This window comes from Artemia sp. Qi Xiang Cuo, chromosome 8 (genome assembly GCF_049724085.1).
Source record: "Artemia sp. Qi Xiang Cuo chromosome 8, ASM4972408v1, whole genome shotgun sequence".
Taxonomy (NCBI): Eukaryota; Metazoa; Arthropoda; class Branchiopoda; order Anostraca; family Artemiidae; genus Artemia; species Artemia sp. Qi Xiang Cuo.
Genome location: NC_142801.1, coordinates 1,804,617 through 1,876,705, shown reverse-complemented (window position 1 = coordinate 1,876,705; position 72,089 = coordinate 1,804,617). Strand labels below are relative to the sequence as shown.

General features: G+C 37.5%; 1 protein-coding gene across 1 annotated transcript; it reads right to left on the bottom strand.

Annotated features, from left to right (window-relative positions):
• Nucleotides 1-37,092: 37,092 nt before the first annotated feature.
• On the bottom strand, nucleotides 37,093-58,683 carry LOC148949060 (uncharacterized). The gene is made up of 2 exons (XM_089093125.1): nucleotides 58,585-58,683; nucleotides 37,093-37,569 (listed from the first exon to the last, which is right to left on the bottom strand). The coding sequence occupies exons 1-2, from the start codon at nucleotides 58,603-58,605 to the stop codon at nucleotides 37,186-37,188; spliced, it is 405 nt and encodes a 134-aa protein (XP_088949251.1). The 5' UTR covers nucleotides 58,606-58,683; the 3' UTR covers nucleotides 37,093-37,185.
• Nucleotides 58,684-72,089: the final 13,406 nt, after the last annotated feature.

The window sequence follows — 72,089 nt, the reverse complement described above, 5'->3', positions numbered from 1 at the left end:
AAGGGCTACTGCCTTTTTTAATAGTTGAAAGTGATTGGAGAGTGACTAACGTCCCTCTCATGCCCACTATTTCCCCAAACACACCCAATCAAAATTTTGAGATAGCCATTTTGTTTAACATAGCTAAAAGTTCTGGAAATTTGGTCTTAGAGGATGACAAGCACCCTAACAGACCTTAGGTTAAGGGTTGTAGTTTATGCCCTGGGGGCATATAAGGTGCTTATAGAAAGCAATGTCGTTTCCAAAAGGGCTCATTCAATTGGAAAAAGAATGGCCTAGTGCTCTTTTTAACAGTCAAAAGTGATTGGAGGGCAACTAGCCCCCCCCCCACGCCCAGCATTCCCCCAAACACATCCAATCCAAATTTTGTGATAGCCATTTTGTTCAGCATAGTTGATTTCTGGATAAAAATTATGTTTTTGAGGGGGACACTCCCCCACAAACCTTGGGGCAAGGGTTGTAAGTTGTGCCCTGGGGGCATCTAAGGTTTTTATAGGACACCTTGTCGTAGAAACTTCAAAAAGGGCTCATTCGATTGGAAATTGAAAGGGCTCGTGCCCTTTTTAATAGTCGAAAGTGATTGGAAGGCAACTAACACCCCTTCCACGCCGACCATTTCCCCAGAAACATCCAATAAAAAATTTGATATAGCCAATTTGTCCCACGACGTTCAAAGTTCAGGAAATTGTACCTTTGAGCAGGACACTCCCCCCACAGTCTTCAGGGGAAGGGTTATAAGTTATGCCCTGGGCGGCATATAAGGTTTTATTGAAATCTTTGTCGTAGAAACTTTAAGAATGGCTCATTCGATTTGAAATTCAAAGGGCTAGTACCCTTTTTAATGTTCAAAAATGATTTGAGGGCAACTAACCCCCCTCTCACGCCCACCTTTTCCCCAAACACATCCAATCAACATTTTTAGATAGCCATCTTATTCAACGTAGTTGGAAGTGTCGGAAATTAAGTCTTTAAGGATGACAACCCCTCCTCCCACAGCCCCCAGGGTAAGGGTTGTAAGCTAAGCCCTGGGGTATATATAATTTTTATTGAAAGCGTTGTCGTAGAAACTTCAAAAGAGCTCATTCAATTGGAAATTAAAAGGGTTAGTGCCTTTTTTAATAGTTGAAAGTGATTGGATAGTGACTAACGCCCCTCTCACGTCCACTATTTCTCCAAACACATCCAATTGAAATTTTGAGATATACATTTTGTTCAACGTAGTTCAAAGTTCTGGAAATTAGGTCTTTTAGGATGATAGCCCCCGCAGAGCCCTCAGTACAAGGGTTGTACGTTATGTCCTGGGGGCATATAAAGTTTTTATTGAAAGCGTTGTCGTATAAACTTCAAAAGGGCTCATTCAATTGGAAATTGAAAGGGCTAGTGCCTTTTTTAATAGTCAAAAGTACTTGGATAGCGACTAAAGCCCCTGTCACGCCCACCATTTTCCAAGACACATCTAATAAAAATTTTGAGTTATCCATTTTGTTCAACGTTGTTGAAAGTCCTGGAAATTAGGTCTTTTAGGATGATAACCCCCTCAGAGCCCTCGGTGCAAGGATTGTAAGTTATGCCCTGGGGGCATATAAGGTTTATATAGAAAGTTGTTGTATAAATCATCGGCAGCGCGATCGCGCTGCTTAAGTAAAAAACTGGGACACTCGAGAACTTTAAGTTATGCCCTGGGGACATATAAAAACAATGTTGGCTCATTTGATTGGAAATTCAAAGGGCTATTGCCCTTTTTAATAGTCTAAAGTGATTGGAGGGCAACTACCCCCCCCCCCCCCACGCCCATCATTCCCCAAAACACATCCAATCAAAATATTGATATAGCTATTTTGTTCAGCGTAGTTGATTTCCAGATAGAAAATATTGTTTTTGAGGAGGGCACTCCCTCACAACCCTCGGGGCAAGGGTTGTAAAATATGCACTGGGGGCATATCAGGTTGTTATAGAAAGCCTTGTCGTAGAAACTTCAAAAAAGGCACATTCGATTGGGAATTCAAAGGGCTAGTGCCCTTTTTAATAGTCGAAAGTGATTGGAAATTAGATCTGAGGGCAACTAACCCCACTCTCACGCCCACCTTTTTCCCAAACATATCTCCAAATTTTGCTTTTAGTGAAACTATAGTTGTCTTGACCAATCTTGAAAAGAACTAATAAATTAAACTGAATATTTGATGCATAATGATATTAATTGCTAAAAGCTCATCAGTTCAAAATTTTACTGTAATTTTAATATTTATTTTCAATATTAAGTACAAAAGAAAACATTTTTAATATAATTCGTTTTCAGTAAAGCGCCAATGACGCAGTAGGTTTTAGGCTTCTTCAGTGAGACGATACCCAAACTCTTGTTTGTAGTTGTTTTTATTCGATTCAAACTTGATTTGCATATTCAATTTAAGTTTCACTCGTTTTAAGATTTATTTATTAATTTAAATTATTAAATATTGTATATTTGTTCGAATTGATTGTTATTTAATTTCTCTTTATTTTAAGTTTTCTTTACGTTTCAAAAGCAAAATATTTTTTTCTGTTTTAAGCTTGATTTTCATATTTTATTCAATCATTAATTGCGTTAATATCTATCTAATTATTTATGTTATTACGTGTTGTATGTTTTTTCCTTTGATTTTTTATTTAATATATGTTTGTTTTGGATTTAATTTATTCTTTAATAGTAATTTTTGGTTGTTTTGAGTTTTAATTTTAACAGGTATTTGTATCTCCTGAGCTTAAGTTTAAAATGGCCTTTATGGCGAGGGGGGGGGGGGTGCTTACTGTCTGATTATTCTTGACTTTAAAAAACGGATCTAGAACTTTCGATTTAAATCGAATGAGGCTTTTTTCAAAGTCTATAAGATTACCTTTTTGATAAAAACCTTATATATGAACAATAGACAGCTTGCATAACTTTTGGACAGCGATCTACAACAATGAATGGATTGAAAAAATAGCTCCAATAAGGTGGTTTAGACCATTTCACTTGCTGACACAAAGGGATCCCGACTGTTTGGAATTGACCTTAATAGGAATTTGTGTGCCAAAGCAATTTTGCATCTATCACAGAGTATGTATTTTAACCTTATAATTAGATAATTGCAATAGATTTCCTATGTGTTCTTCCCATACAAAACACCTTCCCATAAGTTATAAACCCCCCTTATTAAGTTATACACCAGGGCATAACTTACAACGCCTACCCCTGGGCCCTGGTGGGCTGTGTCGACACCGGAGTTTTTTATTATCAGAACCTTTAACTATTTTAACAAAATGTCTATCTCAAAATTTTTATCTGATTCATTTAGGGCGTGGAGGAGGGAATGGGCTAGTTGCCCTTCAATCTCTTTTGAGTCTCAAAAAGTGAAGAAGAACTTTCAATAGTCAATCAAATGAGCCCTCTCTAAAGTTTATACGAGCATCCCTTCCATAAGAAATAATATGAAAGATTCGGAGAATCCTTAAATTACAACCCGTGCCCTGAGGGCTTTGGGGAATTTGTAATCCTCAAAGACCTAATTTCCAGAACTTAAAACTACGTTTAATAAAATAGCTGTCTTAAAATTTTTATTGTATGTGTTTGGGGGAAAAGGTGGACGTGAGAGGGGGGTTAGTTGCCCTCATATCACTTTCGACTATTACAAAGGGCACAAGCCCTCGGAATTTCCAATCGAATGAGCCTTTTTTGAAGTTTCTACGACACCGCCTTCTATAAAAACCTTATATGCCCCCAGGGCATAAATAAAAAACCCTTGCCTTGAGGGTTGAGGGGGATTGTCCTCCTCAAAAACATATTTTCTATGTGGATATCAACTACGCTGAACAAATTGGCTATCTCAATATTTTGATTTGTTGTGTTTGGGGGAATGAGGGGGGTGGGAGGGGGGGGCTAGTTACCCTCCAATCACTTTCGACTATTAAAAAGGGCACTAGCCCTTTGAATTTCCTATTGAATGTTCCTGTTTTGAAGTTTCTACGACAACGCCTTCTATAAAAACCTTATATGCCCCCAGGGTATAAATTAAAACCCTTGCCCTGAGGGTTGTGGGGGAGTGTCCTCCTCAAAAACATATTTTCTATATGAAAATCAACTACACTGAACAAAATGACTATCTAAAAAGTTTGATTGGATGAGTATGAGGAAAAGATGGGCGTGGGGGGGGGGGTAGTTGCCATCCAATCACTTTTGACTATTTAAAGGGCACTAACCCTTTAATTTCCAATCGAATGAGGCTGTTTTGAAGTTTCTACGACAACACCTTCGATAAAAGCCTTATATACCCCCAGGGCATAACTTAAAAACCTTGCCCTGAGGGCTGTGGGGGAGTTTCCTGCTCAAAATATATTTTCAATCTGGAAATCAACTACGCTGAAAAAATATGGCAATCACAAAATTTTGATTGGATGTTTTTGGGGGAATGATGGGCGTAGGGGGGGGGGGGGGGGAATATTTGCCCGCCAATCAATTTTGACAATTAAAAAGGGTACGAGTCCTTTTAATTTCCAATCGAATGAGCCTTTTTTGAAGTTTCTATGACAACGCCTTCTATAAAAACCTTAAATGCCCCCAGGGCATAACTTAAAATCCTTGCCCTGAGGGTTGTGGGGGATTATCCTCCTCAAAACATATTTTCTATGTCAACTACGTTGACAAAATGGTTGACAAGATGAAAATCAACTACGTTGAACAAAATGGCTATCTCAAAATTTTGATTGGATGTTTTTGGGGGAATGATGGGTGTGGGGGGGCTAGCTGCCCTCCAATAACTTTTGACTATTAAAAGGGCACTATCCCTTTGAATTTCCAATCGAATGAATCTTTTTTGAAGTTTCTACGACAACGCCTTCTATAAAAAACCTTATATGCCCCCAGGGCATATCCTAAAACTCTTGCCCTGAAGGTTCTGGGGGAGTGTCCTCCTCAAAAACATATTTTCTATCTGGAAATCAACTACGCTGAACAGAATGGCTATCTCAAAATTTTGATTCGACGTGTTTGGGGAAATGATGGGCGGGGGGGGGGGCTTGTTTCACTCCAATCACTTTCGACTATTAAAAAGGGCACTAGCCCTTTAATTTTCAATCGAATGAGCCTGTTTTGAAGTTTCTACGACAACGCCTTCTATAAAAACCTTATATGCCCCCAGGGCATAACTTATAACCCTTGCCCTGAGGATTTTGGGGGAGTGTCCTCCTCAAAAATATATTTTCGATGTGGAAATCAATTACGCTGAACAAAATGGCTATCTGAAAATTTTGATTGGCTGTGTTTGGGGAAATGATGGGCGTGGGGGGGGGGAGGGGGCTAGATACACTCCAATCACTTTCGACTATTAAAACGGGCACTAGCCCTTTAATTTCCAATCGAATGAGCATGTTTTGAAGTTTCTACGACAACGCATTCTATAAAAACCTTATATGCCCCCAGGGCATAACTTAAAACCCTTGCCCTAAGGGTTTTGGGGGAGTATCCTCCTCAAAAATATAGTTTCTATCTGGAAATCAACTACGCTGAACAAAATGACTATCTCAAAATTTTGATTGAATGTGTTTGGGGGAATGAGGGGTGTGGGGGGGGCTAGTTGCCCTCTAATCATTTTCGACTATTATAAAGGGCACTAGCCCTTTAATGTCCAATCGAATGAGCCTGTTTTGAAGTTTCTACTACAACGCCTTCTATAAAAACCTTACATGCCCCCAGGGCATAACTTAAAACCCTTGCCCTAAGGTTGTGGGGGAGTGTCCTCCTCAAAAATATATTTTCTATCTGGAAATCAAATACGCTGAACGAAATGGCTATCTGAAAATTTTGATTTGATGTGTTTGGGGAAATGATGGGCGTTGGGGGGGGGGGGGGTAGGGGGGGCTAGTTACACTCCAATCACTTTCGACTATTAAAAAGGGCACTAGCTCTTTAATTTCAAATTGAATAGGCCTGTTTTGAAGTTCCTACGACAATGCCTTCTATAAAAACCTTATATGCCCCCAGGGCATAACTTAAAATCCTTGCCCTGAGGGTTGTGGTGGAGTATCTTCCTCAAAAACATATTTTCTATCTGGAAATCAACTACGCTGAACAAAATGGCTATCTGAAAATTTCGATTGGATGTGTTTGGGGGAGTGATGGGCGTGGGGGGGTGCTAGTTGCCCTCCAATCATTTTCGACTATTATAAAGCGCACTAGAACTCTCGATTTCCAATAGAATGAGCCCCCTTTGACGCTTTTTCGATGACCACTTCCATATGAAGTGCCTCTAGAAAAAAGAATAAAATAAATAATAATAAAACATTGGAGCCGTATGGCCTTTACTATAGGCAACGCTACAGTGTTGCCTCTGATTTATTATTTATTTTTTCTTTTCCCAGAGGCACTTCATATGGAAGGGGTCGTCGTAGAAGCTTCAAAGGGGGCTCATTAGATTGGAAATCAAGAGTTCTAGTGCCCTTTTTAATAGTCGAAAATGATTGGAGGGAGACTAGCCCCCCCCTGTAAACTTTGGAAATAGGTTTTTCTTGGTTAAAACCAATAATTAAAATTCTAAGTATATGTCAAAATGTCCAATTCATATTTAAAATAATATTTCCTCGATCTAAATTAATTCTGAATATTTTCTGTAATTCTTGGAAGTTGACAGATTAAGGTGGAACAGTTCTGTCAAATGCCCGGATGTGTATCTGTATATTGTGCTGAATATAAGTTACCAATTTAGATTATTTGAGCAGTTCGAATTCTGTATCTGTCCTCGCCATATGTACATTCACTGTATTATATGTATGAATAAACATTTTATACTCTAAACATAAACTATGTGATGGTTAGAGACTCTAGACATCCTCCACCGGTAGAACCCAGATAATAGGCCAACGCTACCATAAGACTCCAAAGAGAAGGAGTCTCACTTTACAGAGAGGTAGATAATTCACAGAGAAGTGAACACAGAAACTTTACAAAGTGGTGCAGCGGTTTTTGCCGGAGAGGATTGCAGTTAAAATTTTCTTTTGAGGCCCGTCACCTTCAAGATTGCAGTTAATATTTTATTTTGAGGCCCGTCACCTATAGTGTCGTCGTTCCAGTTCAGTTCCAGCTTCAGTTCCAGGTTCCAGTTCAGGTTCCAGTTCAGTTCCAGGTTCCAGTTCAGTTCCAGCTTCAGTTCCAGGTTCCAGTTCAGTTCCAGTTCAGTTCAAGTTTCAGTTCCAGGTTCCAGCTTCAGTTCCAGGTTCCAGGGTGCCGCTTCAATTTATGGTTCCCGCTCCAGATTACAGTTTTTGAAAAGGAAAAGAGAAGAACGTCGAAGGACAATTTACGAAAGTAAGTCATTCATTTTAAGTTCGCACTCCAGTAGGAAATCTGTTAGGAGTGTTGAATAACGATTTTTCCTTGTTTTTACAGATTTGGCTTAATTAATTTGTTTTACTAATATTTTTTTCTCGTGTAAAATAAGCGCAATTCCAATTTTAGATCCTTCAGATCCTGAATTTGACAAAGATATTGCTTCATCCTTTTTGAAAGAAATAAGAAGTAAAGGTTTAAATATCCCTTTGAATTTTGATTCTTCAAGTCAGGATTATAATCCCACTTCAATCGTAAAATTTCTGACTACTGTGGGTAATTTAATGGCCAAAGAAAATGCCACTGTAAGAAGTAGTATAAATATGGGGGACAATTCTGAGGATGATATAACAGATAATTCTATTGAGGATAAGAGCAACAAGGAGAATTTGAATCAAAGAGTAATTGGGTCAGTAATGAATCCCCTGGGAAATATTCCAGTTCTGGAAAATGCAAAATTTATAAAACCTTTTTTTAGCCAATTGAGAAGGGTTTAACCGCTTAGAGCAACAGGGCCATTACTTATTTTTTTGAGGATAGAGATTCCTCCGATATTATAAATTTAGAGGAACTTGAAAAGGAAATTACGCAGGCATATTTACCAGGAAAGACAGCTGGAAAGAAATTTAAAGATTTAGCTGAATTGAGGCAATCATCCAATGAAACAGTGTGTCAGTTTTATAAGAGGGTGGAGATTGCCACAAAATCATATCGATCTGGGTATGGTGGATTAGTAGGTTTTTCTGATAGTATAGGCTTGGATTGTTTTATTGAAGGGTCGAGACTAAATATTAAAAGATATTTATGAGAATACCATAATGATTATGATTCTGATTATAAAGCGCAGCGTTTTAAAACTATGGAAAACGCAATTGGTGAAGAAAAGCAGGAATTTTTTCAGCAACCGTAGATACTGAGTTTTGTTGGACAGGACAGAAGGAAGGACTCCGTCAGAACTGGCCTGAAGTAAAACGTGACCAGGGGGATAGGTAGATTTTTTTTTAGTACAGGATGTAGGGTTCGTATTAGGAATTTAAGCAGAAATTTTAGGAAAAAAAAATTATGACGAGAAACTGACAATTTTTTATAAGGTACTGAACTGAAAGGTGTATTATCAACAGAGACGAGAAATTTATAATTAGGAACCGACGTAATGAGGCGTTGTGTCGAGAGGGATGAGACTGGTGAAGGGGCGAACTATGGTTGACCGAGGGACCAGATAACTGATAATTTATAAGGAACCAATGTAATGAGGCGTTGTTTCGAGAGAGATGAGTCTGGTGAAGGGGCGGACGACGGTCGACCGACGGACCAGCGATTAACGGGTTCAGAGGACCCTGGGAAAGGAAGGTCTGAGCGGTTAACGGGTTCAGAGGATCCTGGGAAAGGAAGGTCTGAGCTCCCATGGGCGAAGAGAGAGGTAGGCGGTGGAGCACCGAACCTCGAAAACCCTGCAGGTTTCGTACCATGGAAAATAGTCGACAGGAAGAAAAAGAGCGTGCCAGAAGTCGACAGGGCGGAAAAGAGTTCCGTGCCAGAGAGAAAAATAGTCGACAGGGCGGAAAAGAGTTCCGTGCCAGAGAGAAAAATGGTCGACAGGGCGGAAAAGAGTTCCGTGCCAGAAGTCGACAGGGCGGAAAAGAGTTCCGTGCCAGGAGGAGTGACAGATAAGAATTTTGTGTCTTGGCTGTTGAAAATTTTTGACGGCCTGTTTCTGAAGGAAGGTGTTCTTTATTGTTATCCGCTAGGAGGCGTTGGCAAGGACAAAGGGTACCCTAGAACAGCTAAAATAGTCTTGCCAAGTGTCCTAGTACATTCGGCAATAAAACTGGCTCATGATCACTTACTCATTGGTGGTCACATGTCTATGGAGAAGACATTAGATCGAGTGAGCCGTATCTTTGTATTTGATAGAATGAGTGCAAAAGTTCGAGAGTATTGCGAGAACTGTAATTTGTGCTTGCGTAGGAATAAAATGCATCAGAACGTCAAACCTACGTTAGAAAAAAATGAAGAGCCGAAATACCCATTCCGTGTGTTTTCGGTGGACTCTGCTGGTCCCATGGGGGGTGCCTTATGTGGACCTACTGAAAACGGAAATTTTCATATTTTAGTTGGCGTTGACCATTTTTCAAAATTTTGTATCCTGAAAGCTGTGCCGAGGATAACAGCAGAAGCTATGTGTAATTTTCCTTGCGAGTCAGTGATATCATACTTTGGTCTTTTTGAAGTTTTGATCACTGATTCCCATCAGTCTTTCCGTTCAAATCTCATTTCACAGATGTGTGAAAAATTAAAAATTAAACATTTTTTGTCAAGTTATAATCCTCAATCGAATGGGTTATGTGAGAATCGTGTGAAGGTAACCAAATCCGTATTAAAAGCTTATTGTCAGGATCGTCCCAATTCTTGGGACACTTATTTGCCTTTCGTTCAGAATGTATTAAATTCTACTATGTCTTCGACAAATAAATATTCACCACATCACGTAATTTTTGGTAGGCAGCCTCTTTCGTTTTTGGATATTCAACTATCATTTCCTTCATTTGACTATTTTAACAATTATGAGGATTATATGGTTAATTTAGTTAGGAATTTATTCACGATTTACAGGATTTGTGATGAACAAATAGGAAAAGAGAGAAAATCTCAAAGAATACAATAAAATAAAAATGCTGTAGTACTACCAGTTTTTCGAGAAGGGGACTTAGTTTATGTCCAAGATAAAGCTCAGAATCCAAGGGAAATCAAGGGTTTAAAGCTTAAATTTTGTGGACCATATATAATTTTAAAAGTTTTAAAAGATTCCCTATTCTTGGTACAAGAACTTTCAGGAACTTCTGTAAGAAGAACAGTAAATGGTCGTCTGATAAAGCCTGTAAAGGATTCAGAAACTTTCTTACGTTTGAATCCTATTTTTCAGAAAAAAATTGATATGATTAATAAATCTAAAATTGCTAATAGTAAAGTAAAATCTAAAGACGAAGAGAAAAGTAGCAACGGTTATAGCTTACGTCAACGTCCGGGTGAGAAACTTTTGGTTGTTCAAAATTGTCTTGAGCAACCAGTAATAACAAATAAATCAAATCGGAGGAATCAAGAATCGTAGAATTGGAGTTATAGATTGTAGAATTGGAGTTTTATCGTGGGCATAGGAGAATCGATTCAACATCATCTGTATACCAGCTTCCAGTGGAGACTCCAGTAGTAACTTCAGAAATAATGGAGGATAGCTCCGTTTCTAGCGAACAACATGAGGTTCAAATGGAGCCTAGTCTAGTTAGTGTAGAAGTAGATAAAGGGGAAATAGAGGTTAAAGTAGGCTCGAGTGGAGAATCAAGTAGTCTTAGGGGAAGCAATAGGAAAACAAGAAACAAACCTCCAGGTTATCATAGAGAGCTTTGAAACAATTTTAGATAAGAAGAGTAAGATGATTGTAAAGATTAGTATGTTATTGCACTATAAACTGTGTTAGTAATTGATGTTAAGTCAAAATAAGGATGTAGCTAGTTTTATGCTGATTAACTGGACAGGAGAAATGATTTCTTTGAAATAGGAAAAATAGAAAGATAAAAATGACAAGCGAAAGATGTGTGACCAACCTTTCTCAAAGGATGTATTTACTTCCTTTTGATATCTTATAAATAGTAAAAGAACTGAATAATTTGGAAAAAGAAAGAATTAAAGCTTTGGGTAAAAGGAAAGTAAAGGAAAATCTCATTGTGTTTCAGTTGAAGATTATCATTTGTGTTTAAGTGTTCTGTTCAAATTTAAGTTCTTTTAAAAGATATTCTGACGATGTGTAAATTTTCCTATTATGTGTAGGTATGCGACTTTTATGCGAACTTAGCATGACAATATAAAGTAAAATGAAATTGCCCATTGGGAGAATAGTTTTTTGTGTCTTGGTGATTCACTTTAGTGTCAGTACTTTATTTTGTTTTTGTTAGTTGTACCTTTGTTTGAGGATAGAAAATCGTTTTTTTTTTTTAAAAAAAGATTTTGAAAATCCTAGGGAAAATCTTTAAAATTTTGAAAAAGGTTTTTATTTGTTAAAACCAAAAATTAAAATTATAAGTATATTTCGAAAGGTTAATTTCCTAGTTAAAATCCCATTTCCTTGATCTAAATTAATTCTGAATATTTGCTGTAATTCCTGGAAGTTGACAGATTAAGGTGGAACAGTTCTGTCAAACACATCCAATCAAAATTTTGAGATAGCCGTTTTGTTCAGTGTAGTTGATTTCCAGATAAAAAATATATTTTTGAGGAGGATAATCCCCCATGACCCTCAGGGCAAGAGTTTTAAGTTATGCCCTGAGAACATATAAGGTTTGTATAGAAGGTGTCGTCGAAGAAACTTCAAAACAGGCTCATTCGATTGGAAATCAAAGAGCTGGTGCCCTTTTTAAAAGTCAAAAGTGATTGGAGTGTAACTAGACCCCCTCCCCCCCCCCACGCCCATCATTTCCCCAAATACATCACATCAAAATTTTCAGTTAGCAATTTTGTTCAGCGCAGTTGATTGCCACATAGAAAATATATTTTTGAGGAGGAAACTCCCCCACAACCCTCAGGACAAGGGTTTTAAGTTATGCCCTGGGGACATATAAGGTTTTTATAGAAGGCGTTGTCGCAGAAAGTTCAAAACAGGCTCATTCAATTGGAAATTCAAGGGCTAGTGTCCTTTTTAATAGTCGAAAATGATTGGAGGGAAACTGGCCCTCCTCCCCACGCCCATCATTACCCCAAACACATCCAATCAAAATTTTGAGATAGCCTTTTGTTCAGCCATATAAGGTTTTTATAGAAGGTGTTGTCGTAGAAACTTCAAAACAGGCTCATTCAATTGGAAATTAAAGGGCTAGTGCCCTTTTTAATAGTCGAAAACGATTGGAAGGCAACTAGCCCCCCCCCCACGCCCATCATTTCCCCCAACACATCCAATCAAACTTTTGAGATAGCCGTTTTGTTCAGGGTAGTTGATTTCCTGATATAAAATATATTTTGAGGAGGACATTCCCCCACAACCCTCAGGGCAAGTGTTTTAAGTTATGCCATGGGGGCAAATAAGGTTTTTACAGAAGGCGGTGTCGTAGAAACTTCAAACCAGGCACTTTCAATTTGAAATTCAATGGGCTAGTGGGCTTTTCAATAGTCTAGAGTGATTGGAGGGCAAATAGCCCCCCCCCCCCACACCCATAATTCCACCAAAAACATCCAATAAAAATTTTGAGATAGCCATTTTGCTCGGCGTAGTTGATTTCCAGATAGAAAATATGTTTTTGAGGAGGACACTCCCCCAAAACCCTCAGGGCAAGTGTTTTAAGTTATGCCCTGGGGGCATATAAGGTTTTTATAGAAGGCGTTGTCGCAGAAACTTCAAAAAAGGCTCATTCGATTGGAAATTCTCAGGGCTAGTGCCCTTTGTAATAGACGAAAGTGATTTGAGGGCAACTAACCTCCCTCTCACGCCCACCTTTTCCCCAAACACATCCAATCAAGATTTTGAGATAGCCATTTCTGTTCAGCGTAGTTGATTTCCAGATTGAAAATATATTTTTAAGAGGACACTCCCCCACATCCCTCAGGACAAGGGTATTAAGTTATGCCCTGGAGGCATATAAGGTTTTTATAGAAGGCGTTGTCGTAGAAACTTCAAAACAGGCTCAATCGATTGGAAATTAAAGGGCTATTGCCATTTTTAATAGTCGAAAAAGATTGGAGGGAAACTAGCCCCCCCCCCCTCCACGCCCATCATTCCCCCAAACACATCCAATCAAAATTTTGAGATAGCCATTTTGTTCAGCTTAGTTGATTTCAAAAAGAAAATATATTTTTGAGGAGGATACTCCCCCCAACCCTCAGGGCAAGGGTTTTAAGATATGCCCTGGGGGCATATAAGGTTTTTATAGAAGGCGTTATTGTAGAAACTTCAAAACATGCTCTTTCGATTGGAAGTTAAAGAGCTAGTGCCATTTTTAATAGTCGAAAGTGATTGGAGTGTAACTAGCCCCCCTCCCTCCCCCACGCCCATCAATTCCCCAAACACATTCAATCAAAATTTTCAGATAGCCATTTTGTTCAGCGTAGTTGATTTCCAGATAGAAAATATATTTTCGAGGAGGACACTCCCCCACAACCCTCAGGGCAAGGGTTTTAAGTTATGCCCTGGGGGCATATAAGGTTTTTATAGAAGGCGTTGTTATTAAAACTTTAAAACAGGCTCATTCGATTTTAAATTAAAGGGCTAGTGCCCTTTTTAATAGTCGAAAGTGATTGGAAGGCAACTACCCCCCCCCCACACCAATCATTCCTCCAAAGCATATCCAATCAAAATTTTGGGATAACCATTTTGTTCAGTGTAGTTGATTTCGAGATAGAAAATATATCTTTGAGGAGGACACTCCCCCAGAACCTTCAGGGCAAGGGTTTTAAGATATGCCCTGGGGGCATTTAAGAATTTTATAGAAGGCGTTGTTCTAGAAACTTCAAAAAAGGCTCATTCAATTGGAAATTCAAAAGGGATAGTGCCCTTTTTCATAGTCGAAAAAGATTGGAGGGCAACTACCCCCCCCCCTCCCCACGCCCATCATTTCCCCAAACACATCCAATCAAACTTTTGAGATAGCCATTTTGTTCAGTATAGTTGATTTCCATATAGAAAATTTGTTTTTGAGCAGGTTACTCCGTAGCCACTCTTAAAGCAAGAATTTTAAGCTATGCCCTGGGGGCATATGAGGTTTTTATAGACGTTGTTGTCGTAGAAGCTTCGAAACCGGGACAATCGTTTGGAAATTCAAAGGGCTAGTGTCCTTTTTAATAGTCGAAAGTGATTGGAGGGCAACTAGCCCCCCCCCCCCCACGCCCATTATTCACCCAAATACATCCAATCAAAATTTTTAGATAGCCATTTTGTTCAGCTAAGTTGATTTCCAGATAGAAAATATGTTTTTGAGGAGGACAATCCCCCAAAACCCTAAGGGCAAGGGTTTTAAGTTATGCCCTGGGGGTATAGAAGGTTTTTATAGAAGGCGGTGTCGTAGAAACTTCAAAAAAGGCTCAATCGATTGGAAATTCCGAGGGTAGTGCCCTTTGTAATAGACGAAAGTGATTTGAGGGCAACTAACCCCCCTCTCACGCCCACCTTTTCCCAAACACATCCAATCAAAATTTTGAGATAGCCAATTTTGTTCAGCGTAGTTGATTTCCAGATTGAAAATATATTTTGAGGAAGACACTCCCCCACAACCCTCAGCGCAAGGGTTTTAAGTTATGCCCTGGGGGCATATAAGGTTTTTATAGAAGGTGTTGTCGTAGAAACTTCAAAACAGGCTCATTCAATTGGAAATTAAAGGGCTAGTGCCCTTTTAAATAGTCGAAAAAGATTGGAGGGAAACTAGCCCCCCCCCCCACGCCCATCATTTCCCCAAACACATCCAATCAAACTTTTGAGATAGCCGTTTTGTTCAGGGTAGTTGATTTCCTGATATAAAATATATTTTGAGGACGACATTCCCCCACAACCCTCAGGGCAAGAGCTTTAAGTTATGCCATGGGGGCAAATAAGGTTTTTATAGAAGGCGTTGTCGTAGAAACTTCAAACCAGGCTCATTCGATTGGAAATTCCCAGGGCTAGTGCCCTTTGTAATAGACGAAAGTGATTTGAGGGCAACTAACCTCCCTCTCACGCCCACCTTTTCCCCAAACACATCCAATCAAGATTTTGAGATAGCCATTTCTGTTCAGCGTAGTTGATTTCCAGATTGAAAATATATTTTTAGGAGGACACTCCCCCACATCCCTCAGGGCAAGGGTATTAAGTTATGCCCTGGGGGCATATAAGGTTTTTATAGAAGGCGTTGTCGTAGAAACTTCAAAATAGGCTCATTCGATTGGAAATTAAAGGGCTAGTGCCCTTTTTAATAGTCGAAAAAGATTGGAGGGAAACTAGCCACCCCTCCACGCCCATCATTCCCCCAAACACATCCAATCAAAATTTTGAGATAGCCATTTTGTTCAGCGTAGTTGATTTCAAAAAGAAAATATGTTTTTGAGGAGGACACTCCCCCACAACCCTCAGGGCAAGGGTTTTAAGATATGCCCTGGGGGCATATAAGGTTTTTATAGAAGGCGCTATTGTAGAAACTTCAAAACATGCTCTTTCGATTGGAAGTTAAAGAGCTAGTGCCATTTTTAATAGTCGAAAGTGATTGGAGTGTAACTAGCCCCCCTCCCTCCCTCACGCCCATCATTTCCCCAAACACATACAATCAAAATTTTCAGATAGCCATTTTGTTCAGCGTAGTTGATTTCCAGATAGAAAATATATTTTTGAGGAGGACACTCCCCCACAACCCTCAGGGCAAGGGTTTTAAGTTATGCCCTGGGGGCATATAAGGTTTTTATAGAAGGCGTTGTCATTAAAACTTCAAAACAGGCTCATTCGATTTTAAATTAAAGGGCTAGTGCCCTTTTTAATAGTCGAAAGTGAATGGAAGGCAACTACCCCCCCCCACACCAATCATTCGTCCAAAACATATCCAATCAAAATTTTGAGATAACCATTTTGTTCAGTGTAGTTGATTTCGAGATAGAAAATATATCTTTGAGGAGGACACTCCCCCAGAACCTTCAGGGCAAGGGTTTTAAGATATGCCCTGGGGGCAAATAAGGATTTTATAGAAGGCGTTGTTGTAGAAACTTCAAAAAAGGCTCATTCAATTGGAAATTCAAAAGGGATAGTGCCCTTTTTCATAGTCGAAAAAGATTGGAGGGCAACTACCCCCCCCCCCCGCCCATCATTTCCCCAAACACATCCAATCAAACTTTTGAGATAGCCGTTTTGTTCAGTGTATTTGTTTTACAGATAGAAAATATGTTTTTGAGGAGGACACTCCCCCACAACCCTCAGGGCAAGGGTTTTAAGTTATGCCCTGGGGGCACATAAGGTTTTTATAGAAGGCGTTGTCGTAGAAACTTCAAAACAGGCTCATTCAATTGGAAATTAAAGGGCTAGTGTCCTTTTTAATAGTCGAAAATGATCGGAGGGCAACTAGCCCCCCCCCCCATCCACGCCCATCATTCCCCCAAACACATCCAAACAAAATTTTTAGATAGCCATTTTGCTCAGCGTAGTTGATTTCAAAAAGAAAATATGTTTTTGAGGAGGATACTCCCCCACAACCCTCAGGGAAAGGGTTTTAAGATATGCCCTGGGGGCATATAAGGTTTTTATAGAAGGCGCTATTGTAGAAACTTCAAAACATGCTCTTTCGATTGGAAGTTAAAGAGCTAGTGACATTTTTAATAGTCGAAAGTGAGTGGAGTGTAACTAGCCCCCCTCCCTCCCTCACGCCCATCATTTCCCCAAACAAATCCAATCAAACTTTTCAGAGAGCCATTTTGTTCAGCGTAGTTGATTTCCAGATAGAAAATATATTTTTGATGAGGACACCCCCCCCCAACCCTCAGGGCAAGGGTTTTAAGTTATGCCCTGGGGGCATATAAGGTTTTTATAGAAGGCTTTGTCATTAAAACTTCAAAACAGGCTCATTCGATTTTAAATTAAAGGGCTAGTGCCCTTTTTAATAGTCGAAAGTGATTGGAAGGCAACTACCCTCCCCCCCCACACCAATCATTCCTCCAAAGCATATCCAATCAAAATTTTGGGATAACCATTTTGTTCAGCGTAGTTGATTTCGAGATAAAAAATATATCTTTGAGGAGGACACTCCCCCAGAACCTTCAGGGCAAGGGTTTTAAGATATGCCCTGGGGGCATTTAAGGATTTTATAGAAGGCGTTGTTGTAGAAACTTCAAAAAAGGCTCATTCGATTGGAAATTCAAAAGGGATAGTGCCCTTTTTCATAGTCAAAAAAGATTGGAGGGCAACTACCCCCCCCCCGCCCCACACCCATCATTTCCCCAAACATATCCAATCCAACTTTTGAGATAGCCGTTTTGTTCAGTGTAGTTGATTTCCAGATAGAAAATATGTTTTTGAGGAGGACACTCCCTCACAACCCTCAGGGCAAGAATTTTAAGTTATGCCTTGGGGGCATATAAGGTTTTTATAGAAGGTGTTGTTATAGAAACTTCAAAACAGGCTCATTCAATTGGAAATTCAAAGGGCTAGTAACCCTTTTAATAGTCGAAAGGGTGTGAATGGCAAATAGCCCCCCTCCCCCCACGCCCGTTATTTCCCCACACACATTCCATAAAAATTTTTTGATAGTCGTTTAACTAAGCAAAGTTGAATTACAGATAGAAAATTGCTTATCTAGGAGAACAATCCCCCACACCCCTCGGGGCAAGGGTTTAAAGTTATGCCCTGGGGGCATATAAGGTTTTTAAAGAAAGTGGTATTGTAAAAACTTCAAAAAATGCTCATTTGATTGGAAATTCTGAGGGTAGTGCCCTTTGTAATAGACGAAAGTGATTTGAGGGCAACTAGCCCCCCTCTCACGCCCACCTTTTCCCAAACACATCCAATCAAAATTTTGAGATAGCCAATTTTGTTCAGCGTAGTTGATTTCCAGATTGAAAATATATTTTGAGGAAGACACTCCCCCACAACCCTCTGCGCAAGGGTTTTAAGTTATGCCCTGGGGGCATATAAGGTTTTTATAGAAGGTGTTGTCGTAGAAACTTCAAAACAGGCTCATTCAATTGGAAATTAAAGGGCTAGTGCCCTTTTTAATAGTCGAAAAAGATTGGAGGGCAACTAGCCCCCCCTCCACGCCCATCATTTCCCCAAACACATCCAATCAAACTTTTGAGATAGCCGTTTTGTTCAGTGTAGTTGATTTCCTGATATAAAATATATTTTGAGGAGGACATTCCCCCACAACCCTCTGGGCAAGAGCTTTAAGTTATGCCCTGGGGGCATATAAGGTTTTTATAGAAGGCTAGTGCCCTTTTTAATAGTCGAAAAAGATTGGAGGGAAACTAGCCACCCCTCCACGGCCATCATTCCCCCAAACACATCCAATCAAAATTTTGAGATAGCCATTTTGTTCAGCTTAGTTGATTTCAAATAGGAAATATGCTTTTGGGGAGGACACTCCCCCACAACCCTCAGGGCAAGGGTTTTAAGTTATGCCCTGGGGGCATATAAGGTTTTTATAGAAGGCGTTATTGTAGAAACTTCAAAACATGCTCTTTCGATTGGAAGTTAAAGAGCTAGTGCCATTTTTAATAGTCGAAAGTGATTGGAGTGTAACTAGCCCCCTCCCCCCCTCACGCCCATCATTTCCCCAAACACATACAATCACAATTTTGAGATAGCCATTTTGTTCAGCGTAGTTGATTTCCATATAGAAAATATATTTTCGAAGCGGACACTCCCCCACAACCCTCAGGGCAAGGGTTTTAAGTTATGCCCTGGGGGCATATAAGGTTTTTGTAGAATGCGTTGTCATCAAAACTTCAAAACAGGCTCATTCGATTTAAAATTAAAGGGCTAGTGCCCTTTTTAATAGTCGAAAGTGAATGGAAGGCAACTACCCACCCCCCCCCCCCCACACCAATCATTCCTCCAAAACATATCCAATCAAAATTTTGAGATAACCATTTTGTTCAGTGTAGTTGATTTCGAGATAGAAAATATATCTTTGAGGAGGACACTCCCCCAGAACCTTCAGGGCAAGGGTTTTAAGATATGCCCTGGGGGCATATAAGGATTTTATAGAAGGCGTTGTTGTAGAAACTTCAAAAAAGGCTCATTCGATTGGAAATTCAAAAGGGATAGTGCCCTTTTTCATAGTCGAAATAGATTGGAGGGCAACTACCCCCCCCCCACACCCCTCATTTCCCCAAACACATCCAATCAAACTGTTGAGATAGCCATTTTGTTCAGCATTGTTGATTTTAAAAGAGTACATATGTTTTTGAGGAGGACACTCCCCAAGAACCCTCAGGTCAAGAGTTTTAAGTTATGCCCTGGGGGCACATAAGGTTTTTATAGAAGGCGATGTAGTAGAAAATTCAAAACAGGCTCATTCGATTGGAAATTAAAGGGCTAGTGCCCTTTTTAATAGTCGAAAATGATTGGAGGGCACCTAGCCTCCCCCCCACGCCCATCATTCCCCCAAACACATCCAATCAAAATTTTGAGATTGCAATTTTGTTCAGCTTAGTTGATTTCAAAAAGAAAATATGTTTTTGAGGAGGAGACTCCCCCACAACCCTCAGGGAAAGGGTTTTAAGATATGCCCTGGGGGCATATAAGGTTTTTATAGAAGGCGCTATTGTAGAAACTTCAAAACATGCTCTTTCGATTGGAAGTTAAAGAGCTAGTGCAATTTTTAATAGTCGAAAGTGATTGGAGTGTAACTAGCCCCCCTCCCTCCCTCACGCCCATCATTTCCCCAAACACATACAATCAAAATTTTTCGATAGCCATTTTATTAAGCGTAGTTGATTTCCAGATAGAAAATATATTTTTGAGGAGGACACTCCCCCACAACCCTCAGGGCAAGGGTTTTAAGTTATGCCCTGGGGGCATTAGAAGGCGTTGTCATTAAAACTTCAAAACAGGCTCATTCGATATGAAATTAAAGGGCTAGTGCCCTTTTTAATAGTCGAAAGTGATTGCAAGGCAACTACCCCCCCCCCCCCCCACACCAATCATTCCTCCAAAGCATATCCAATCAAAATTTTGGGATAACCATTTTGTTCAGCGTAGTTGATTTCGAGATAGAAAATATATTTTTGAGGAGGACACTCCCCCAGAACCTTCAGGGCAAGGGTTTTAAGATATGCCCTGAGAGCATATAAATTTTTAATAGAAGGCATTGTCGTAGAAACTTCAAAAAAGCCCATTCGATTGGAAATTCAAAAGGGATAGTGCCCTTTTTCATAGTCGAAAAAGTTATGAGGGCAACTACCCCCCCCCCTCCCCACGCCCATCATTTCCCCAAACACATCCAATCAAACTTTTGAGATAGCCGTTTTGTTTAGTGTAGTTGATTTTCAGATAGAAAATATGTTTTTGAGGAGGACACTCCCCCACAACCCTCAGGGCAAGTGTTTTAAGTTGTGCCCTGGGGCCATATGAGGTTTTTATTGAAGGTGTTGTCGTAGAAACTTCAAAACAGGCACATTCAATTGGAAATTCAAAGGGCTAGTGCCCTTTTTAATAGTCGAAAGTGATTGGAGGGCGACTAGCCCCCCCTCCCCCCCACGCCCATCATTCCCCCAAACACATCCAATAAAAATTTTGAGATAGCCATTTTGTTCAGCTAAGTTGATTTCCAGATAGAAAATATGTTTTTGAGGATGACAATCCCCCCCAACCCTCAGGGCAAGAGTTTTACGTTATGCCCTGGGGGCATATAAGGTTTTTATAGAAGGCGGTGTCGTAGAAACTTCAAAAAAGGCTCAATCGATTGGAAATTCCGAGGGTAGTGCCCTTTGTAATAGACGAAAGTGATTTGAGGGCAACTAACCCCCCTCTCACGCCCACCTTTTCCCAAACACATCCAATCAAAATTTTGAGATAGCCAATTTTGTTCAGCGTAGTTGATTTCCAGATTGAAAATATATTTTGAGGAAGACACTCCCCCACAACCCTCAGCGCAAGGGTTTTAAGTTATGCCCTGGGGGCATATAAGGTTTTTATAGAAGGTGTTGTCGTAGAAACTTCAAAACAGGCACATTCAATTGTAAATTAAAGGGCTAGTGCCCTTTTTAATAGTCGAAAAATATTGGAGGGCAACTAGCCCCCCCCCCACGCCCATCATTTCCCCAAACACATCCAATCAAACTTTTGAGATAGCCGTTTTGTTAAGGGTAGTTGATTTCCTGATATAAAATATATTTTGAGGATGACATTCCCCCACAACCCTCAGGGCAAGAGATTTTAGTTATGCCATGGGGGCATATAAGGTTTTTAAAGAAGGCGTTGTCGTAGAAACTTCAAACCAGGCTCATTCAATTGGAAATTCAAAAGTCTAGGGCCCTTTTTAATAGTCGAAAGTGATTAGAGATCAATTAGCCCCCCCCCCACGCCCATCATTACACCAACCCCAAACCATCAAAAGTGCGAGATTTCCTTTTGGTCCAGCATTGTGGACGTCCGGACAGTATGGGTGTACTTGAGGAGGTCAATGCTCTACAACCCTCGGAGCAGGAATTATAAGCTCTACCTTGGGGGCATGTGAGGTTTTTATATTAAGTGGGTTCAGAGAAACCTCAAAACAGACTCATTAGATTGAACATTCACAGTTCTAGTGCCCTTTTTAATAGACGAAAGTGATTTGAGGGCAACTAACCTCCCTCTCATGCCCACCTTTTCCCCAAACACATTCAATCAAGATTTTGAGATAGCCATTTCTGTTAAGCGTAGTTGATTTCCAGATTGAAAATATATTTTTAGGAGGACACTCCCCCACATCCCTCAGGGCAAGGGTATTAAGTTATGCCCTAGGGGCATATAAGGTTTTTATAGAAGGCGTTGTCGTAGAAACTTCAAAACTGGCTCATTCAATTGGAAATTAAAGGGCTAGTGCCCTTTTTAATCGTCCATAATGATTGGAGGGCACCTAGCCCCCCCCCCCCCACGCCCATCATTCCCCCAAACACATCCAATCAAACTTTTGAGATAGCTGTTTTGTTCAGTGAAGTTGATTTCCGGATAGAAAATATATTTTTGAGGAGGTCATTCCCCCACAACCCTCAGGGCAAGAGTTTTAAGTTATGCCCTGGGGGCATATAAGGTTTTTATAGAAGGCATTGTTGTAGAAACTTCAAGAAGGGCACATTATATCGGAAATTAAAAGGGCTAGTGCCCTTTTTAATAGTCGAAAGTGATTGGAGGGCAGCTAGCCCCCCCACACCCAACATTCCCCAAACACATCCAATAAAAATTTTGAGATAGCCATTTTGTTCAGCGTAGATGGTTTCCGGATAGAAAATATGTTTTTGAGGAGGACAATCCCCCACAACCCTCAGGGCAAGGGTTTTAAGTTATGCCCTGGGGGCATATAAGGTTTTTACTGGAGGCTGTGTCGTAGATACTTCAAAAAAGGCTCATTCGATTGGAAATTCTAAGGGCTGGTGCCCTTTGTAATAGTAGAAAGCTATTTGAGGGCAACTAACCCCCCTCTCACGCCCACCTTTTCTCCAAACACATCCAATCAAAATTTTGAGACAGCCATTTTATTAAACGTAGTTTTAAGTTCTGGAAATTAGGTCTTTGAGGATTACAACTCCCCCAAAGCCCTCAGGGTACGGGTTGTAATTTAAAGATTCTCCGAATCCTTGATATTATTCTCTGTGGAAGAGATGCTTGTATAAACTTTAGAGAGGGCTCATTTGATTGAAAATTGAAAGTTCTTGTTCACTTTTTAAGAGTCAAAAGAGATTGAAGGGTAACTAGCCCCTCTCCCTCCTCCACGCCCTAAATACATCATATAAAATTTTTTTAGATATACATTTTGTTAAAATAGTTCAAAGTTCTGATAACAAAAAACTCCGGTCTCAATACAGCCCCACCAGGGCCCAGGGGTAGGCGTTGTAAGTTATGCCCAGTGGCACAACTTATTAAGGGGGTTTATAACTTATGGGAAGGGGTTTTTTATTGGAAGAACACATAGGAAATCTATTATAATTATCCAATTATAAGGTTAAATTACATACTCTGTGATAGATGCAAAATTGCTTTGGCACACAAATTCCTATTAAGGTCAATTCCAAACAGTCGTGATCCCTTTGTGTCAGCAATAGAAATGGTCTAAACCCCCTTATTGGAGCTATTTTTTCAATCTATTCATTGTTGTCAATCGCTGTACACAAGTTATGCAAGCTGTCTATTGTTATATATAAGGTTTTCCTTAAGGAGTTAATCGTATAGACTTTGATAAAAGCCTCATTCGATTTAAATTGAAAGTTCTAGATCCGTTTTTTAAAGTCAACAATAATCGGACGGTAAGCACTCCCTCCCCATGCCATAAAAACTTGAAACTTTTTGCAATCAAAGACGAACAAAAATTAATTAAAAAAAAAACTCTCCGAAAATTAAATTTTTCAAAGAAAAGTAAAGGCCATTTTTAAACTTAAGCTTAGGAGATACAAATACCTTTTAAAATTAAAACTCAAAACGACCAGAAATTACTATTAAAGAATAAATTAAACCCAAGACGAACAAAAATTAAATAAAGAATCATAGAAAAAAACATACAACAAGCAATAATATAAATGAATAAACAGATCTTAAAGCGAGTAATGCTTCAATTGAATATGAAAATCTAGCTTAAAATGAAAACAAATATTTTGCAATTGAAGTATAAATGAAACTTAAAACGAACAGAAATTAAATAAACAATCAATGCGAACAGAACATACAATATATATTAATGTAAATGAATAAATAATTGTTAAAACGAGTGAAACTTAAATTGAATATGCAAATCAAGTTTGAATCGAATAAAAATAACTACAAACAAGAGTTTGGGTATCGTCTCACTGCAGAAGCCTAAAACCTACTGCGTCATTGGTGCTTTACTGAAAATGAATTATATTACAAATGTTTTCTTTTGTACTTAATATTGAAAATAAATATTAAAATTACAGTAAAATTCTAAACTGATAAGCTTTTAGCAATTAATATCATTATGCATCAAATATTCAGTTTAATTTATTAGTTCTTTTCAAGATTGATCAAGACAAATATAGTTTCACTACAAGCAAAATTTGGATACTGCCCCCTTCTTTAACTGTAAAAACCTAAAGCCTTCTGCGTCATTGGTGCTTCACTGAAAACGAAATACTCATAAATTACAAATTTATTCTTTTCCAGTTCTTAGAGCATTGAAAACGAAAGTAAAATTACAGTGAAAAAAAATCTTGAACTGATGGATCTTTCAACAATTAATATCATTATATATCTAATATTCAATTTGATTTTGTTTATACTTTCCAAGACTGTTAAAGAGTCATATAGTTTTGCGATTTTTTTTTTAACTCTACCATTTTTTGTAACTAATCGTGTTAGTTTGTTATGAAAACATTCTATTGCTTCTAGGCATTTCTATTTGAGCGGAAAACTGCACCTCAAACTTTGTGGAACATGTATTTTCTTGCATGAATCACCAAAATATAATAAAATTTTAAGTTTCGGAGTGTTCCACCACACGCAAGCAATGTGCCATTGGTATTCTTGAATCCGCAAGGTCAATTTAGGGGGTGGAGGGTAGGCTAATTCTCGTAGCAGCTCCACTCCGTCGTGGTATGGTTCACATTTTCAACACCTTGCGTCCGGACTATCATATAATCTACCAAACATACAACTACCCCAATTCAGTATCAATAAATAAATGAAACCCAAAACGAACAAAAATTAAAAATAAATATTAGAGTCAAACTCAAAACGAGCATAAATTAATGTGAGTAGGGTTCAAAGCCCCTATGCTTTCTAAAAGCCAAAATATAATTTGTACTTTACTGAAAAAATTCAAATGAATTTACTGAAAAAAAATGTGCATTGTCAGTTTAATATACATATGCTGATATTTATTCCTTAATATCTTAATTAATTTTTTATTTCTTAAAGTTACAAAAGTGTAAATATTTCAAAGAATTGTTTTCAGTAAAGCGCCAATGACGCAGTAGGTCTTAAGCTTCTGCAGTGAGACGATACCCAAACTCTTGTTTGCAGTTATTTTTATTCGATTCAAACTTGATTTGAATATCCAATTTAAGTTTCACTCGTTTTAAGATTTATTTATTCATTTACATTAATGTATATTGTATTTTTGTTCGCATTGATTGTTTATTTAATTTCTGTTCGTTTTAAGTTTCATTTATATTTAAGTTTACTTTAATAGCAAAATTTTTTTTTCGTATTAAGTTTGATTTTCATATTCAACCTAAGCATTACACTCTTTAATATCTATTTATTCATTTATGTTATTAGTTGTTGTATGTTTTTTGCGATGATTGTTAATTTAATTTCTGTTCGTTTTGGGCTTCATTTACTCTTTGATAGTAATTTCTGATAGTTCTGAGTTTGGATATTAAAAGGTCTTTGTACTTGCTGAGCTTAAGTTTAAAATGACCTTTACTTTTCTTTGAAAAACTTATTTTTGGAAAGTTTTTTTTTAATTAATTTTATGTAAACAAGCATAACAGTTTTCAAACAGTGGTAGTTTTACATCTACATGGCTCAAAAGCAACCATGGTTTAAAATTCAAATTTGAACTTTCTTGTGACACATTTTGCGCGGCTAATTCAGAATTTGAACTTTTTCTAACACCATTATTCAAATGAAGGTCCTCTGTGTCGGGAAAGGAGGCCCTTTTTAAGACCTATCCCTGTGCCTCCATTTTCTGTGATTATCGGTTTCTCTCACCGAATTTCCTGCCTTATTCAGACTTCCCATCACAGCTGGGTAACAATTCTTTTTTTTTCGCTTTTCTTCTGTGACTTTTGCTAAGCTTCCACATTTGTTTTTTTACTTATAAGGTTACTTTTCTCTTTTTTTCTATCCCTTTCTTCAAGTACTTTAATTACATATTTATATATCTTTATCTTCCCTTTGCTTATGAAACTACCAAACTAACCTAGTATTCGGGTTAGCTTTAACAAAGGTAATTCTATTGCTTATCACGTCGGAAAATACCATATTTTCGAAGCATCTCTACTCCTAAAACATTTTGAAAAGGCAGCTTCTAACCTATGATTGTTCGGACCACAATTTATGTGCTTCCTTTGCTAAATTGTAGCAGTGTTATTCTTGAACAATAAGTCTATAGCCTATACCTTTAGTAAGGCTGAATAAGGACCCAATTTGCTACTATTATGCCTAAAATTCTTCTGTTTCCACCAAAGTTTCATTGGTCCAGCTAGATTTTTTTTCTGTACGTATTACCTTTTTTTTTATTATTTTAATTCGCGGTACAAATTCTTTATTATTTAGTGATATACAGCACTATTACACTGCATTTATTACTAACACTAAGAAAACTACTAATTATACACTTACTTCTACTTGCTAAAAACTAGATACTGTTTTTTTTTTCTCCTTTAAAATTCTTGATTGAGCCTTTTTTCCATTTTATCTATTGTAAGTAATTTCTGAGACCACACTGGCTAATCATGATAAAACAAAAAATCGCGAAGAAAGGAAGAAAACGAGGACAATTAACAGCAAATTGTCCTCTTGCGACATTAAAAAACGTGAACTAGCTCTTCAAAGGAAATTAGAAGATATTATTCATGAAATAGACAACAAAACACTGGATATAGAAACTATTATGCGTCTCTTCCGTCTTTGCAATAGTTCCTCCTCATATATCCGATACAATAATCAATTCTTAACCCAAATTAGGGGTTTACCCATGGGTACAAGTCTTTCACCATTTTTGGTAACTTTTTATATGGAATTCATTGAAATCTCTGCTCTGGAAAACTTTCCGATGAAACACCGTTTCTGGGGTCGGTTTGTGGATGATGTTATTTCTGCGTGGCAGCATGGAGGAGAGTCACTTAACTCCTTCTTAACTCATCTAAACACTTTGGACTCTAACCTTCACTTCACTTTAGAACTAGAACATAACCACAAACTTCCTTTCCTAGATGTTTTAATTTTCAATAAGTCTCCTGGCCTTGAATTTTCTATTTATAGAAAGCCTACGCAAAACGATAGGTATTTGCATTTTTCCTCCAACCACTCTCCCTGCATAAAAAGAGGAGTTGTTATTTCTTTGGTTGACCAAGTAATAAGAATATACTCGGAGCCTCACATAGACTCAGAATTGAACTATATTAAGAACATTCTATTTTGCAATGGCTACCCTATAAAATTACTTGAGACCATTATAGACAGAAGACGAAAAAAGGCAGAGGGGATTGCATCAGGTCCACAAGCCCCAACAAATACCGTCCCATTGGTGGATGATAGGAAACTTTTCACTGTTTTACCCTACATTCCAAAATTGGGTGACAAATTGAAAAGAATCCTTAAAAAACATAAACTTAGCGTCGCCTTTAAAAATTCAAATATTACACAGAACTTTTTTAACAACGGCAAAGAATAAAACCAGCCTCATTCTGGGTAGTGGTGTTTATAGAATTCCTTGTTCTTGTGGCTGTTTTTATGTTGGTAGAACCCAACAGCAATTGGGGGAGAGGTTATCTGAGCACAGGTCCTCAATCGACAAGGCAATGAGGTTACGCCAAAGACCTGAGGTTTTTGATTCCACCTTGGCGCAACATGTGTACGAGAATCCACACCATTTCATTTTGTTTGACGAGGCCTCCATCGTTGCCCCCGTTAAAGGTCTCACGCAAGTTTTCGGAGAGGCAGTTGAAATAAAAAAGCACATTCACCAAAAGGTAGCTCTCAATAGGGACACTGGAGAAAGTTTTCTAAGTCCCATTTATGACAAAATTATTAATTCTGATCGTTTTTACATACATCCACAAAGTTATATTGTGCAATCGAATAGAGTCTCCGATAACAATCAAACTGGAAAGCGATCAGCCTTTAAAAGTGCTTTACGCAAAATGAAATTCTGAAATGCCATTTAGACTTGTGTTTTTTAGTTCAGTTACCCTTTCCCCGTTACTAGGAAAGGGTCGTCCAATTTTAGTTTGGTGTTTTTATTTTAAGGTTTGGTTTTTATATTTTTATCAGTTTTATTCTGCACTGAGGACGATCAAGCGGAGGTCTTGACCGAAATATTTGCATATTTTTTCATTTTTTTTCGCTGGCTGTTAATTGTCCTCGTTTTCTTCCTTTCTTCGCGATTTTTGTTTTATCTATTGTACCCAAATCTTTGAGGAGACACAAATCTATTTCTAATTGCCATAGTTCGAAAAAAGGTGCTCGAAGTTTAGCTAATTTGAGCACCGCTAAAAGAGAAGTCCACGTAGTTTCCCCTTCTAATACGGTCTTTTCAATTTTTTTTTAATTTTGCAACCCAATTTGGTCTCCTCGACCCAGTTTTTCCGCAATGCCACCAGCTGTGGTAAAGTGGTTTTATAGGTATTAAGGTGAATTTGTGGTTGTAGAATTATTTCTCCCTTTATAGGCGAGATAAACTATGTCCCTAAGGTAATTAGACTTTGGTAGCGGGCCTTAGGCTATGACCCGACTAATGAGGTGTACCAGCTGTGAATATTCGAGGGACTAAATTTAGATTGTAGAGAGGTTGGATATAATGCAATACTTTTATTCAGTTAACATACACTAGTACAGGGATTGATAATAGAGATATATTCTGCTGGGACTGGTTGTCCCAGGGAGACCACAAATATCATAAATCTACAATAATGTATAATACAATAAGATACTTAGAAGCTTATAATAATCCAACAATATTCCAAGGTATTTCTAAATCAACGGACCACAGGTCAGTTAGGCATAAGATTAGTATCAGGCACACCGTCCCCATAAAATGTATCTTTTATGCATTTCCTCAACCACACCTTATTGGGACCCACTGACGCTCATAGCTAGAAAGTGGTAGTTTCTCAATTCAGGTTAAGCATACACCTGACGGGATATGTTCCTTATCTTAATAAAAAGGGGTATTTCTAAACTTTTGTATTTGCGTCTTAATATTTTACTAAATTCCAAATTGACTTAATTAGAAAGCGTCACCACACTCTCACGCCCATCTTTTCCGCAAACACATACAATCAATATTTTAGATGGCCATTTTATTCAACGTAGTTGAAAGTTTTGGAAATTAGGTCTTTAGGGATGACAACCCCTCCCCCCACAGCCTTCAGGGCAAGTGTTGTAAGTTATGCCCTGGGGGAATATAAGATTTTTATTGAAAGTTTTGTCGTAGAAACTTCAAAAGGGCTCATTCACTTGGAAATTGAAAGGACTAATGCCTTTTTCAATAGTTGAAAGTGATTGGAGAGTGACTACCACCCCTCTCACGCCAACCATTTCCCCAAACACATCCAATCAAAATTTTGAGATAGCTATTTTGTTTAACGTAGTTGAAAGTTCTGGAAATTAGGTCTTTGAGGATGACAAACACCTTAACAGACTTTAGTGTAAGGGTTGTAATTTATGCCCTGGGGGCATATAAGGTGCTTATAGAAAACGTGGTCGTTTCAAAAACGGCTTATTCGATTGGAAATTGACAGACCTATTGCCCTTTTTAAAGTCGAAAGCGATTGAAAGGCTTGACATTTTTAAAGCAAAGGTTGAAGTGGGTATATTGTATTATTTTTTGTTGTTGGTGTTGGTGTTCAGACCAGGGCACTTAGTATCGAAGGAGTTGTCGTGGGAACTTTGAAAAGGGCTCATTCGATTGAAAAGAAAAAGGGCTGATGCTTTTTTTAATAGTCGAAAGTGATTTGAGGGCAACTAATCCCCCTTCCAGTCCCATCCTCCCACGCCTACCCTCAAACGCCCACCCTCCCATTTGCCAATTATGTTTAAAAACTAAATGTTGCCTTAAGATTAAATCAAAATACACTGTGTTAATGCTAATTCCCAATAAGGCATCTCAGCAATATTCCAAAGACAACAGAGGGTATTACGTTCAAATTTTCCGTGCCGTTTCTTCTCTTAAAACTTAATCAACTCAAAACAGCATAAGCGTATTGAAGTTATCAAAGAAAGTAAACAGATTTTTTTGCGAATGATATCAAGTTTTCCATTTCTGGTCAACTAGATGGAGTTCTTTACTTTCCTTTGAAAAACTTATTTTGTGGAAAATTTTTTTTAATTAATATATATATATATATATATATATATATATATATATATATATATATATATATATATATATATATATATATATATATATATATATATATATATATATATATATATATATATATATATATATATATATATATATATATATATATATATATATATATATATATATATATATATATATATATATATATATGTGTGTATATATATATATATATATATATATATACGTGTGTGTGTGTGTGTGTATATATATATATATATATATATATATATATATATATATATATATATATATATATATATATATATATATATATATATATATATATATATATATATATATATATATATATATATATATATATATATATATATATATATATATATATATATATAAAGACTTTGTATGCTGATTCTAAACTTACAAAATTCACAAAATTTCATTTTACCCATCTAAAGCTAAGAGCCTGAGAAAATTTGTGCGACTTTTCATAAAAGGGGAAAACAGCCTCAAAAAGTCAAGGAATTTTAATGAAAAGTGCGCAACCAGATTCAGCATAGCAGAAAACCCAACTTTAGAGGTTTGAAACTCCCGTCTGCAAAAATATGGAATTTTGTATTTTTCACCAGAAGAAAGATACCTGATGCATCTTCATTTGCTTGTTTTTATCCAGGGTGATTAAATCGAACCAATGGTACTAGAAGATCGAAAAGGGGCCTATTTGATTAGAAAGTAAAAATTCTAGTTTCCTTTTTAAGTGAACAAAAAATTGGAGGGCAACAAGCCCCCCACCCACGTCTCTTTTTTGTCAAAAAAAGACGTTATTTTGTCGTCTTTTTTTTGTGTGGATTTTCAGGAAAAGTCTTCCAAGGAGGCAAAATCTCTGGCCTGACAGGAAAAACGATTAGAAAGTCTTTTTCTAAAATAACAGTAGGGTCAAAAGGATTTTCCAAAGAGACTTGTCCGTAAGAGGTTTTCTGCGGGAATTTTCAGTTTGGACGGAATTGTCTAGGAGAGGGGGATTTTATGCGGGAGGAACTTTACACGGAGGACTTTTATGGAGGGGAAGATGCATTTCCTGGTATTATTTGAAAAACGATTAGAAATTGAATTTAAAAAAAGTTTTTTTTTCAACTGAAAGGAAGGAGCAAAATTGAAACCTACAGAGAAAACAAGTAGAAATTACTCCGTACATGAGGGGGAATGTTTCCTCCTCTATACCTCACTCTTTGCGCTAAAGTTTGACTTGTACTCCACATTCTTCAGGAATGACTCCTAAAACACAAGGGCTATTTGAATAGAATAAGAGTTTTTTTAGTACTATATAAATTTTAGCGTGAAGACCAAGGGATTGAGGAAGGGGTGTCTTCTTTCATATATGGAGTAATTTCTGTTCATTTTAGGTTTTAATGTTACTCCTTAATTTGAGTTAAAAAAAAAAACATTGTTTTATATATAGTTTGGTGTCAAAGGCAACGCTGTATTGTTGCCTATAGCCACTGCATATGGTAGGAATAGTTATATCAGCTTTAGAAATGGATCATTTTATTGGAAATTGAAAGTTCTAGTGCCATTTATAAAAATAAAAAGTGAAGGCGGGGCAACCAGTTCCTTTCCTATGTCATTCCTTCCCCCAAAAGTATTTGATTCAAATATTGAGATAGCCATTTTGTTCAAAACACTCTAAAGTTTAAATAACTAAGCCTCTGGGATTGACATAGGCCACCACAACCCACGAATCGAGGGCACAACCCACGAAGTTCTGCAAGTTGCCCGTTGTTAATAGATAAGGTTTTTATCGGGAAAAGATTGTATGTTTGATCCTGGGTTACCAAAAAGGGTTAGGGTATTAGGGTTAAACTTTAAGCAAATTTTGAGAGGGATGTCGAACACAATCCTAACAAACTACGTGAATATTGGTTTTAAAAATGGTTAATCAGTAATGTCTAAGGAACGCCTGAGGGCATTAAGTTGAAAATTTCAGCGTATGTTGAGGGGATGCTGAAGAGTGATTGGAGAAGAGGCAAACCCCCTCTCCCTTTTAAATGCCTTCTTTCCTCAAGACTGATCATGTCTCCGTGGATACCTTGCCGCCCAAAGCCCCGGGCCAAGGATTGTAGATTATGCAATTTGCCCGTTTTTTACATGGATGATTTATCATTTGGAAAAGGGGGAATATTTGATTCTGAGTGTGTCCGAAAAGGCTAAGGGTATTTAAGTGAAACTTTGACAAATACTGAGGGGTTTTCTATACTATGTGAAATGACGCCATGTTCATCCACTTTATCTTAAAGGTGTATCTGTACTATCTTAAGATAGGTTAGTGGTATTAAGGTCAATCTCTCAGGGCATATTGAGGGAGATCATAAAAACTGATCCGAAGGCAACTATCCCCCCTCCCATTCTCTTTTTAGCTGTCCTTCTCCCAAAGATATTCGATCAGTATTTTCAAATGGCCACCTTTTTTTAAATAGTCTAAAGGTCAAATAACTTTGTGTACGAGGATGAAATAGCCCCTAGAGCCTCTGGGGACAAGGGTAATAGGCTATGTAAGTTGTCCATTATTAACACATAAAGTTTTTCGTTGGAAACAGGGGATATTTTTGATCCTGGGTGTCCAAAAAGGGTTAGTATACTAAGGTAAAACTTAAGGAAAATGTTGAGAGGGATGGCGAACACAAACAATGGACACCATGCACATGGTGATAGTCAAAAGTGAGTATCCGTAATATATAAGAAATGGCTGAGGATATTTAGTCGAAACTTTCAGGGTGTTTTGGAGGTATTCAGGGCATCTTCAGCATCCCCCTCTTACTCTTTTTAAATGCCCCACCCCCCGTTTGACACTAACGGAAATTATGAAAAGACCGTTTAGTTAAAAATAGTCAAAACGTCTAATAAATATGCCACCAAGGATGCCATTGCCCCCCCCCCAATATCCGAAACAATCACTATAAATTATGCAATTTCCCCTTTGTTCAAATGCAGAAATTATCACTAGGAATAGCGGGAATGTTTGTTTCCGAGTGCCTCCGAATAGGCTAAGAGAATTAAGGTGAAATCTTAGGGAGTGTTGATGGGTATGCATCTGCAGTATCTTGAGAACAAGATATGAACTTTCAGTGTGTTGAACTTTCAGGGCATGTTGAAGAAGATGTTTAAAAGTGGCTGGGGGGCAACCAGTCCACCTTCTAGGCCCTTTTTAGTTGTCCTCCTCCCAAGACATACGATCAAAATTTTAAAATAACTGACTTGTTTAAAACAAACTGGAGGTCAAATTATTATGCTTCCTGAGATGACACAACCACCCACAGCCGCTGGCGCAAAGGTTGTAGTTTATTCAAGTTGTCGATTGTCTATATAAAAGGTTGGTTATGGAAGTTTTAATTTTAATATTTTAAACTGTTCCTGAGACATTGCAAAACCATTTAAGCAGGCTTAATGTGCATGGTATTTTTTGATTTAGCATACCCTGAAATCCTCAAATAAAATACCTTTAGGTGACCCTGAAATATTGCAGATGCACCATTTTGACAAATAGGATACACGTTGTCGTATTTTTATTAAGTTCATCATTCCCCTTAACATTTTTTTTGAATTTTAAACTAAATGCCCTTAAATTCTCCCGAGATACTGCATAAATGCGATTTTGAAACGAGGATGCATATGGTGTCAACTTAATTCAACATCCCAATCGACATTTCCTGTAAGTTTCGCGTCGATAATCTTAGCTGTTCTTGATATATTGCAGTTATAGCAATTGACAAATGGAGTGCCCATAATGTCTAAGTTCAAAATTAAACCCCCAACATTCTCTAAGTATTTTAACTTGATGCTCTTCCCTAACTGTTCTTGAAAATTGAAGATATGCCATTTTGAAAACCTGGATGCATATAGTGTGTTTTGATTTTGTTTAATGGTTCTATAACATTTTGTCATTAACAAATTTGCTCATCCTTTTTTTTGCCACAGATGTTTTGTGATTATCAAGACTATCATAAGACAAAATGATAAGTCATTTCTTTTTTTTTCCAGTCTTTGAACATCAAACTTTTTGGTCAAAACCCATTAGCCTTCAACTTTCCAATTTCGGAACGTTTCATTTTAATTTTGTTTTGCCTTGAAGGTGGCAGCTCGGGTATTTCTTAAGCTTCCCATATAATTCTAAGACCAACAAGCACCTTCCTTGAAATTTTGAATCTTTAAATCAGAATCAAGTGAGTTTTCAGGATTTTCTGAAATGTAGATAAAAGTCAGTTTTTGAGAACACATAGTTTCGGACAAAATACCAGCAAAGGTGAATTTTTGAAAAATCTTGTTTTGGTGTTTTAGAATTCTATACTAATGGGCATTAGAGTTAGTGGAGCATTTATACTAAAATATCCACTGAGTAAGAACACACCTTCCATAAACTAAGTGTTCCCAATTGAGAACTTCGGGTGTTTCGGTACTACAAGCTGTCGTTATACTAGGCAAACTGATTGATGACGAGGAAGAGATTGAAAGGGTCATAATTTTCTCTGATAAGAGGGTATTTATTGACGAAGAAGAAGGGCAAGAGGACAATACAGAATCTTTGAATGATCTTCCAAATGATGTTGCAGGGTCAATAGAGCTTGATAACACCAGTTCTTCTGTAATAGATTATTCAGCTAGAGATAATCCATCCAGGCTTCTTGCCAACTCTATTTTGGCTGCTAATGATTTGTATGACGTTCCTCAAAGCCATCGACGGAAAACATCCCCAACAGTGTCGCAGAGAGGGTCTCCAAAATTTGCATCCAAAAAATATGGGTCTTTGAAAAAACAAAACAAAGGGATATACCAAATTGGAAAAAGAGACCACAGTCTGGATATCTTCCATCGGAATCTCTATCTAGAATGGGAGATAAGGGCAGCAAATGATATATATGCCCTAATACGAGATTTTCGTTTTGTCTATGACGGCACTATTCGCGCTATGATATTATGGGAAAAAAATGATAAATGCTTCATAGAATTTTCACATCAGCTTCGCATTGACCTTTGAAGAACTTGACGAGTTTTTCAGGAATTGTGCCACTATCAAGATATCATTACCTTCTCAATGAAAGAAAGTACTGGTCCAGGTCAGAAGACCTAGTTATTACTATTGGACAGGTTATGAGCCGCAGCAGATTTCTGAAGATAAAGAAGAACATACGCCATGAAAATAATTTGCAAGGAAAGTGAAAAATGGCTTAATTAAGGCCGCTTTTAGATTCCGTGAACACTAAATTTATGCAACATGGGAGGTTCTGTCAGCAACTTTCCGTGGTTGAGTAAAATAATATCGTTCTATCGTATTCAGAGCTGCAAAATGTTTAACAAATCAAAACCGATTCGATTTAGATACAAACCATGTGTGCTAGCTGGTTCTTGTGGATATCCCTATGAAATTAATCTATGCTATGAGAGGAGTAAGCAACTGCCAGCCCCTCAGGTCCACAGTTGGCAACAAATATATCATCTGTTGTTGAAAATACAGCCGCTCACGAAGTCTTCTTTGGTAATTTCATCATAAGCATCTTTCCATAATGCTTCACTCACAAGGATATCCTGCCAAATGCACTGCACGTAAAAATCACTTGAAGGGACGTTTTTTCAAAGAAACCAAAGCTATCAAAAAAAGGAACATGGTCATTATCCTTACAGGTCTGATGGAGGGGTTTTGGCTATAAAGTCGAATGACAGCAAAGCCTTTTGTTTAACAGCGAACTGCGGCTCAAATTTTTCGCTTCACCAGGCAAACAGATAGCCAGGGACTGAGCACAAGGGTGGTCCCATTGGACAGCTACGTCTTGTTAGAAACTAAAATCTTGGAATGGGAGAGACTCAACTTGTCAATAATGCATACAAACCAATTTTGTGAGAAAAAAAAATAGTATTAAGTCCAAGGTCAGAACCTTCTTTGCAAGCTCATAATCGTAGCTTGGCGATTTTACCGTCACTAGAATGACTGTAACGTGGATGGAAAGATCTGATACCATGAATTCATCCGTAAAATAATTAAGGGTCTTTTTAACAACAAAACCTACGATACAAGTCATGGTGGGAGCTCAGGATTTCTTCGGATCTGCTCTAAGAAATCAGAAGCTCGTGTACTGGTGACAGAAGAGAAGCTGATTCGATTCCAAGCATAAAAAAAAAAACAAAAAAAAACAAACAAACAAATGCACGCCTAAAGTGAAGAGAGTGCTGCGACAAACTTAAGTTGCAACGATGTTGCAAGCAATACCATACATAACCTTAATCTAAGCTCTTTAATTTTCATTAAACAAAAAAACGATATGTATCCTTATAATAGTTAAAACCACTTTCCCCTGCACTAAAGCAATTATCACAAACGTTTACCAGTAGCTGGTCCTGGGCGTTAAGGGGTTAAAAAGGGCAATAGAATTTCTGATTTTCGTCCAAACGAAGCCTCTACCGGTCTCGTAAACCGTTGGTTTTATTCTATCACCCCTGAAAAATAAAAAACAGAAATACAAGCTAGTAAACACACATCTGTGATCGTTCTTCCAGCAAAAATACAAAATTCCACATTTTTGTGCTTGAGCTCAAGCCGAGCCTATTTTGAGCTTGAAGCCTGTACAGTAGGTTCTCTCTTATACTGAATCTGACGCTGTGAGTTTTATTGAAATCCATTGGACTTTTAGAGCGTTTCCCACTTTAAAAAAAAAAACAGACAACTTTTCTGAGGCTCGTACTTTTTGGTGCGTAGCATAAACTTAATTGGTTTTATATGTTTGGAATCAGCATAAAAAGTTAATTCTTCAGATGTATCTATTGTTGTCAAAGTAATATATTTTAGAGTTTCAGTTACTATTGGCCCAAATCGCTCCTTGCCCAAATTGTTTTACCATAAACTTGTTGACATGATTTCTGTAGTAGCAGTATCTTTTTTAATCACTTTTTTTCAAATTTGTGTCACAACTTTAAGTTCAGATCACAAATTTCCATCAACGGTGCTGCACACCAGTGTTGAACCAAAAATATTTTTCTAGATCTACAGTACTAAGTGGTGGATCAGCCTTATAGTAGCCAAAACATGGTATAAAACAAATAATTTATTGAAAATCTAGGAAACTACACTATAAAAGCAATCGTTTGTTACAAGAAGACTTGAGGGTCAGTAACAAATTATCTTCCAAACCCGTAAGGACGGCTTCCATAGCCACCACCATAACCTCCATAGCCTCCATATCCAGGAGAGAGGCCCTGACTTCCATATCCAGAGTAAAGTCCTTGGCTTCCATATCCGGAAGAAAGACCTTGTCCTCCATATCCTCCGTAAGAGCCCGGGTAACCATAACCTGCTTGTCCATAGCTAGGTCTATAGCCATAACCACCTTGTCCATAGCCTCCTTGTCCGTAGCCTCCTCCACCGCCAAGCTGACTTCCTACCAGTCCGCCAAGTAGACCTCCGAGAGGCACAATCCTAGAAATTCCCTGCTGGCTTTGTTGAGTTTCCTCTGAATTTTGTTGAGCTGTCACAAAGCTTAAAATGTTAGCGAAAAGCAAGGCCTGTAAAAAAGACAAAGATCTTGTTAGTTACAGCCTGTAAAGTGAATATGTGCTTATTACAGCCAAAAATATCGAATAAATTCAAAAACTTTCTTTATTGTTTGTGCATCTCATAAAATGGAAACGATACCCAGTAGGCAGAAGAAACTCTTCAGCTTTTATTGAACAAATAACAGACGGAAGCTCTGCAGAAAATATGACTTTCAACCAAGTATACAATAAGGACACAACTCAGAATTTGCAATTCATTCAGCATTGTTAGCTGCAGTTCGCCGGACATAGACTATGTTGCGTTTGGGAGATAATTTTTAAGAAGTAGGAAAAATGAGTAATTTAATTTCGCCTAATGAAATTATTACTATTTTTTGGAGAGACCCACCACATCTGAGTTTCGACCCATAATACAAATGCCCAACGCCCAAGAAGATGTAATTAATGGCATAGAAACTGTCTAACTTCAACGTTTTTAAAAGTAACATATATGTTACCAAAAAGGCTGAAAAACTTCTGAAGGAATATGCCTTATCTTCACAAAGATCGATAATTTCGTTTCTATAGGAAGTTGTAAAACTGCCTCAAATTATGTTAATTATGAGAGCTTATAAAGCTAAAAGTTTATGATAAAATGTTTTGAAAGCAGGAAAATTTGATATGGGGAGAATAACAAACAAAATAAAACAATAGCCCTTTTATTTTTAAGATTCAGTCTATCATAATGAGAAAAAAATCCTCAAAACCTAAAACAATCAGCAGTAAATCATCCTCCACCGTCAGGGTTACCACCATAACATCCGTAACCATGGCCAGAATATCCGTAGCCTCTGATTCCATGTCTATAATAATAGCTTCTAAATTCTGGTCGGTAGCCATAACCTCCTTCTAGTCCCTCAGGGGGAGCTCCAAAACCAGCTGTTTTTTGTTCTTCATCTTGTTCGCTGTACAGCTGACTCGTAACATTCATTTGTACTTACAGGTGGCTGGTGGCACCCTGATGGTTGTCTATATGGTATTTTACAATAGTGATAATAGTGGAAAAGAACATCATCACTTGTAGAACAGACAAAGGGACTCACTCGCTATACTGTTTCCTCTGCTATCCATGAGAAAAGCTCTCTGAATTTTCGTGCAGCAACGAATTAGCTCATTCACTAACAGATAAGGGTGTGACCTTCAGGAGACGTTTGGAAGCATCAGCAGAAGGTGTTTGATTTAGTAGGCTAGCAACAAGATTAATATGACCTTTGCATATATCTACGGTGTGTTAGAGATTGTTATTTGCAATCTATTGCTCTTTACCCTGTCCCTACACCAGGAACAACCATAGAAGCTGTCTGAAACCCTTCTGATAGCATGGGACATTTCAAGGAATTGCGTCTTTTTGAATACAAAGTCAAAATATACATTTATTTTTCAAATGATTAGTTTTCTGTCCCTCACCATGGGTTCCTTTGAACATAAAAAGGCTAGCAATAATACACAAAAAGAAGACGAAAATGATTTTGTCAAAATGATTTTTGTTCACCTTCATGCTCATATTTTGCAAATATATCAGATTATAATAACCATTTTTTGGCTTGACTTGTTATGTTTTCTTTTTTTAGAAAGATTTTTAAAAATCTGGCAAATTTTAAGAGATTTGCCTTTGCATAAATGTAGCAAATACAGGCAACATCAGAAACAAACTGTTTGTTTTGTTGTTAGGCTATTGGCTTTTTTTTTAATTCAAGTCCGTTTAAACATAGGCCTACGTACACAACGAAAGATTATTTAAAAAAGTAAATTTATTTTAAGAAATTGTAAATTTATTTGCAGTTTCTGAATAGTAAATTCATTATTTACAAATAGTAAATTTATTTGCCGCCGGCTACAATAATCAAGAGTTCACTAGTGTTTTTGCGTCGTCATTTTTTTAACGTTTGCCAGTGAGGTGGCGACCGGTGGAACTTGAGTCAAAACATGGGTTTCGCATATCAAGCCCGAATTGAGGAAACAGAACATGGAATGGAAACACACACACTCCCCTGGCAATTTTAAGGCCGAACATCCTCTCTCCCAGCGCAAAATCATGGTGGCGGTGTTTGGGAATAGCCATGGTGTTTTTGGTCGACTTCATGCAACGGAGGAACCACTATCAATGCAATAGTATACTGCCTAACCCTCAGAAAGCTCCGCAGAGCGATTAAAAAAAGAAGAAAAAAACTTGGCTTGCTGATAAAGGAAACTGTCCATCTTCATGACAATACAAGACCTCGTACTGCTGGTAAGACCCTTAATTTGTAGGACAGTTTTGGCAGGGAAGTTTTAGATCACCCACAATACAGGTCTGATCCTGCGCCGAGTGATTACCATCCGTTTCTCCACCTCAAGAAACACCTCAGTGGCAAACATTGCAATGATGATGATGACGTAAAAACGGAAGTGAATTCCTGGGTAGTGGAACAGGCGGCCAGTTTTACTTTAAAATTAAATTTTAAAGTTTTACTTTAAAATTAGTTTTACAAGTTTTGCAATTAGTTTTGCAAGTTTTACTTTAATATTAGTTGAGAGGTATGACAAATGTCACAACAAACTTGGCAATAATGCTTTTAAATAGAGTGAAGTATCTACTTTTTGAAAATAAATTTACTTGTTTTAAATAATCATTCGTTATGTATGTATGATCAAACGGACCTTGATTATAAAACACGCTTCGTATTCACGTTTTCATTTCATAAGAATATAAAAATCCATATAACAGCAAATAGATACAACCTATGTTTAAATATATTTTGGTAACTGACAAAATGAACCCTTTTCTATTCCTGGAGCTACGCTTATACCTACAGAAAGTGGCAAGAGTCTTTTTTTTTAAATCCAGCTTCCCTACTAACGCGAAAGAAATTGTGTTTGCTCCCAGCCAAGGCCAGGTCCAAAGGAATTGCTACTACTAACTACTACCAACAAAGCACCGCAGCACCAAGCCACCTGAGGCCAACACAGCTACGCACGCTCCTCCTCCATCCCAATCTATTCAATGCCTCCTTTTTTACACCCTCCCATGAAGTTCCCATTTACTTTAAATCTTTCTTTATGACGTCCTCCAAACCCAGATGAGGATGACCTGCTTTCCGTTTAGCCCTAGATGGTTGGCTGAAAAGAACAATCATCAGCAATCTGTCATCCTTCATCCGCACAACGTGGCCTAGCCAGCTCAACCTTTCTTTTATTGTAACCCTAGAGAGCGGTATTGAACCACATTTTTCGTAGAGCCTATTGTTTGAAATACGGTAAGTCAGCCGGGTGCCCAGAGCAATCCTTAAACAATTTCTCTGGAAAACATCTAGCAAATTTTCATCTACTTTTTTAAGTGCCCATGCTTCAGAACCATATTTGGCCACTGTCATCACTGTAGCTTCTAATATTCTAATCATGGTTTGCAGACATATGTTCCTATTCTTCCAAAAAATTTTTTAACTGTGAAAAAACAACCTGAGGCTTAGCTATTCTACTTTTAACATCTTCACTGCTCCCACCATCTTTACTAATAATACTACCAGGGTAAGTGAAGCTGCCCACTTGATCAATCTTTTCATTACCCAACGTCACCTTTTCATCTTCACTTATTCCTAGCTTTAGTGACTTAGTCTTCTTAACATTAATTTTCAAACCTATTCTAGCACCCTGAACTCGCAAAACCTCTAAAAGTTCTTTCATTTTTCCTCACACTTTCTTCTAGAATCCTTAAATCATCAGCATAATGTAAGTCCAGGAGAGTTTTTCCTCCCCATTCGATTCTGTGGTCTCCCATTGCCTTTCCCGTGCTCCTTAAAACAAAACCCATTAAAATAATCCATATAATAGTGGATAGAACACAACCCTGCTTAACTCCTGATTTAATACAAAACCAGCTGCTACCCTCATTTCCTACCTTAACTGCAGCAAAATTATTCTCGTAAATAGCACTAGTCACTTTAATGTATTTCTCCGGTATACCATACAAGGAAAAAACCTTTGCTAAAGCTCTTCTATCAACAGAATCGAACGTCTGCTCATAATATATAAAACTGAGGACCAAAGAGCCTTTGAGGCCAATGAGCCTTTGAGGGATTAATAACATGTAATATTGTATGTATTTAATGAAGAATAAAACTTATCTTATCTTATCTTATCAAAGGGGTTTGACAACTCCGGCACTTCTCAATTATTAACCTAAGAGGGAAAATTTGGTCGACGCATCCTCGACCTTTTCTAAAACCGCATTGTTCTTCTCTTGAAAACTTTGTCTAAGGCATCTCTCAGTCTAAAAAGTATCATATTCCTAAGTAATTTGCCACCTACAGAGACCAGGCTAATGCCTCGAAAATTACCACACTCATTCTTATCACCTTTCTTATAAACTGGCTTAATTAATTCTAAAATTGTTAGGTACTTCCCCTTTTTCAAAAATCATATTCATAATCTTCAGTAACTTATTTTTAACCTCCGAGCCACCATATTTAAGAAACTCATTTACCACCCTATCAGCACCAGCCTTATTATTTTTAACCCTTTTAGTACTTTCGCTAATTCTTCCTCACAAAACAAATCTTCCTTCACATCCAAGGTATCACAAACTTTTCCACATTCCTCTATATCTTTTCCTGGAACTCTATCACGGTTTAGAAAATTCTTAAAATGTTCTGCCCATCTCTCTTTAATTCTTTCCTTATCGCTCATTATGGCCCTATTCCTATCTTTAACTGGGCCAAGTCCGGATTGACTACTCAATTTACCCTCTCAATTTATTGAAATGCCAGGACAATATTTTACTATTATGGTGTCTAGCTGCATCTTCCGGATCATCGGCAATTTTATCCATCCTTTCTGCTAAACACTATTAGGGTCACCTTTGTGGAATCTATTGTCCAAAGATCCATTACAATACAGAACAGCCTCTTTGCTAAAGTGTTGACTATTCAATGGCAATTCCATTATTTATCTGTTGTTATGAGGAAGCATAATTGCTCATCTGCTCCCAAGCATTAATTTTCTGGCCTTGCAATATGTAACCTTTTGGAATAACTGACACTTCTGGCATTAGAAAAAAAAGCACATTCATAACTCTAAGTTCTAATAGTTTCAAGCTCTAGCTTTACAATAGTTGAAAGCAGTTGTACAATAAATGGTGCATTAGGAATATTCAGTAAAAAAGAATACAAAATTAAGTGTTTTTTGATAAAGTGTTAGAAATTCAAAATTGAATCATCATTAAAATCCAAATGGGCGGTATCTATGCCACCTTCGCACGGGTAACCTCTATAGCCCCATATCCATTATATCCTTTATAGCCTGGGTAGCCATAGTCTCCAGAACTAGATCTGTAGCCATAACCTCCAAAATCAGGTCTGTAGCCCCCTCCAAAAAGACCACCAAGCAGCCCTCATCCATGTAGTCTTGTTTGAGCTGGGGCAACAGTTAGATAGGCAGAAAAAAACAGCTCCTGTAAAACAGACAAATTGGCTCATTTACTTTACTCTTCTGTTGTGTCTCTCAAGATGTGTTTTTTTTTTGTTATTTTTAATAGAACAATAAGTTAAACTCAAATATACACATAACAAAGAAAATTCTCTGAAAAGATGGAACACACGAACATTCTGAGACACATTGAATAAGGATTGAACACTCTGAAACACACGAATAAGGGATAAAGTGAAAAGAATGGTGTCCCAGAATAGTTGGGTATGTTTAGTTTTATCTTATTGGGTAAGAAAGTAAAGTTTGGTCTACAGGGCCTCGCTTAAAAATATAGCCTTAAAATATTGGCTTATCAACAGGTTGTACTACATGATATTCAGTTTGAGACCAGTCATCAAATGATGCTTCGAAAAAGAATATCTGGGTGCCATAAAATCTGGAAAAGCCATAAAGAGGCGTATGTTTTGAGTGTATAATTCCTAATCCTTTCATTTGATTGAATCTCTGCCCCGGGTCTAGGAGATTTCCCCCAGAGAAAATTCCCCCCCGGAGAATTCCCTCCGATATTTCCCCCCCCCCGGAAATTTACCCCCGTAGGAGATTTACCCCCCGGAAAATTTCCCTCGTAGGAGCTCCCCCCCCCCCGGAATAGCATACGGGGGGAAATTTTCAGGGCGGGAGAATCTCCTACGGGGAAAATTTCCGGGGGGAAATTTCCTACAAGGGAAAATGTCGGGAGGGGGGGAGAATCTCCTACGGGGAAATTTCAAGGGGGAAATCTCCTACAGGGGGAAATGTCAGGGGGAGAATCTCCTACGGGTGAAATTTCTCGTAGGAGATTTCCCCCGAAAATTTACCCCTTAGGAGATGCCCCCCGGAAGTTTTCCCCGTAGGAGATCCCCTCCCCCCTGGAAATTTTCCCCCTAGGAGATTCCGGCCCTCCTAGCTCCACAAGGTCCGTGAGACATTGAGACTGAGATTGAAATCTCTTAGTTTAATCTCTTAATCTTCTTAATTAAATCCCATAATTAAAATGTCATAACAGTTAAGCACCCCGGATTATTCCATTCAGAAGCTATCTAGTCTCCTGAACTGTGCCATACTGGGTTAGTTCATTGTTCTTTGTGTCATATCAGAACTACGTAAAGTTTAGTAAAATAATGGAATTTTTTCAAATCAACGCATAGAGTGGACAAGATTGCTTTCGAAATTTTCGTTTATACGAAACAGAAAGAGTTAGCGGCTGAAGTGGTCAGTTTCGAATGCAATATGAAACGACAGATGAAGGAAAGGCAAGGCGAGTATAAGGCAAAGATCTATGTGAAGGATGGTACATTGGCTGGGCTTTTGAACGAAGGATCGGGTGATTCCATGCGTTTACGCACTGCTGCCTAACAAGTCAGAGGACACGTATACGAAAGTTCTTACCGAACTAAAGTCTTGTTTGACGAATGGAGGTCCATCATATGTATTGTCTGATTTTGAGTTCGGCGTGCAGAATTCTTTCAGGATAGGCTTTCCAGCCACTGAAGTAAAGGGCAGTTTTTTCCACTTAAGCCAGAGTATCTACAGGAAAGAACAAAACCTTGGCCTTCAGACGAGGTATAGAGACGTTGATGAATTTGTAGTCTCCGTTCAAATGCTAGCTTCTCTTGCATTCGTGCCCATTCCGGAAGTACATTCTGCATTCACAGCTGTCGTAGCAAAACTTAATGACAATGTGTTTGGGCCGATCATCACCTACTTTGAAGATAACTACATCCGTAGAATGCGTAGAAGTAGGAGAATACCTTGCAACTTTCCGCACTGTGTCTGGAATATGTTCGACAGAGCGAAAGATGAAATCCCTAGGACAAACAACAATGTTGAGGGTTATCTTAGAAGATTGCAGTCTTCAGTTTCAGCTCATCACCCTAGCCTTTGGAAGTTCTTGGACATCCTCAAGCGCGAACAAGCACTTAACAGGGCGGTTGTGATTCAAGCAAATGTGGGACAATCCAGTGAACTAATTAAAAAAAAGTATGCGGATTTAAATGCCAGACGACAGATGAGAAACTACGGGAACGTCGGGACACTGGAGTACCTGAGGCTTATTGTAAGAAAAATTAGTTTTAAAGTGCAGCGTTTTAACTGTGTATGTATTACAGTGTATACCCAACTATTTACTCGAGAATTAGAAAGTGTACTCCTCTCGCTCTTATATTTTAGACAGCCGAGAATGAGAAGAATTTTGCAACAATTTTCGAGCAATGGGTGACATCTGATGCAAATAAGTCCGAGGCAAGGGTAGTCTCCGGTGGCAATTATTTCTTAGAGGTGGGAGGGGATAGTTTTCAGCAGGGGAGACATCTCCTAGGGGGGAATCTCCTAGGGGGGAATCATTGAGGGGATATCTCCTATGGGGGGAACTCTCCTACGTGGGGAAATTTTCAGGGGGAAATTACCGGCGGGAAATATCCGAAGGCGGATTTTCTTGGGGGAAATCACCGGAACCCCTCTGCCCCACCTCTCCCTCGTGAAAAAAGCACGACTTTAACATTCTTCTGTTCTTTTAGAGATCCTACATCTTACATTTGGGTTCTGAATGTCAATATACCCATTTAGTTATTCAAGGTTATTTTCTTAACATTCAGAACTGTATATTCAGTTTAAAAATCACATACGAGCCTCGGGCATGTTAAGAATTCTATTTATATATACGAATTTTAAAGAAGCACGACATTTGTTCTAAGGTGGACTACTGGGTTGGAAGATGATATATTTTGTAGATGGCAGATACATCTTGAATCAGTTTTTTGTGACACTCTTTTGAACAAAATATAGAAATCTAAGACCAAATTGATCAAGAGTGTCATAATTTTAACATGTCACAGCGTGACACTCTCAATCACGAAATTAGAAAAATAGTAGAGGAAGTTTGTTGCCTCATTATGGGTATTTTGATCCTACTGAGTCTGAAAGTTGCCACATGTCGTGTTTAATGATAAAAATTGACGTTTTATTTTTTTGAAAAAAAAAATGAAAATTTAAATTTCATTTGCCGCAAATTGCCCTCAATGTTGGTGGCGGGAATATCTACAATAGATCTTCACTCTGATGATACGGAAAAGGGATGGTGAAATTTTTATTCTGAGAGTTGTGCTTTTTGGAGAAAGATTATCGGGTTTTGCTGAATTCTGAATGTTGGTCAGAAGTAAAGAATAAAAAAAATTGTTTTCATAAGAATCTCTGAAGCAATTTATAATCCTGCCCTTCACATCCATCCAAACTGGTGTTTGATTCAAAAATTTAGATTAGACACAAGATTTAATGAATAGAACTAGAGCTGTGGACAAAATTACCTTACACCTTAAATCAATTATTAGTACGATTAGGAGTAACATTTATGATTTTTTAAAACTATGAATTGACAGAAATTCATGGGCAATCTATGAAAATGTGTGGCTATCCAGTTATACTTTAATACGGTTTAAATTATAGCGTCTCTGAGATGGATTGAATACCCTACATCAAGAAATTTCGAAATAGTTTTTTCTGGTTAAAATTTCAGTTATTTTGTGGCTTTCTCAGTAATATAAACTACTGTCTATTACCAATGATAGCGCGTGAAAACTTTTCTGGTTTTCTAACTCCTTACAACTTCAACATTGTGAATAGATGCAGTTGATTTGAGGATTATTTTAGATTTGTCCGCATTTTATAAATCATCATCCGTTTTAACATATTTTTCTTTTTTTAAGTTACACACTACATATAATTAGGCAGGGTTCTTTTTTTTAAAGATAAAACTAGAAAAACTTTTTCTTCAACTAACAGTAAGGAGCGTTTTTCAAACTTAAAATAAACAGAACTTATTCTATATGTAATGCAGGTTGCCTCTTCCTCAGCACTTGCTCTTTATGTTAAATTTTTTTTCACACTGTTCCAACTGTGTGGCCCTTGTGTTTCAGCAGTTGTTCTTAGGGAATTGGGACAAAAAGTAAACTTTAGCGTAAAAAGCAAGGAGTTGAGGAATGAGTAGTCCCCCTAATGTACGGAATAATTTTGTTTGTTTAATGTTTTAATGTTCCTCCTCGCTTTCTGTTGAAAAAAAAATATTTGGATTCTATTTAATTTCTGATAGTTCAGAAATTCAATAGAATTTGATTTTTCATGTATCTGAACGAGGGTTCAGGTGCACTGGGTTGAGTTGCACGAGGGTTCAGTTTGAAGGAGGCTATTTACACGAGGATTCAGTTAAATGAAAGTTCAGGTTGCATGGGGTTGAGTTTCATGAGGGTTCGGTTTGACGAGGTTGAGTTCCACAGGGGCTGCGTTACCCCGGGGCTCGGTTAAAAAGGGATTTTGTTGCACTTGTGAGCAGGTGCACGATGGTTCAGTTACATGGGTAGAGTTTCACAGGTTCAGTTATACGAGGCTTAGTGGTAATGGAACCAATTTTGTATTGTTCAGCATACCACCTTTGAATTGCGGCAGCTGATTTGATGATTGTTCTAGATCTATTTTTCTTTCTGAATCATTATCAATCATATATATTATTAGGTAATTGCCAAAAATCATTTTCTAAGCAGCTCTTAAAGAAAGGATCAGTAGCATTATGGTGTCGTTGAATATAGATTAATCTGCTGATCTTACTTTTGATAAATTAAAAAACAAACTTTTTCACAAAGTAAGTTTTTCAAACAAAAGTAAAAAGCTGCATTAAACCGAAAAAGGGCAAGAATAAAGTTAATTAATTTTCCAATCATAAAACTACCACCGATCACCATAAATAAATAAGTGAACCCCAAAACTAACAGAAATTAAAATAAATCTTCGAGTCCAACTCAAAACGAGCTGAAACTTGTATGAGTAGGACTGAGACCCTCCATGTCTCCTGATGAGCAGAATATAATTTGCACTTTACTGAAAACACTTGCACTTTTCTGTTTCTCATAATATTAAAGTGAAAAAATAAAACTGTCATAACCTAACATCAGGTTAGGGCACAATGTATTATTATCATTTTTTTTTTTTTTTGCTTCTTTCTAGACCAAGGCACTTCTTATAGAAGGCATTGACGTAGAAACCTCAAAAGAGGTTCAATGGACTGGAAATTAAAAAGGGTAGTGCCCTAAGTCGAAAGTGATTGGAGGGCAACAAGCTCCCCCCACACCACTCATTTCCCCAAACACATCCAACCAAAATTTTGAAGCCGCCATTTTGATCAACGTAGTTGAAAGGCCCGGAAATTATGTGTTTGAAGATGACAACACCCCCCTCCCCCCACCGCCCTCAGGGCATGGGTTGTAAGTTATATCCTAGGGGCAGATATTTTTATGGAAAGGATGGTCGTAGAAACCTTGGAGGGGCTTAGTGGAATGGTCATTTCTAGTGCCCTTTTTAATAGTCAAAATGATCGGAGGGTAGCTAACTCCCCCCCCCCACCGTTTTTTCCCAAATGCGTCTCATAGAAAATTTGAGATAGTCAATTGTTAAAAAAAATAGTTCAATGATCATAGGCAGTGCAATTGCGCTGCCTCAGTAAAGAGCTATGTGGGCTACACACACACGCACACACACACACACACACACACACACACACACACACACACACACACACACACACACACACACACACACACACACACACACACACACACATCACACACATCACACATATATATACTATATATATATATATATATACATATATACATATATATATATATATATATATATATATATATATATATATATATATATATATATATATATATATATATATATATATATATATATATATATATATATATATATATATATATATATATATATATATATATATATATATATATATATATATATATATATATATTCTTTTTTTTACACCAAAACACTTCGTATAGATGGAGTTATCGTAGCAGCTTCGAAAGGGGTTCATTCGATTGGAAATTGCAAGTTATACTGCCCTTTCTAATAGCTGAAAGGGATTGGAAGACAACCAGCCCCCCAAACTCCCTCCAAATCCATCATGTCCCCACATACATCCAATCAAAATTTTAAGATATCCATTTTGTTCAGCATAGTTAATAAAGGGTCCAATAATTATGTCTTTGAAGATTAAAACCCCCAGAGCCCTCAGTTCAAGGGTTGTTACGCCCCAGGGCATAAAAGGTTCTTATGGAAAGGGTGGTCACATCAACTACACAGAGGGCTCACTGGAATAGAAATTGAAAGTTCTAGTGCTCTTTTTAATAGTCGAAAGTAATTGGAGGGCAACTAGCCCCTCCTCGCCCAAAATTCCCTCAATCAAATCCAATCAAAATTTTACATAGTCATTGTGTTAACCATATTTGAAAGGTACAGTAATTATGTCTTTGGGGATAACACCCCCAAGACCCTCAGGGCAAGGGCTATATGCTATATTACTTGCCCATTGTGGACATTTATGGACAAGGTGGTCGTATGAACTTTGGATCTGGTTTATTCAATTGGACATCAGAAGTCCTAGTGTCCTTTCTAAGAAACAAAAGTGATAGTAGGGCAACTAGCCCCACCTCACGTATTATTTTCCCAAATACATCCGATAGCAGTTTTGAAATTACATCCGATAGAAATTTTGTTCAAAATAGTCTAAAGATCGTATAAAAATGCCTTTTGGGTTCAAATAGCTTCTCAGAACCTTAGGACGAGGGTTGTAAGTCATTCCACGAGAGGATGTAAGGTTCTTATGGAATGGATGGTCATATAAACTTTGAATAGGGTTCATTTGAATTGAAACAGGAAGTTATGGTGCCCTTTTCAACAGTCAAAGGTGAATTGAGGGCAACCAGCCCTCTCTCCCCCGAATATCATTTTCCAAAAGAAAGATCCAATCATAGTTTTGAGATGTCTGCTGTCTTCAGCATTGTTGAAAGATCCGGTAATTATGCCGCTGGGGATATCAAACCCCTCACAGCCCTCGGAAGAAGGGCTGTAAGTTAGGCAATTCGTTCACTGTTCATATATATTATTTTTTATTGAGGAAGGTATGCATGTTCAACCTTTACTTTCCAAAAACGTGACGGATATTCAGGTGAAGCTTTCAGAGAAGGTTAAGAGGAGTGTAGAACTAAATTAAAACATGTTATATGTATACGTGAAGTCAAATGGGCGTAACTTGGAAATGACTGAGTATATTAATTTGGAAGTTTCAGGAAAGTACAAGGGAGATGATTAATTGGCCAAAAAAGTTATATTTGTGCACTACTACTACTGCTGCAACTACCACCACTACTACTGCGTCCACTGCTGCTACTACAACCACAGTACAACATTTAAAGTATCATGCGGAAATTCGAATTAAATCAAAAGACACCATGTTGATGTACATTGTCAGAAGTGCATATATCAAGAATGGATTTGAGAATCCATTTCAGAAAATACTTAAAGTGGAAGACAAATTGATCAAAAGGAAATATATGATTGCTACTACTAATGCTGCTACCACTGCTATGTTTACTATTGCTACTACTGCTGCTACTTCAACTGCTACCACTATTGCAGAAACTTACAAGGCTAATAATATTAAAATGAAAATTATATAGGCTAAGTATAAAATTATATGGTTTATCAAAAGGATGTTTCAGGAATGTCAATAGAACGGCTAACTATATCAAGTTGAAACTTCAAGTACTTGACGAGAATGACATTAAAATCACCAAAGGGCAATGCGTATACTATTAATATTGCCGCTACAGTTACTGTAACTTATGTCGCTAAGGTATTTGGGTGAAACTTTTAGGGAACGTTTATGGGAAATTTCAATTAAACGAAAAAACAATATACATGCAGGTTTTAAAAAGGGCCTATAAGCAATATCACAGGTAGTGCCGTTCTAAAATAGCTAGAAATTAAATTGAAATTTTTAAATGAGGTAATTAGATTCAAGATTAAAAGTTATACGTGTCCTTTTTTAGGAGTAAGAAGAGATTGGAGGGCAAGGAGCCCTCTTTCCAAGCCCATTCATTTTCCAAGCACATTTAATCAAAATTTTAAGACATTAATTTTGTTCACAACAGTAGATCAGTCCTGATGTCTCTAGGGATATTGGATATGCGAAATCCCCACAATTATGAAATTGGTTTATTATGCTTTAAAACTAAATGTTGCTTTAAAACCAAAACAACAGGCACTGTGTATGTTGTTGCCAATAAGGAACCTCAGCAATGCATTGAGATCGACGGGGATATTAATTTAAAACTTTCGGGGCTTCTACTATTACTACTTCTGATCTTAAAAATAAATAAATCAAAAGAGTGTGAGTGTATTCAGGCTATCAAAAACAGAGATAGAATCTTTTTGGAATGATTTTAAGTTTTATTTTTCCAGTCTACTTGAGGAGATATAGACTGAAATTAAACAATGCTATTTGTGTCAGGATTAGAAACTGTTGAAAGACTTTCTTCAATATACAAATAGCAAGCCAAACGATTGATTCTTACAGAAAACAAACCCCAAAAACACAAAATATTATTTTTCTTCCATAAATAAGACTATGTCAATAAAAAAAATAAAATAAAAATGAATTTAAAAACTTCTTCCACGAAAAAAGTTTTCCAAAGAAAAGTAAAGACCTCCACTAAGCCAATAATGAGCAAAAATATAGTCAAATAACCTTCCAAGCGTAAACCTACCACAAATCACCATCAATAAACAAACGAAACTCAAAACGAACAGTAATAAGACGCAACGCTATAGCGATGCCTATAGTAAAGGCCATACGGCTCCAAGGTTTTATTATCTATTACTTTTTTTTCCCAGAGGCGCTTCATATGGAAGGGGTCGTCGTAGAAACTTCAAAGGGGGCTCATTCGATTGGAAATCGAGAGTTCTAGTGCCCTTTTTAAGGGTCAAAAGTTCTTGGAAGGCAACTAACACCCCTTCCACGCCCACCAGTTTCCCAAACACATCCAATCAAAATTTTGAGATAGCCATTTTGTTCAGCGTAGTCGATTTTTAGATAGAAATTATGTTTTTTAGGAGGTAACTCTCCCACAGCCTTCAGGGCAACGGTTGTAAGTTATGCCCTGGGGGCATATAAGGTATAAGGTTTTTATAAGAAGCTTTGTCATAAAAACTTCAAAAAGGACTGATTAAATTGGAAATTCAGAGAGCTAGTGCCCTTTTTAATAGTCGAAAGTGATTGGAGGGCAACTAACCCCCCTCTCACGCCCACCTTTTCCCGAAACATATCCAATCCAAATTTTGAGATAGCCATTTTGTTCAAATTAGTTGCAAATTCAGGAAATTAGGTCTTTAGGGATAAACCTCCCCCCCCCCCCCCCACAGCCCTCTGGGCAAGGGTTGTAAGTTATTCCCTGGGGGCATATAAGGTTTTTATCGAGAGTGTTGTCGTAGAAACTTCAGAAAGGGCTCATTCGATTGGATATTTAAATAGCTAGGTCCCTTCTTAATAGTCGAAAGTGATTGGAAGGCAACTAACACCCCTTCCATGCCCACCACTTCCCCGAACACATCCAATCCAAATTTTGACATAGCCATTTTGTTCAACGTAGTTGAAAATTCTGGAAATTATATGTTTGAGCAGGAAACTCCCCCACAGGCTTCAGGCAAGGGTTATAAGTTATGCCCTAGGGACCTATATGGTTACTATTAAAGGAATGCTGGTATAAACTTCAGAGAGGGCTATCCAAATTTTGACATAGCCATTTTGTTCAACGTAGTTGAAAATTCTGGAAATTATATGTTTGAGCAGGAAACTCCCCCACAGGCTTCAGGCAAGGGTTATAAGTTACGCCCTAGGGGCCTATATGGTTACTATTAAAGGAATGCTGGTATAAACTTCAGTGAGGGCTATCCAAATTTTGACATAGCCATTTTGTTCAACGTAGTTGAAAATTCTGGAAATTATATGTTTGAGCAGGAAACTCCCCCACAGGCTTCAGGCAAGGGTTATAAGTTATGCCCTAGGGGCCTATATGGTTACTATTAAAGGAATGCTGGTATAAACTTCAGACAGGGCTCATAAGATTGGAAATTGAAAGATCTGGTTCACTTTTTAAGTGTCAAAAGATATCGGAGGGTAACCAGCTCCCCCCCCCCGACCTTTTTTCACAAATACATCCGATTAAAATTTTGAGATTGCTATTTTGTTCAAAATAGTTCAAAGATCATGTAACAAAAATTCCGGTGTTGACACAACCACCCAGGGCCCGGGGCAGGTGTTGTAAATTATGCCCTGGGGGCATATATGGTGCTTATGGAAGGGGTGCTCGTAAAAACTTCAGAGAGGGCTCATTTGATGGGAAATTATAAGTTCTAGTTCAGTTTTTTAGAGTCAAAAGATATTGGAGGGCAACTAGCCACCCCCCCCCCCCAGGCCATCTTTTCCCCAAATGCATCCAATAAAAATTTTGAGATAGCCATTAAGTTACCCATTGCTCAAAAGTCAAATAACCAAAACTCGAATGTCATCACAACCCCCCACGCCCGGGGGCAGGCGTTGTAAATTATGCCCTGGGGCATATATAGTTCTAATGGAAGGGATGCTCGTATAAACTTCAGAGAGGGCTCATTTGATTGGAAATTGAAAGTCGGAGCTCACTTTTTAATAGTAAAAAGAGATCCGAGGGCAGCTAGCCCCCCACCCCCAACGCCTTCTTTTTCCAAACCAATCTGAGGAAAATTTTGAGATAGAAATTTTGTTAAAAATAGTTCAAAGGTCGGATAATAAAAACTCCGGTGTCAATACAACCCCCCAGGGCCCAGGGGAAGGCGTTGTAAGTTATGCCCTAAGAGCATGTATGGTTCTTATGATAAGGGATTCTCGTATAAACTTCATAAAGGACTTATTTGATTTGAAATTGAAAGTTCTAGTTCACTTTTTAAGAGTCAAGAGAGTTAAGGGCAACAAGCCCCCACCATGTCATTTTTTCACCGAACCCATCCGCTACAAATTTAGAGATAGCCAGTTTTTGGAAAAACAAATTAGATAACAAAAACTCTCCCAGGGTGCGGGGGATTGGCGTTGTAAGTCTTGTCCTGGGGGCGTGTATGGTTCTTATGAAAGGGATGCCCATTTAAACTTCAGAGAGGGCTCATTTGCTTGGAAGTTCAAAGTATTAGTTCATTTTTTAAGAGTCAAAAGATATCTGAGGGCACCTAGCCCCCCCCCCGACACACCCTTTTTTACCCAAGCCCATCCGATAAAATTTTTATAATGGCCATTTCATTAAAAATTGTTGAAAGGTCAGATAAGAAAAAATCATGTATCGACGCAATCCCCCAGGGCCCGGAGGCAGGCATTATGAGTAATGCTCTAGGGGAATATATTGTTCTTATGGAAGGGATGCTCGTATAAACTTCGGGAGGGCTCATTTGATTAGAAATTGAAAGTTCTTGTTCACTTTTTAAGAGTCAAAAGAGATCGGAAGGCAACTAGGCCCTCCCCCTCCCCACCCTAAATGCATCAGATTAAAATTTTGAGATAGACACTTTGTTAGAAATAGTTTAAAGTTCAGATAACAAAAAACTCCAGTGTCGACACTTCCCCCCAGGGCCCGAGGGTAGGCGCTGTAAGTTATGCCATGGGGGCTTATATGGTTGTTATGGAGGGGATACTCCTATAAACTTCATAGAGGGCTCATTTGATTGGAAATTGAAAGTTATAATTTTCTTTTTAAGAGTCAAAAGTAATTGGAGGGCAGCTAGCCCCCCCCTCCCGACTCCATTTGTTTTTTCCTACAGGCACTTCATATAGAAAGGGTCGTCGTATAAACTTCTAATGGGGCCCATTCGATTGTAAATCAAGAGTTCTAATGCCCTTTTTAAGATTTGAAAATGATAGGAGGGCAACTAGTCCCCACCAAGCCCTTTTTCCCCAAATACATCTGATAAAAAATTTGAGATAGTCATTTTGTTAAAAATAGTTCAAAGATAATATAAGAAAACCTCCTTTACGTCTGACCATTTCGTTAAAAATAGTTCAAAGGTCAGACAAGAAAAACTTCTGTGTCGACACAATCATCCCCCCAGGGCCCGGGCAGGCGTTGTAAGTACTGCTCTGGAGGTATATATGGTTCTTATGGAAGGTATCGTATAAGTTTTGGAGAGGGCTCATATAATTGGAAATTGAAAGTTCTCGTTCACTTTTTAAGAGTCAAAAGAGATCGGAGGGCATCTAGTCCCCCTCTCCACGCCCTATTCTCCTCAAACCTATCCGATAAGAACTTTGAGAGAGCCATTTTTTCAAAATAGTTCAAAGTTCAGATAACGAAACTCTGGTGTCAACACATCCCCCCACGGCCCGGGGGCAGGCATTGTAAGCTATGTCCTGGGGCCATATGTGGTTTTTATGAAAATGATGCTCGTATAAACTTCAGAGAGAGTTCGTTTGGATGGAATTAAAAGTTGTACTTCATTTTCTCAGAGTGAAAAAAGATCGGAGGGCAACTACCCCCTCTCGCCCTCCACGACTTTGGATTTTTCGGGTGGATAAACCCATCCAATAAAAATTTGAGGTGACCATTTTAGTTCAACCATCAGATATTAAATCTCCTAGGTCGACATAACTCCCCCAGGGCCCAAGGCTCAGGCGTTGTATATATATGGTTTTTATAGAAGGGATGCTCGTATAAAATTCAGAGAGGGCTCATTTGATTGGAAATAGAAAGTTCTAGTTCACTTTTAAACAGTCAAAAGAGACTAAAGGTTCAGTTGCCCCCCCCCCCCCTTTCACACGCCCTTTTCCCCCAAACCATCCGATAAAAATTTTGAGATAGCCATTTTGTTAAAAATAGTTTAAACATCAGATAATAAAAACTCCAAGGTTGACACAACCCATTTTTTCACTTTGATATTATTACTTTGATACCCGTTTTTATACTTTGATGAACATTTGATTTTTAAAGAAAAGTTTGATTTTGAAATAAGGAATTTTTAAAAACTTGAAACTTTTTGCAATCAAAAACGAACAAAAATCAATTAAAAAAAACTTTCCAAAATATAAGTTTTTCAAAGAAAAGTAAAGGCCATTCTAAACTTAAGCTCATCAGATACAAATACCTGTTAAAATTCAAACTCAAAACGACCAGAAATTACTATTAAAGAATAAATGAAACCCAAAACGAACAGAAATTAAATAAACAATCATAGCAAAAAACATGCAACAAGTAATAATATAAATGAATAAATAGATCTTAAAGCGAGTAATGCTTAGATTGAATATGAAAATCATGCTTAAAACGAAAAAAAAATCTCCTATTGAAGTATAAATGAAACTTGAAACGAACAGAAATTAAATAAACAATCAATGCAAACAAACATACAATAGATATTAATGTAAATTAATATTATTAAAAAAGATTAAAAAAGAGTTTGGGTATCACCTCCTTCTCTCACTGTAAAAGTCTAAAACCTACTGCGTCATTGGCGCTTTACTGAAAACTATATGCATCTTGTATAGTCTTGGAAAGCATAAAGAACATCAAATTGAATATTTGTTGTAATGATATTAATTGTTGAACGATCCATCCTTTCAAGAATTTATTTCACTGTAATTTTATTTTTATTTCCAATACTGTAAGAACTGGAAAAGAAAATATTTGTAATATAATTCGTTTTTAGTTAGCGCCAATGGCGCAGTTTGCTTTTGGTTTTTATTTACAATTAGGGAAGGAGGCAGTATCCAAACACTTGTTTGTAGTGAAACTACGAGAATTTATCATTTGAATTGAATTTATCAAGTATTTTGGACAATAGGTTGCATCAAGACTGGGCTGGCAATGCGTGTCGAACAGGGAATTTTCAGACATATCTTCAAAAAAGTATTGAGAACTTCTCCAATGCGTGTCGAACAGGGACTTGAATTGAATTTATCAAGTATTTTGGGCAATAGGTTGCATCAAGACTGGGCTGGCAATGCGTGTCGAACAGTGAATTTTCAGACATATCTTCAAAAAAGTAGTGAGAACTTCTCCAATGCGTGTCGAACAGGGAATTTTCAGACATATCTTCAAAAAAGTAGTGAGAACTTCTCCAATGCGTGTCGAACAGGGAATTTTCAGACTCGTATATTCGTCTTCAACAACGTTAAAAACAGCTAATAAATTAAACTGAATATTTGATGTATAATGATATTAATTGCTGAAGGCTCATCAGTTCAGAATGTTACTATAATTTTAATGTTTATTTTCAATATTAAGTGCAAAAGAAAATATTTGTCATAAAATTGGTTTTCAGTAAAGCGCCAATGACGCAGTAGGTTTTAGACTTTTACAGTGAGAGAAGGAGGTGATACCCAAAGTCTTGTTTGTAGTGATTTTTGTTCGATTTAAGCTTGGTTTGCATATTCAATTTAAGTTTCACTCGTTTTAAGATTTATTTATTAATTTACATTAATATCTATTGTAAGTTTGTTTGCATTGATTGTTTTTTTTAATTTCTGTTCGTTTTAAGTTTAATTTATGCTTCAATAGGAATTTTTTTTTCGTTTTAAACTTGATATTCATATTCAATCTAAGCATTATTCGCTTTAAGATCTATGTATTCATTTACATTATTACTTGGTGTATGTTTTTTACTATGATTTTTTATTTAATTTCTGTTGGTTTTGGGTTTCATTTATTCTTTAATAGTAATTTTTGGTCGTTTTGAGTTTGAATTTTAATAGGTATTTGTATCTGCTGAGCTTAATTTTAAAATGGTCTTTACTTTTCTTTGAAAAACTTATTTTTCAGACAGTTTTTTTTTTAATTAACTACAATAAATAAGTGAGTCAAACTCAAAAGGAACAAAAATTAACATGAGTAGGGCTGACAAACCCAAATGCCATCTCAAGACCAGAACATAATATGGCCTCTACCGAAAACAAAACGTATTTAAAATGTTTTCACTTCTTTTTACTTTTATAAATAGAAAACTATTGAGACTTTGAGGAATAAATATCAGTATATGTATAATAAACAGAAAATCCACTGTCATTTTTTTTCAGTTAAGTGTAAATTATGCTGAATTATCAAAAACGTGAACAAAAGCACGAAAATGAGTATACATTTTCTGGATAGTTCAGTTCTCCAGGTTTACCACATTTTATTGTATTCACTCTAGGGGGGGGGGATTTTTCAGTTTTCGTAATTTTTTGAATGAAAAGACCAAACAGCCCCTTTTCAACGATGATACAAAAAGTAGTGTTTTCAAAATCTAGAGAGAAGTTCAGAATGGCCCTTCCATAGCATCCCAAACCCATTCCAATTGACCCCATTGGGGAAGGATGTATTTTGGGAAGCCACTGAGGACATATTTAGGCTGGAAGTAGCTCTAGATGTGTCACAATGTTTGCTAATTTTACTGGTTTACATTTGTTTGTGCTTATTTATCACAATGTATAACCAAAGGCTACGCTCAGGCATAGGGAAAGGAGAACTGGATGTAGTTAAGTTGGTTATGAATCTGAAAGTCAAATGAATGTAACCTTTAAAATAAGAGTTAGTTTTTTAACTATTTGACATTAGGACGTAACTAGTCTCCGGAAACAAACTGCATCAGTGAATTTGATGCAAAGAGTTGAGACACTGTTCAAGTTATCTTCTTAGATTTTACCTTAAATATATATCCAATCATAGTTTCCTTTTTTTCTTTCTATCAAGTATAAATAGCTTGTTGTATTTCAGATTTTTTACTAAGACTAACTGAATTTTTCTCTTGTAAGTTATCGAGTTTCAAAGATGGTTCATTAGCCTTTCCTCTACAGGTTTTTGAAAAATTGAACTTTTGTTCTATTTACAATCAAACCAACCAGAATTTACATGTTATAATACCCAAGAACAAGTTATTCATTCTTTTTGCTCCTGCGTTGTTGTCTAAAGATGGATATTCCATTGTTTGAGTTATTACTTGTCATCCAAATCTAATTTACATATCAAATATAAATAGCAAGTTGTAATTCAAATTTATGCTATTCAAATATGAATAGTATATTGAAATTCAAGTTTAGAGAGAGAAAAATATTTTGTTCGTCCAATTTGCTTCTGCATTTCTACTCACAGGGACATATCTAATGGGAGTAGGGTTAAGAGAGGTAGCCTACCCTGGGCGCTGGTTCATAGGGGTCCAGCTTGTAATTAATATTTTGATATGACATATAAAATTTGGCCACTAATTTTGAAGCTCTAGAACGTGCCAACGTTCGTCTTGAAGATGTATTTATAAGTGCCTATGTCAGTTACGTCTAATGATAAAAGCATAAGCAAATTAAAGTTAAGAAAGACTATCTTAGAAATAGCTTGGCCAAGCAGCGGTTGACGAATTGTATAGTCTGCACAGAACATGAGGGGGCTTCAAAGCTTCAGTATTCGTGTTCACTCCAAGACGATGCTACTCGTGTCATAAAGTCGGTCATTTAGCATCCGAGTGCACCAATCAGCCCAAATGTTCCAGATGTGGATCCGTAGAACATACATCTGATCGTCTCAATCCCTGTAAACAACCGCTTTTTTGCATAAGCTGCAACACTAGTGGACATTCTTGCTACAGCGTCCGTTGCTCGGCAAATAAACCTGCAAACGCAGACTCAACAGCTAATAGGCTTGCCCGTGCTACTCAATGAACATTTTATCTTGGAATATGAATGGGAATTTCGCAGAAAGGCACCCAATAGTTTGTGAAATGCTAAAAAGAAATCAAATTGTGTGTATCCAAGAGCACTTTGCTCTTCCTATTTCTGTAGGTCAACTGGACATTTTCAGTGCTAATAACATGTATGTTGTTCCTGCAGTCAGACAAAAGGACCAAGGAAGGCCCTCCGGGGAACTCGTGACGTATATTCGTAATGATGTTGAATCAAAGTTGTTTTTTTCAACGCAAAACATTCTAGCGGTTCAAGTGTGTAATTTTGTTGTTGTGAACGTATACATGCCAACCGACTATCGTGATGACGCATCTCATTCCGAATTTGCGCAAAGTTTACGTAAATTAGCTGAATGTCTTGGCAAAATCCGATTAGAAAGATTGCCTTGTGTAATATTAGGTGATTTTAACTGTCCTATGAGTGCTGAATTTACTGAAACTAACGCGCTTTTTACTGGTGATCGTGAAAGTATGGTACATGGTCTCCTAGATGATACATTTACCATTTTAGAAAAAAAACAAAATTTTACATACATACACAACACAGGAAGTACTTCTAATTTAGACCATGTTATTTGCTCTAAAGACCTACTCCCTACTTCAGTACGGGTGTCTGACACTACTTTTACTTCTGACCATTTTTCAATAGAACTGCAATCACACCTACCGCTACACAATCTGAGCATCCACACCAAAATAACGCAGCAAAAACTACAAAAAAATGGACACAAATACGGGATTGGAGTAATGTTAATACGTCGGTTTACACGGAAGTTTCGGATGAAATTTTAGCTAAAATTAAAATCCCATTTAACCTTCTGATCCAGTCACGACGAATTGAACCGAAAGAGGCCCGATTTGAACTTAATATATATGCCGCCCAAATTACACACGCTCTTCGCTCAGCTGAGGAAGCTGCTGTTCCCATAAAGAAAATTAAGACCGGTACGCAAGTTTCAGGTTGGTCGCAAAATGCTGGACTAGTTAATGCATGCAACCAGGCAAAATTTTGGCTTTCTGTTTGGAAGGAGTGTGGACGGCCGAGAATGGGGGTTGTAAATGCCGTTAGACTCCTTACAAAAAGAAAGTTTGGAAAACAATTGGCTCTCCACCGGTCTAATGTAATTGCTAAGTCTTCTGAAGATGCTCTACGAAATCCTGACCTTATATGGAAGACTCTTTCCGAAAGAAAGCCGAATTTTGCTGCATCTTTAATTTCCCTTGAATCTTGGAGAACTTATTACGAACAAGAATTTAAATCCCCTTGTCCGACTCTTAGTGCAAAATACAAGGCAGAGCTGCATAATTTCCTATCAAGCACCGGCCGTTCTGACGTTACTGTGTAGGTATCCGAGATTCAGAACGTGCTCCGTTGCATTAAAAAGAAAAAGTCACGTGGTGCTGATGGAATTTCTGCTCTTCATTTAAAAAACTCATCTTCAATGCTCATTCAGCACCTTGCCCTGCTTTTTCAGATTATTTTTTTTGCAAGGTGTGGTTCCCAGTAATTTTTGCATAGGATCCCTTACCCCTGTGCCAAAAAAGGGGAAACCCCTGGATAAATGTACATCTTTTCGACCCATTACGATATCAACAACTTTTTGCAAAATTTTTTAGCTACTTATAATTAAAGAAATAAATGAGAAATGTTACGCACCACCCTCCCAATTTGGCTTTCAACCTGGTCTTGGTTGTGGCCATGCGCGAAGCGTCGTGGCTTCTGTCCTTATTGACGCTGAAAGCTCAGGCGAGTCGGTCGCGATCGGTATTCATGATGTCAAGCGTGCGTTTGAGTCCCTTATCCACGACCAAATTATTCTAGAAATGGGAAAGAGAGGCGTCCAACGAGATGTCATAATGCCATTAAAGGACATGTATGAAAACCTCCAGGCACAAATAAAAGTTGTTTTGCCCGAGAAGAATATAATGGAAATTTACCCAACCGTCCCAGTACGAAAAGGCGCCCGGCAAGGTGCTCCTACTTCTGCCCCGGCTTTTAATAACAGTGTTCTTCCAGCACAGGAAAATTACCAAATAACGTGTGTTCTGGATGGTATTGACCTTTCTCTTCTTTGTTATGCTGACGATATTTTAAATATGAGCCGGAATATTGGTGGCATTGAATACAATTTTGCTATTTTTCAAAAGCAATATGCTGCAATAGGCCTAGAATTTAACGCTGCAAAATCAGAGGTATTACTGTTTAATTGGCCCGAAAACCAAGTCCCGCCTACCATAGACCTTGGACAGACAAGTATTAAGCCAGCAGATCACATCATTTATCTTGGACTACCGATTGGTAAAACGCTGAGACACACACGACAGCTATTAATTCAACATCTCGAAAAGCGTACTGGTTTTGCATACAGCAGATTGGTTGCAACGAAGTTCAGCTTCAACCGGTTTATCCTTGCTCGGCTGTATACTGCACTAGCATTGCCCCATTTTTTATACCTGAGCCCTTTTTGGCGAACATTTCCATGCACCACTAAACAGAAACTTCGAGCAATATTTTTTAAATATGCTAAGTACCTTTTAAGACTCCCCCTGGACACGTAACACATACCTCATTAATAGGTATAAACTGGCAGATCCCACTCTTATAATTGAAAATCAGATATACCGTTTTAACAGTAAAATTGGTAACCACCCCTGGCATAGTTTACTCAAGCAGTAGTCAAGTGTATAAATGTTTCTTTTTTATTGTCAGTTTTGTGTTTTTCTCGTTTGTATCCGTTGAAGTATTATTTGTCCCTTTTTTTTTTCTTTTTATTTTTCTTTATCTTTATTGTACTCTGTCTTGTGTTTTTGTAACGACGGGTTATAAATAAATAATAATAATAATAATATGAAGACAATATACAGACATTTGCTTCAAGAAAAGCACGTCAAGTAAGTTTCAGTCTACATGATAAGAATGATTGTGTATAATCTAAATTGAACTGTGTTCTGTGTCATGAAGAAAATGTTGGTACTTGTAATCTTAGAGTGTTTCTTCAAGCTTATTGGAAATATTAAGAATTACATAAAAAAAATATATCAATGATGGTAAAAACGTTAAATAAATATGTTCTTTAGAGAAATGAAATAATCATATTCTGCTATCTGTAATGGGTTTCTTGAATGGGGGTAACCAAATGCCATTCTTGCCGTAGGCACTGATAGGTCTAGATCCATACCTGGATGGTTAAAGACTGTCATAAAATTGTCATTATTTATCATAAATCTTAATTCGCATAGTACTGTCATCCAAAAAGACAAATTCTCCATTAGCGTCTTTAGATATAGGATAGTGCTTTCATGTCTTTCTTTTGTGCCTAAAACACAAGGCTTTCAACAGCTCCTTCTTTTCCTACTTTAAATTATGATAAATAATTCACGTATACCAAATTTTTGTTTTTACCATCCTATGTACATCCCTATGCTACAATTTACCTTCTGTTTTTTCTCTATTTCGCTTGAAGATTCGTATAGTTAGAAGTGGATCCAAGCGAGGGGGTAGCCCCCGGATACGCCAGTCTTTGAGGGATAATCCCATTTTAATTCTTGGAAGTTTCCTTTTTCCCATTCTTAGAACGAGAAGTTTTCTTCCCGTTCCATGTCAGTTGACTTACATGCAAGAAGGATGGGGCCTTGATCTAATTGAAAAAGTATAAAAAGAGTAATTTGGATGGCAACCTAGTAGTAATTACAAAACAGGGGAGGGGGATTGAATGATTTGAAACTTAAGTCATTCAAATGTTACATTGTCTCTCAAAGCATTTGCCAAAAATAATGACTTCAAGGAAGAACGAGGAGGAGGAGGGCGATTCAAAAGTAAACCTAAATTAGAAGCGCACAAAGGGTGTATCTCCCTCAAACCCTGTTTGATAGCATAAGGCAATATATTTCTTTTATTTGCGAGGGACTGAGAAGTTGGTAGCCCCCTAATATACAGAATAATATCCTTCATTTTATGTTTTAATGGTGCTAGTTAGACCCCGGCGCCGCGCCGGCGGATCGACCGAACGCCACCTACGAGAGGCCCGGTTGAACGCCGCCGAAGTGTCGTAACGCCGCTGGCGCACCACAGGCGTGCCGCCGCCAGCAGAGGTGGCGGCCTTCGGTCGACTTTATATTAATTTTGCGGCAATTCTTTATTGCGTCAACCGCAGAGTCGGAGCTTTTCCTTCTCATGTGGTTTAGTATTTCGATTTTCCCGATTAGAAACCAAGTAGGTTTTACACTATCCCCGAATTTTCGGGTATTTCCCCGAGATAAAATTTGATTCCCCAAATCCCCAAAAATCACACAATCACGGTGCCACCCCTAGCGATTTATCACCAGTGACTTTCCCTGCCAAATATTACTTTGCATACCATAATTCTTCACTTCTCACTTGTTCATTAATTTTTGTCTGTTTTGTTACAATCACGGTGCAACCCCTAGCGATTTATCACCAGTGACTTTCCCTGCCAAATATTACTTTGCATACCATAATTCTTCACTTCTCACTTGTTCATTAATTTTTGTCTGTTTTGTTACTTTGCATAAAAACCAGACAGATGCAATATGCAATTGAAAATATTGCAATATACACAGTTCTTCATATGTTGACAAAAAAAAAGTATCGTCTTTATGAAATGAATTTAAGTCATTTCGAATGCAGTTTCCCAATCGCTATTTCTTACATCATTCGTAGTCAAGAATTTTACTTTCAAGTTGAACAGAATTATTGAACGCATTCACTACTAAACAGCTTCAGCATTCGGTTGGATTTTGATATTGACTGCCGACAGATTGTTTCTACAGATGAATTGTAAGTTTGCAGATTATAATTTTTTTTTTGCTGTTTTTAGATAAGATTTTCTTAATGTTTAATACTCAATTGTTGAACGCCTGACAGAAAATACAATCTTCTTTCTGCATCACTTTTACCCCCCCCCCCCACACACACAAAAAAACCCTTCTATTGAGACAAAATTTAGCCATAGACTAAGCTATGTACAAGGTTGAGGAATTAAAGATTGAACCGGAAGTTACCCCAAAAATATCATTCATAAATAAATTGTAAATTATTGCCTATAGGGGGGGATTGTGGGCTATCATTTTTAAATGATAATACCTCATTTTTTTATTGAAAGCAGGGATGCCAAAAAGATAACTATTTTTTTTATTTAAAGTGAAAACAGAAGAAAATTATATCAAATTCCCTGGGAAACCATTGAAATATTTTGATAGACCAAGGGCCCCCCCATTAGGACTTGTTCATTGCCTTGGGTATTTTCCGATTTCTCATAGGCTACTGGCCTATTTTGGCTTTTGTGTGTGCTCCCTTTTAATTAGATTCTTTAAATCTTATTGAATGCCACGGCGAATCTATGAATCAGTTTTCCAATAATTTGAGGTATATCTGAATAATTTCGACCTTTTTGTTTTTGTATACGTAGGCCTTTACTCATACTCTCAATTTTTTTTTTTTCAAGGAACACTAAGCTGTTTAACGTTATTTTGCGTGTTTGTTTGAACCATATAGTGACCTAGTTAATTATTGAGTAAATTAATTTTCTAATAAAGGCTGAGACGGTATCCTATCAAGGTGGTATCCAGAGGGGGGAGGAGGGTAGGGATGTATTACATTTAAATGATAATATCTCGATTTTTTTTTGAAAGCAGGGGTGCCAATAAGTTAATCATTTTTTTTTATTTAAAGCAGAGATGGTATCCTATCAAGATGGTATCCAGAGGGGGGGTATAGGGAGTTATTATATTTAAGTGACAGTACCTTAATTTTTTTTATTGAAAGCAGGGATGCCAAAAAGTTTAAAAGTTGACAAAAATTAAGAATATTTTCATTAGTTATACTTTATACAGCACATGTATAGTTTTATCGTCATAAGGGAAAGGGGCGTAAGCGTCGAAACCGTTTTTTTTTTCTTATTGATGAAACGGATTTAATTTGAAAACATTCATTCTTAAGTAGCAGGTAGATTCACACTAAAACGAATTGGTGTGACGAAAGCGATATCGACATCCCCACCCAACGTTGCGCTCGAGTGACAATTGCGCCCTTGGTCCAGTGCCCAAGTTACATTAAAAGGCAAGGTCATTATAAAAGCTTTCAATTTGGGAGGTTCAAGGAGGAGTCTTTGATAGTCTTATGACCTCAGGGTACTAGATGTTGCAACGTCCTTACGTATCTACAGTGGTTTAAAAAATTCAATCACCCCACAAATGGTTACCAAAAATATGCACAAATATAACAAATGTAAAATTTAGAATATTATAACACTTTTTTCAAAGCTTTGAAGAAAAGCAAAAAAGGCTAAATACCCCTAACTACGCTTGAAAGCTATTTTAAAAAGAAACTCTTTGGAGATTTCAAAGGAAATGACCATAGCAGAAACTTTGAACCTGCATGGGTGGGGATCAAAGAGGAGTCTTTGAGTATTTTGACCACAGGTGACTCATTGTTGCGCCTTTCTTAAATTTGGTAATTTTTGTTAGCATTTGGAAATCAAAGCTTAAACTCAATAACTGATATTGAGTGTCCTAACATTTTGCTTGGATTAAAAGTGACGAATTAGGATGAAAATCTCAATATCTTCCTGGAGCTACTTCAATCTGCATATTGTTTCATTTAATTACATTTAAAATGAATGAGCGTTTCATTTTTACCTAAGAATATAGCTGGCACTTCATTTTTCTTCATACCCAAAAAAACATCGAGTGTTTTTTGTTTCATTGTAATTGAAATATTCTCATGTGGAGTGTTCATCATGAATTTTTCAATTTGATAAATTTACTCCTTTTAAATGCAGTTTATAATTTGACTGATATTAGGTATTTATCAGTTTATAATTTGGAATGAATCCCCAAAAGGAAAAATGAATGAAATACAAAAGAGCAGCCAAAAGCGATAAAAAAGTAACAGTTCAGCCTTAGCCTGCATGACATATATTCTATAAAGAAGCCAAAAAAACTTTAAAATTGATTTTTTTTTAAATTGTTATTAAAACCAGTTTTTAATACAAGAAGGCTTTTTAGGAATCCGAAAGAGCAAAAAAAACAATCAATATCAAAGTCGCCCATTTCAACTGTTCTGAAGGTGACAAAGCAGATATTGTCAATGTGCATTATGAAAAAATTAAGCTTCTAAGTTCAAAGTTACATTCGAATTTTTACAAAGATAAATGACGAATTTTGTGATAGGGTATTTGAAGTTTTGTATGCAGCATTGCTCGATGAAAAAAAACTACTAATTTTGATAATTATTTATGTTAAGAATACATAGCTAATAGATACTTCAACTACTCGTATTATGCAAGGGCTCTGAAACGCCACGGCTATTTCGTTTCTACCAGATTTCTACTTCTCTTGATGCATAACGAAGAAGACCAGTTTCCAGCCAGGGACTTGTGAATTTTTGAACTCATGAATAGGCTCGAATGTGTTGTAAATTTAAGCTGTGATTTGAGAAAGACTGATGAAAATATTAATGTTTGCGGTCAACATTGATCGCACTGACGGCGCGCCACCGACATTTTACCGGCGGCGCGGCGTGGCACACTGTTTTTGGCCCCTCCGCCGCCGGTCTTCCCTCATCGGCGTGGCGCCGGGGTTTAGTGCTAGTTACTTTCTTGCTACTTTAATTCTAAGGAATCTACACTGAAAACTACGAAACAGCAACAGTAAATATGCCAAACCGCATCTTTCAAACTAGCCAAATTCAAAAGTTAAGAAACTAACCATAAAAACCATGAAACAGAAACCTTAACACATCAAATCATAGGTTTCATTCAAGACAGCTATGACATAGACAAAGAAATCCCCAAAAAGTAAAAGCATGGAACAAACCAAAGTATAATTATAGGGAGTGCAATATCGCTGCCAAAGTAAAGAACGGTGCGGGCACAATGTATTATTTATTATTATTTTTTTTGGTCTTAAGCCATGGTACTTCGTATCGAAAGACTTTTAGTAGAAACTTCGAAAAAAGCTCATTCGATTGGAAACTGAAACGGATAGTGCCCTTTTTAACAGTAGCCCCCCTCCCAAGCCCATCATTTCTCCAAACACATTCAATCAAAATTTTGAGATAGCCATTTTTTTCAACGTAGTTGAAAGGTACGGAGATTATGTACTTGAAGATGATAACCCCCCCACACACACAGTCCTTAGGGCAAGGGTTGTAGGTTATGTCCTGGGTGCATTTAAGGTTTATATCGAAAAGGTTATCGTATAAACTTCGGAGGGGGCTAATTGGATTGCTCATCAGAAGTTTTTGTGCCCTTTTTGATATTCAGAGTGATTTGAGGGCGGAAACCCCCCCCACACCTTGTATTTTCCCAAAATGTATCTGATAGAAATTTTAAGATTGCCATTGGCTGTCGTAGAAACTTCGAAAAGGCTCATTCGATTGGAAATTGGAAGAGCTAGTGCTCTTTTTAATAGTCAGAAGTGACCCTCCAAGTACCCTTCCACGCCTACCATTTCCCCAAACACATCCAATCAAAATTTTAAGATTGACATTTTATTCAACGTAATTGAATGGTCCGGAAATTATGTCTTTGAGGATGACAACTGTCTCGCAGCTCTCAGGGCAAGGGTTATAAATGATGCCCTTGGTGCAAATAAGGTATATATATATATATATATATATATATATATATATATATATATATATATATATATATATATATATATATATATATATATATATATATATATATATATATATATATATATATATATATATATATATATATATATATATATATATATATATATATATATATATATATATATATATAGAAAGGGTGATCATCAAAATTATGTAATGGGCTCATTCGATTGGAATCAGATGTTCTAGTTCCTTTTTTAAGATTCAGAGTAATCAGAGGGTGGATATAACCCCTCCCCCACCTCGTATTTTCTTGAAATGAAACTGACAGAAATTTTTCACATCACATCAAATCATAGGTTTCAATCAAGACAGCTGTGACATAGACACAGAAATCCACAAAAAGTAAAAGCATGGAACAAACCAAACCATAATCATAGGCAGCGCAATAGCACTGCCTAAGTATAGAACGATGCGGGCACAATGTATTAATTGTTTTTTGGTCTTAAGCCAGGGTACTTCGTATCGAAAGACTTTTCGTAGAAAATTCAAAAAGAGCTCCATCGATTGGAAACTGAAACGGATAGTGCCCTTTTTAATAGTAACCCCCCTCCTACGCCCACCCTTTCTCCAAACACATTCAATCAAAATTTAGAGATAGCCATTTTGTTCAACATTGTTGATAGGTCAGGAAATTATGTATTTGAGGATGACAACAATCCCCCCCCCCCCCTATACACAGTCCTCAGGGCAAGGGTTGTAAGTTTTGTCCTGGGTGTATTTAAGGTTTATATAGAAAAAGTTATCGTATAAACTTCGGTGGGTGCTCCTTGGATTGCTTATCAGAAGTTTTAGAATCCTTTTTGAGATTCCGAGTGATCGGAGGATGGATACCCCCCCCCCCCGCACACCTTCTATCTTCCCCAAATATATCTGATAGAAATTTTGAAATGGCCAATGGTTGTCGTAGAAACTTTGAAAAGGCTCATTCGATTGGAAAGTGAAAGGGCTAGTGCCCTTTTTAATAGTCAAATGTGACCCTCCAAGTACCCTTCCACGCCTACCATTTCCCCAAACACATCAAATCAAAATTTCGAGATGGCCATTTTGTTCAACGAAATTGAATGGTCCGGGAATTATGTCTTTGAGGATGACAATTGCCTCGCAGCTCTCAGGACAAGGGTTATAAATTATGCCCTGGGGGCAAATAAGGTATATATATAGAAAGGGTGATCGTGAAGATTTTGTAAAGGGATCATTAGGTTGGAATCAGATGTTCTAGTTCCTTTTTTAAGATTCAGAGTGATCAGAGGGTGGATATCCCCCCCACCTCGTATTTTCCCGAAATGAAACTGACAGAAATTTTGAGATGGTCATTTCTTGTCGTAGAAATTTCAAAAAAAAACTCATTCAATTAGAAATTGAAAGGGCTAGTGCTCTTTTCATTAGTTGAAAGTGATCGGAGGGCAACTAACACACCTCCCACGCCCACCATTTCCTCAAACACATCTAATCAAAATTTTGAGATACCCATTGGTTGTCGTAGAAACTTCGAAAAGGTTCATTCGATTGGAAATTAGAAGGGCTAGTGCCATTCTTAATAGTCAGAAGTGACCCTCCAAGTGCCCTTCGACGCCTACCATTTCCCCAAACACATCCAATCAAAATTTTGAGATGTTCATTTTGTTCAACGAAATTGAATGGTCCGGGAATTATGTCTTTGAGGATGACAACTGTCTCGTAGCTCTCAGGGCAAGGGTTATAAATTATGCCCTGGGGGCAAATAAGGTATATATATATATAGAAAGGGTGATTATCAAAATTCTGTAATGGGCTCATTAGATTGGAATCAGATGTTCTAGTTCCTTTATTAAGATTCAGAGTAATCAGAGGGTGGATATACCCCCTCCCCCACCTCGTATTTTCTTGAAATGAAACTGACAGAATTTTTCACATCACATCAAATCATAGGTTTCAATCGAGACAGCTGTGACATAGACAAAGAAAGCCCCAAAAAGTAAAAGCATGGAATAAACCAAACCATAATCATAGGCAGCGCAATAGCACTGCCTAAGTAAAGAACGATGCGGGCACAACGTATTACTTCTTTTTTTGGTCTTAAGCCAGGAAACTTCGTATCGAAAGACTTTTCGTAGAAACTTCAAAAAGAGCTCCATCGATTGGAAACTGAAACGGATAGTGCCCTTTATAATAGTAACCCCCCTCCCACGCCCACCATTTTTCCAAACACATACAATCAAAACTTGGAGATAGCCATTTTGTGCAACGTTGTTGATAGGTCCGGAAAATATGCATTTGAAGAAGACAACAATCCCCCCCACCCCTATACACAGTCCTCAGGGCAAGGGTTGTAAGTAATGTCCTGGGTGTATTTAAGGTTTATATAGAAAAAGTTATCGTATAAACTTCGGAGGGTGCTCATTGGATTGCTTATCAGAAGTTTTAGTATCCTTTTTGAGATTCCGAGTGATCGGAGGATGGATACCCCCCCCCCCGCACACCTTCTATCTTCCCCAAATATATCTGATAGAAATTTTGAAATGGGCATTGGTTGTCGTAGAAACTTCGAAAAGGCTCATTCGATTGGAAAGTGAAAGGGCTAGTGCCCTTTTTAATAGTCAAATGTGCCCTCCAAGTACCCTTCCACGCCTACCATTTCCCCAAACACATCCAATCAAAATTTTGAGATGGTCATTTTGTTCAACGAAATCGAATGGTCCGGGAATTATGTCTTTGAGGATGACAATTGCCTCGCAGCTCTCAGGACAAGGGTTATAAATTATGCCCTGGGGGCAAATAAGGTATATATATATATAGAAAGGGTGATCGTGAAGATTTTGTAAAGGGATCATTAGGTTGGAATCAGATGTTCTAGTTCCTTTTTTAAGATTCAGAGTGATCAGAGGGTGGATATCCCCCCCACCTCGTATTTTCCCGAAATGAAACTGACAGAAATTTTGAGATGGTCATTTCTTGTCGTAGAAATTTCAAAAAAAAACTCATTCAATTGGGAATTGAAAGGGCTAATGCCCTTTTCATTAGTCGAAAGTAATCGGAGGGCAAGTAACACCCCTTCCACGCCCACCCTTTCCTCAAACACATCCAATTAAAATTTTGAGAGCTATTTTGTTCAAATTAGTTGAAAGATCTGGAAAATATGTCTCTGAGGAGGACTCATCCCCTCTAGCCCTCAGGGCAAGGGTTGTAAATTATGCCCTAGTGGCGTATAAGGTATATATAGAAAGGGTGATCGTAACAAACTTCGATGGGGTGTATTGGAATGGTAATCAGAAGTTATAGTCCCCTTTTTAAGGTTCAGGGTGATCAAAGCTCCACGCCTCATATTTTTCTGAAATGCATCTAATATAAATTTTGAGTTGACCATTTGTTGTCTTAGAAACTTCGTAAAGAGCTTATCCGATTGGAAATTGAAAGGGCAAGTGCCCTTTTAATAGTCGAAAGTTATTGGAGGGCAACTAACCCCATTCCCACGCACACCATTTTCCCGAACCCATCCAATCTAAATTGTTAGATAGCAATATTTTTCAACGTAATTGTCCGGAAGTTATGTCTCTGAGGAAGAGCACCTCCCCGTAGCCCTCAGGGCAAGGGTTGTAAGTAACACCCTGGGGGGTATATAAGGTATATATAGAAAAGGTGGTCGTATGAACGTGGGAGGGGAATCAATAGATTGGTAATCAGAAGTTCTAGTGCCCTTTTAAGATTCAAAGCGATCAGAGGGTGCATACCCCCTAGACGTCGTATTTTCCTGCAATGCATCAGAAAGAAACCTTAAGATGGCCATTTGTTTTCGAAGAAACTTCAAAACAGCTCATTCGATTGGAAATTGAAAGAT

Coding starts and splice junctions, on each gene's coding strand:
- LOC148949060 (XM_089093125.1), bottom strand. CDS start 58,605: ATGATTGGATATATATTTAAG. Junction 37,570..58,584: donor TGATTGGATATATATTTAAG/GTAAAATCTAAG, acceptor TCTTTTTTACAG/GCCTTGCTTTTCGCTAACAT.